Source organism: Papaver somniferum, chromosome 2 (assembly GCF_003573695.1).
Source record: "Papaver somniferum cultivar HN1 chromosome 2, ASM357369v1, whole genome shotgun sequence".
NCBI classification, from domain to species: Eukaryota; Viridiplantae; Streptophyta; class Magnoliopsida; order Ranunculales; family Papaveraceae; genus Papaver; species Papaver somniferum.
Window position 1 is genome coordinate 81,227,177 of NC_039359.1, and position 72,089 is coordinate 81,299,265.

General features: G+C 36.4%; 6 protein-coding genes across 10 annotated transcripts; 2 read left to right on the plus strand and 4 right to left on the minus strand.

Moving 5' to 3' along the window:
- Nucleotides 1-15,431: 15,431 nt before the first annotated feature.
- On the minus strand, nt 15,432-16,634 carry LOC113348179. The gene has a single exon (XM_026591883.1). The coding sequence runs from the start codon at nt 16,383-16,385 to the stop codon at nt 15,726-15,728; it is 660 nt and encodes a 219-aa protein (XP_026447668.1). The 5' UTR covers nt 16,386-16,634; the 3' UTR covers nt 15,432-15,725.
- A 24,044-nt stretch (nt 16,635-40,678) lies between these two features.
- On the plus strand, nt 40,679-42,358 carry LOC113348180 (uncharacterized protein DDB_G0290685-like). Its single transcript, XM_026591884.1, has 2 exons — nt 40,679-40,860; nt 41,140-42,358. The coding sequence occupies exon 2, from the start codon at nt 41,157-41,159 to the stop codon at nt 42,225-42,227; it is 1,071 nt and encodes a 356-aa protein (XP_026447669.1). The 5' UTR covers nt 40,679-40,860; nt 41,140-41,156; the 3' UTR covers nt 42,228-42,358.
- A 12,939-nt stretch (nt 42,359-55,297) lies between these two features.
- Nucleotides 55,298-56,509, plus strand: LOC113353627 (lachrymatory-factor synthase-like). Of its 4 annotated transcripts, none has more exons than XM_026597165.1 (4): nt 55,298-55,581; nt 55,692-55,789; nt 55,866-56,238; nt 56,401-56,509. In XM_026597165.1, the coding sequence occupies exons 1-4, from the start codon at nt 55,511-55,513 to the stop codon at nt 56,426-56,428; spliced, it is 570 nt and encodes a 189-aa protein (XP_026452950.1). In that variant the 5' UTR covers nt 55,298-55,510; the 3' UTR covers nt 56,429-56,509. The 4 variants fall into 4 exon arrangements, with proteins under 4 accessions (XP_026452950.1, XP_026452952.1, XP_026452949.1 ...); XM_026597167.1 differs by having other exon boundaries at nt 55,697-55,789; XM_026597164.1 differs by having other exon boundaries at nt 55,692-56,238.
- Nucleotides 56,510-59,029: 2,520 nt separating this feature from the next.
- LOC113351486 lies at nt 59,030-59,440 on the minus strand. The gene has a single exon (XM_026595462.1). It carries the CDS (start codon nt 59,438-59,440, stop codon nt 59,030-59,032), a length of 411 nt encoding a protein of 136 aa, XP_026451247.1.
- A 4,467-nt stretch (nt 59,441-63,907) lies between these two features.
- Nucleotides 63,908-65,010, minus strand: LOC113353629 (lachrymatory-factor synthase-like). The gene is made up of 2 exons (XM_026597168.1): nt 64,889-65,010; nt 63,908-64,572 (listed from the first exon to the last, which is right to left on the minus strand). The coding sequence occupies exons 1-2, from the start codon at nt 64,973-64,975 to the stop codon at nt 64,060-64,062; spliced, it is 600 nt and encodes a 199-aa protein (XP_026452953.1). The 5' UTR covers nt 64,976-65,010; the 3' UTR covers nt 63,908-64,059.
- Nucleotides 65,011-65,915: 905 nt separating this feature from the next.
- LOC113348181 (monoacylglycerol lipase-like) lies at nt 65,916-70,646 on the minus strand. Of its 2 annotated transcripts, none has more exons than XM_026591886.1 (8): nt 70,137-70,646; nt 69,129-69,167; nt 68,946-69,016; nt 68,189-68,253; nt 67,307-67,396; nt 67,133-67,225; nt 66,349-66,774; nt 65,916-66,253 (listed from the first exon to the last, which is right to left on the minus strand). In XM_026591886.1, exons 1-8 carry the CDS (start codon nt 70,508-70,510, stop codon nt 66,233-66,235), a joined length of 1,179 nt encoding a protein of 392 aa, XP_026447671.1. In that variant the 5' UTR covers nt 70,511-70,646; the 3' UTR covers nt 65,916-66,232. The 2 variants fall into 2 exon arrangements, with proteins under 2 accessions (XP_026447671.1, XP_026447670.1); XM_026591885.1 differs by having other exon boundaries at nt 65,916-66,262; nt 70,137-70,643.
- Nucleotides 70,647-72,089: the final 1,443 nt, after the last annotated feature.

Consider the following 72,089-nt stretch of genomic DNA (forward strand, 5'->3'; position numbering starts at 1 on the left):
ACAGGCCTATGCCAGAGAGGAATGTCTTCTAAAAAACATATTAGGCACTCGGCCCCCTCTCGTGCTTTATCTAACTCAATACTCTCAGATTCCATAATGAATTGAGGAATATATGTTTGTTTGTAAATCTTCCAAAAACAAACCCTGATGCTAGAGTGAAACATATCCACTCGTAGACTTAGACTCCTCTGAGTCAACTATCCAGTTTACATCACAAAGTCTCTCAAGGACAGCAAGATACCTTTGATAAATCAAATAAAAGGTAATAGAGTATTTTAGGTACCATAATACTCTACTCAGTGCATCTGAATGCTATTGCTCTGGACTATAATTATCTACTTAACTTACTCACAATATAGGCAATGTCTGGACTCTTACAGTTCATTAAATTCATCAGACATTCTATAACTCTTGAGTATTCAAGTTAAGATACTCCATTAACCTTTTTTCTTGAGTCTACAAGAATAATCGTACGGAGTACAAGAAGGCTTACAATCATACTGATTGTATCTCTTAAGCACAAATTCAAAATAATGAGAATGACTAAGACTACATATGTTAGATTATTTTCTAATCCTCATCCCTAAGATTACATCAACAGGGCCTACGTCTTTCAAGTCAACATTCTCATTCAGCGCATGTTTTTAGTGGAATTAATCACATCTATGTTTGTATCAAGTATAAGCATATCATCAACATACAAGCATACAATCACACAGGCATCCTTAACAAGTTACTTGTAAATATACTTGTCAGATTCATTAACTTAAATCCACTATACATTATCACATGATCAAATTTTCCATGTCACTGTTTACGTGCTTATTTTATAACCATACAAAATTTTGTTCAACTTACAAACTTTGTCATCATAACCTTTCACTACAAAGTCCTCAGGTTGGTCTATGTAAATTTCTTTATCTAATTCACGATTTTAGAAAAGCTGTCTTAACATCCATCTGATGTATCTCTAATTTGTTTATGACGGCAATAACAATTAGCATCTCAACGTAAGTAAATCTCATCACATGTGAATAAGAATCAAGGAAATATACACCTTCTTTTAGTTTATAGCCTTTAGCTACCAACTTAGCCTAATATTTTTCTACAGTTCCATATACCTAATGTTTCCTCTTAAAGACTCATTTACATCTCATGGTCTTACTCTCTGGAGGTAAACTATAAACCTCCCAAGTCAGGTTCCGACGGGATGAGTCCATTTCACTAAATGAAGCTTCTTACCAGAATGGGGTTTCAGTAGATATCAAGGCTTCTTTACAAGTCCAGGGCTTAGACTACGCTAGGCATGTTATGAAGTCGGCTTCATAAGAAGTCTCAAGTCTAATTGTTTTACTTCTCTTAGGCTCAACCTTAACTTCATCTTCCTTTAAGATAAGTTCTGACTATTTGAAAATAAATCTAGGGGATCAACAACACATCTCTAATGAGGTACAGGTTTAAGAATAAACATGTTCAAAGACTAATGTCTTAAGATTGTTGAGTGCAATAATCAAAAACAAGGAAAAATCAAATAAGCAAAAGTTATTGAAACTTAGCTCCTTTATAATGGAAGTGATCGATTTGATGAGACGAATGAGCTCCCCATATCTCCGCAACAGCAATAAGGAAAAACTTTGGAAAAAACAGAGTGAGTCACGTGTTCAACACGTTGCCCTTAAGACATTAGCTCCCGGCTACACTCAAGAGTGATGCTATAGCCCTCACAGGACGGATATCTCCAGGATAAAACACCCTAATACACCTACTACTAGCATATGTAGTAGATGCTCAACTTGAGCTTGGCAACTCCGAAAAAACCATAAAGGAAAATCTCGAACGCTTGAGAAAACAATATAAAATAATTTTTTCTCTTTGGGGGTCCCTCTAAATATAGAGCAACCCCTTTCCCATAGATTTTAAAAAAATAGTGAATTTATTTATATAATTGACAATTACAACTTAAGAAGAAAACTCCCCGATGTGGGACTAAAAGGTTTATATAGTTTATTAAAACTACTAAAAATTGGAAACTCCACGATGTGGGACTAAAAAGTTTCATTCACAAAATAAAACAATAAATTATAATTTTTTATTAAAACTTTAAAAAATATTTTTTTTATTAATCGTTTTCCAACATCTTCCTGCACCCATCCCGTTGAGTATGAGAGGATTATCCCCATTTAAACGTTTTTAGAACGCCTAGTTTCCTAAAATGTGTAATGTAGGCGATTATACTGCGTGCCGTGTTAGCCAAGTGCTGTGTAGGGTAAGTAATAACTAATAACGATACATTCAAACATTGAAGTACATAGAACTCAAATAAAGAAAATTGTATTCGAATTCGACGCATCCAGCGGCAATCCAACCGTTCACGTTATCCATATGGCCACACGACATTAGTCCAACGGTTCAAAATTCACTCGTAATGCTCCTCGATGAATTCATTATGTGCACGTCAAATTGCCTCGTTACATGACTTCCAAAATTAAATAAAAAATCGTGATTGATATACCAGGTGAACACTCTTTAGAAATGTGCACAAAGTCATACTCGTCCGCCAGACTGCGATGTACAATCTCCATGCCACAGCCACCCACATGTACACCATACGAAGAAAGGTCCACGGGCATTAAAAGAGAAAAGGATTAAAATCAAACAAGTTAATATGTAGGAGATAAATATCAGCGAGCAAAACTGGAAGTCTGGAAATGATTGAAAAGAGAGAGAGAGGCAGTCTTTACTACATGAGAAGGACGCGTCCATTATTGTTGAAGGCCACCATCATTCACAACCATCCTTCCAAGTTCCAACCACTGCTCTTTAATTTTTGAGGCACTTTTTTCTTCGTGACTTAGCTTTTTCTTTCCCTTCCTGTACAAGATCTGCCATCCTTCCAAGTTCCAACCACTGCTCTTTAATTAGAAGTCATCTAGTTTTAAGAAAAGGAAAGACATATAATAAGATAATAGGACTAGGAAAAGGAATTCATAGTTCTATATATATACTCACCAAAGTTGTGGTTGATCATATGAGCAAGATTAGAGCTTGTGTTTAGTTTTGAGAGATTTTCTAAACATCAATAAAGAGAGTTGTCTTTATATAAGCTAAGTTTCATCTTGCAGTTGCCATTAATTGGTATCAGAGCTTGTTTCTGAGCCATGGAAAACGAAACCACCATTGTGGGTGCAAAACAGTTCACGCCACCATCAATACAAGTTCCAATCCTCAACGCCACAAACTACACAGTATGGGCCATGAGAATGAAGGTACTGATGAAAATCTACAAAGTTTGGGAAACAATTGATCCTGGTTCATTGGACCCAGATAAAAATAATGTTTCCATTGGATTACTCTTTCAAGCAATACCAGAATGTCTTGTTCTACAAGTTGGTGACAGGAAACTTCAAAGAAAATTTGGGATGTAATAAAGGCACGTAATCTCGGAGCTGATCGAGTTAAAGAAGCCCGTCTGCAAACCTTAATGTCTGAATTTGAAAGAATGAAGATGAAATAAACTGATACTATTGATAGCTTTGCAGGAAAGCTATCAGAGATAGCCTCAAAAGCTGCGTCACTTGGACAATCCATTGATGAAGATAAACTGGTAAAGAAGTTTCTCAATAGTTTACTAAGATCCAAGTATATTCATATCATAGCTTCTCTCGAACAAGTCTTAGATTTAAAGAAGACTAGCTATGAAGATATAATTGGAAGATTGAAAGCATATGAAGAGAGAATCCTTGATGAAGAAAACAATGGAGAAACTCAAGGAAAACTCTTGTACACAAACTCTTACCAACAAAACTCTGCGATAAGAGGAAGAGGTCGTGGAAGAGGTGGAAGAGGAAACAGAGGCCGAGGAAGGGGAGGAAGGTTTAACTCACAAGATAGAACAACAAGTCAGAATGATCAAAACCAAGGGAAAGAAAAGAAGGATATATCAAACATTATTTGTTATAGATGTGATAAACCAGGACACTTCTCCTCTGTATGCCCTGAAAGAATACAAAAGATGGAAGAAACAAACAAGAATGAAACAAGGGAAGCAGATACAGCTCTTTTCATGCACGAAGTTGTATTCTTAAACGAAGGGAAACTAATACCAAAGAACTACGAATCAAAGGATGGAGAAGAAGGAATCTGGTATTTAGATAATAGAGCCAGAAATCACATGACTGGTAAGAGACATTACTTTTCTGAACTCAATGAGAAAATCAAAGGACAAGTGAAGTTTGGGGATGGATCTTCTGTAGAAATTGAAGGGAAAAGATCAATTCTATTTCAGAGCAAGACCGGAGAACATAAGCTTGTCACACATCTACTTCATCCCAAACTTACAAAGCAACATTCTAAGTTTAGGACAAGCTACAGAAGTTGGATGTGATGTTAGAATGCGACAAGATTATCTAACAGTTCATGACCCAAGTGGAATACTTTTAGTTAGAGTCTCACGCTCACAGAATAGACTCTACAAGATAAGTCTCATGATTGGAAGGCCATTGTGTCTGAATATGAGACTGGAAGATCAGACATGGAAGTGGCACACAAGGTTAGGACACATAAGTTTCAGAACCTTAAAAACTATGTCTCAGAACAAGATGGTTCGAGGGCTACCACAACAAAACGGAGTGGTGGAGAGGAAAAACATGACTCTAATGGAGATGACAAGAAGTTCTTTAAAGGATATGAAGGTACCTAATTATCTATGGGGAGAAGCTGTACGACACTCCACATACCTAATAATCAGGATACCTACGAAAGCTCTGAAAGACATGACTCCATATGAAAGTTCATGAAAGAGAAAACCAAACATAGATCTTTTAAGAGTGTTTGGTTGCAAAGCATACGCAAAAGTTGATTCTGCAACTCTTAAGAAACTGGATGATCGATCTCAGACTCTTGTGAATCTAAGAATTGAGCCTGGATCCAAAGCTTACAGATTATTCAATCCAACAACGAAAAGAGTAATAGTGAGTCGATATGTGGTATTCGATGAAAAAGCAAACTGGAACTGGAAAGAAACTAATGATGGACCAAGTAGAGATCCAGGAATGTTTCACATGAGATGGGGTCAAGTAACTGATGAAGGCGAAGGACCCATAATCATCAATACCAATGGAAACAATGATGTTAATCAAGAAGAAGAAGAGAATAGTGAAAACACTGAGAATAACGAAGAAGAAGAAGAAGAAGAAGAAGAAGAAGAAGAGGAGATCGATGAAATAACTCAACCCATTCCACTGCGAAAATCAACAAGACAGATACAAAAGCCACAGTATCTGGAGGATTATGTTCTTCAAGCTGCAGAAGAATGTGAGATTATGCTACTTTCTGTTAATGATGAACCAAGGAATTTTCAGGAAGCAAAGGTCTCGACTAAATGGACACAAGCATGTAGAGAAGAAATTATTTCAATCAACAGAAACAAGACTTGGTTTCTAGTTGATAAGCCAGAGGCAGCATCAAACTCATGGGAAATTCACCACTTAGACGTTAAGACATCATTCTTACATGGTGAATTGCGAGAAGATGTGTATGTTGAACAACCAGAAGGTTTTGAAGTAAAAGGACAAGAGCATAAGGTTTATAAGTTATCAAAATCTCTATATGGTCTAAGACAAGCTCCTCGAGCCTGGAATACAAAGTTAGATCAAATATTAAGAGAAATCAGATTTGTTAAGTGCTCTAAAGAAACATCAGTATACAGAAGAGAAGAAAAGGGAACGCTTCTTGTGATTGCAATCTATGTAGATGATCTATTTTTGACTGGCAACTCCCTTAAGGTGATCAATGAGTTCAAGAGAGAAATGTCATCAAAGTTTGAGATGTCAGACCTCGGAAAACTCACTTATTACCTTGGCATAGAAGTCCATCAAGGAGTAGATGAGATTCAGATTAAACAAGAAGCTTATGCAAGGAGAATTCTGAAAGAAGCAGGACTTGAAACTTGTAATCCAACTAAGATACCAATGGAGTTTGGACTTACAGTTTCAAAGGCACAAGAAGAAGCATAGATTGATTCAATGAGTTATAGAAGAAATATTGGATGCCTAAGATACTTATTACACACAAGACCAGATTTGAATTTCTCTGTGGGAGTAGCAAGCCGTTATATGCAGAGTCCACACAAGTCTCATGGTGATGTAATAAAGCAGATATTGAGATATCTAAGAGGAACAATCAGCTATGGATTGAAGTATGGTCGAGGAGGATCAAAAGGAATTGTTGGGTATAGTGACAACAATCATAATATTGACCAAGATGATGGAAAAGGTACAACTGGTCATATATTTTATCTAGGAGAAACACCTATTACATGGTGTTCACAGAAGCAAGACACTGTATCCCTCTCATCCTGTGAAGCTGATTTCATGGCCGCAACAGAAGCAGCTAAACAATCAATATGGCTTCAAGAACTATTGGGTGAAATCAAAGGAAGAGAACCTGGAAAACTTCTCATCAAGATTGATAATAAGTCTGCAATTGCACTCACTAAAAATCTAGTGTTTCATGGGAAGACGAAACACATTCACAAAAGGTATCATTTCATACGAGAATGCATCGAGAAGGAGGTCATTAACGTAGAATACATACCTGGAACTGAGCAGAAGGCAGATATATTGACAAAGGCATTAGCTCAGATCAAGTTTGAAGAAATGAGGAAATTAATAGGAGTACAAGATTTCTCACAAGCACAGTTGAAGCTTAAGGGGGAGAATGTTGGATTAACTTCAACATAAAAGTCACTAACAAGCTGGTTAGGACAAGATTAGGAAATTGATGTAATCCTAAGGGAATTAGAAGTCATCTAGTTCTAAGAAAAGGAAAGACATGTAATAAGGTAATAGGACTAGGAAAAGGAATTCATAGTTCTATATATATATGCTCACCAAAGTTGTGGTTGATCATATGAGCAAGATTAGAGCTTGTGTTTAGTTTTGAGAGATTTTTTAAACATCAATAAAGAGAGTTGTCTTTATATAAGCTAAGTTTCATCTTGCAGTTGCCATTATCTGCCTTTTCAACTTGTTGAAGGGAAATAGTTAAGATTAATGGAGTTTCGGATCAAGCCAGTATATTACCACAGTGCAAACTATGCATTTGAGCGGCCAGTACTGGGTTCAAATTAGTTAGTAGAGCAATCTGTTGGGTGCAATAATCAAAAACAAAGAAAAATCAAATAAGCAAAAGTTATTGATACTTAGCTCCTTTATAATGGAAGTGATTGCTTTGACGAAACGAACAAGCTCCCCGTATCTCCGCAACAGCAACAAGGCAAAACTTTGGAAAATAGAGTGAGTCACGTGTTCAACACGATGTCCTTAAGACATTAGCGCCCGGCTACACTCAAGAGTGATGCTATAGCCCTCACAGGACGAATATCTCCAGGATAAAACACCCTAATACACATACTACTAGCATATGTAGTAGATGCTCAACTTGAGCTTGGAAACTCCGAAAAAACCGTTAAGGAAAATCGCGAATGCTTAAAAAACGCTATAAAATATTTTCCCTTAGGGGTCCCTCTAAAATATAGAGCAACCCCTTTCCCATGATTTTACAAAAGTAGTGAATTTCTTTATATAATGGAATAAAACAATTTAAGAAGAGGAATTCCCCGATGTGGGACTAAAAAGCTTATATAGTCTCTTAAAACAACTAAAAAGTGGAAACTCCACAATGTGGGACTAATAAGTTTTTCATTCACAAACAAAACAATAAATTAATTTTATTTAGTTAAACACATTAAAATAATAATTAATAAATATTGTTCCAACAATCCCCCACATGAATGAAAACCTCAATAAAACATGAAAAACACAGATAAATCTTGGTAAGTGAACACCCAATCTCCATGATCCGGCTTGATCGAACAGACATATGGAACGTCTGTGTGTTGAAATCATACTAGTCATTTCAATGTCCTCTCCTTCACACAAAAATGTGTTGACCCCAGGGTCATACTATGGATTGCAAAAATCATATAGCATAGAGAGCTTTCATCTTTAGCTCCTCACAAGTGAGACTAAAGGTTCCTTTCACGAAAGTGAAAAAGCATGAACCAGTGAACACTTAGTGACCCTTAGGTACTAAGTTCCAGTAATACCAAAACCATCAAAAGCGAAAATCATATAAAAAACGCAGGAAATACCATTTTAGGCAGAGGTGTCCATGAGGTCTTGAACCTTTGCTTAGTGAGATATTACCGGAATTACTTGTTAGAGACAGTGAACTATGTCTTGAACTCCTAGCGTTTGATGTAATTCGCGATAACAATCACAGATGATATCTCCAAGGTTGCTTCCAAGCTCGTGCCGTTTTGTCCGTTTTGGCCCTGGACGTATCCTGTTTCTCAGAATGCTCTAGAGAATTAGCTCATATTCTCACAGGAAGCGACCCACTTACTCATTCAGATAGGTGAGTTTCCATAAAGAGTGTTACTGCTACACCCCACTTCAATCTTAAATTGAAACTATAGAACTCATTAAGACTTATTAAAAAGTCATCCTCCACATGCAGTCACACTATCACGTCTACACCATAGGGAAGGGACAGAGAATGAAAATCTCTGATAGTGTTTACCTTTACCCACCACAAATTAGTTGTCTCATTCGAAACCTTGATCATGGGATCTTCAGTCAGCAAGGTTGAGTATCCTTCATGGCAAGTTTAATATATGAGCTTAAGCCCCAACCCCCTCGATGCATTTTTAACTATCTCTTTGTACAAACCTTTCGTCAAAGGTTGCGCGATATTCTCCTTGGACTTTATCCAATCAATGGAAATAACTCCGATTGAGATTAGTTATTTTTTAGCTTTAAATATTATAGCTTGGCTAGCACAATGTATAGATATAGCTGGCACAGGCCTATGCCAAAGAGGAATGTCTTCTAAAAAGCATCTTAGGCACTCGGCCCCCTCTCATGCTTTATCTAACATAATACTCTCAGATTCCATAATGAATTGAGCGATATGTTTGTTTGGAAATCTTCCAACAACAAACCCACATGTTAGAGTGAAACCATATCCACTCATAGACTTAGACTCCTCTGAGTCAACTATCCAGTTTGCATCATAAAGTCTCAAGGACAACAAGATACCTTTCATAAATCAAAAGAGTATTTTAGGTACCATAATACTCTACTCAGTGCATCTGAATTCTCTTGCTCTGGACTACAATTATATCCACTTAACTTACTCACAATATAGGTAATGTCTGGACTCTTACAGTTCATTAAATTCATCAGACATCCTATAACTTTTGAGTATTCAAGTTAAGATACTCCACTACCCTTATTTTTCTTGAGACTACAAGAATAATCGTGCGAAGTACAAGCAGGTTTACAATCAGACTGATTGTATCTCTTAAGCACAACTCAACATAATGAGAACGACTAAGACTTATAAATGTTTGATTATCTTCTAATCCTCATCCCTAAGATTACATCAAAAGGGCCCAAGTCTTTCAAGTCAATGTTCTCATTCAGTGGATGTTTTTAGTGGAATTGATCACATCTATGTTTGTATCAAGCATATCATCAACATACAAGCATACAATTACACAAACATCCTTAACAAGTTACTTGTAAACATACTTGTCAGATTCATTAATTTAAATCCACTATCCATTATCACATGATTAAATTTTCCATGTCACTGTTTACGTGCTTATTTGAAAACCATACAAAGATTTTTCAAATTACAAACTTTGTATTCACAACCTTTCACTACAGAGTCTTCAGGTTGATCTATGTAAATTTCTTTACCTAATTCACGGTTTTAAAAAAAGTTGTCTTAACATCCATCTGATGTATCTCTACGTTCTTTATGGCAGCAATAACAATTAGTATCTCAATGGAAGTAATTTCTGTCACAATTGAATTAGAATCAAGGAAATCTACACCTTCTTTTAGTTTATAGCCTTTAGCTACCAACTTAGCTTAATATTTTTCCACAGTTTCATCTACCTATCGTTTCCTCTTAAAGACTCATTTACATCCCATGGTCTTACAACCTGGAGGTAAACTAGCAAGCTCCCAAGTCTGGTTCCAACGGACTGAGTCCATTTCACTAAATGAATTCTTACCAGAATGGGTTTCAGTAGATATCAAGGCTTCTTTACAAGTCTGTGGCTCAGACTAAGCTAGGCATGTTATGAAGTCGGTTTCATAAGAAGTCTCAAGTCTAATTATTTTACTTCTCTTAGGCTCAACATCAACTTCATCTTCCTTTAAAATAAGTTCTGACTATTTGAAAATAAATCTAGGGGATCAACAACACATCTCTAATGAGGTACAGGTTTAGAATAACATGTTCAAAGAACTCAGCATCCCTAGATTCCGAATAATATTCACACCAATGTCAGAAAAAATCAGAACACACAACCAAAATCTATTTGTAGAAGTATACTCAATATACCTATACGAAAAACACAATCAATTTTTGGTTTCAATCTAGTTCTTTTAGGAAGAGGAATTACAATCTTAGTCAAACGCCCCCACACTTTGACACATTCATAAGAAGGTCATCTACCGTTCCATAAACCATATGGAGTTTCATCTGATTCTTAAAAGGGTACTTTTTCAGGATTACTAGTTAAGAGGACTGCCCCCCCTCCCCCCTCCCCCCGCAGGTAATCCTGAACTAATCAACATGGAAATTATCATCTCCTTAAGGATACAGTTGTTATGTTCAAGGCTTATAATTGGTTTCCAACTTCAAGTTTATACATCTTAAGGCTTCTAAGGCGTCATCTTTATCCTAAGCAAGTATACAAGATAGTACCTCGTACAATTATCTACGGAAGTTATAACCATCTTTTACCACAGTGGTTTTGGGTTGAACTCATGTCAACTAGGACTAACTGAATTAATTCTAAAGGCTTAGAATTACTCTGAACATTTGTGCTAAAAGATTTTATAGCATATTTTGATTCTTCACAGATTTCACTTTTGTGTTCAAAATCCAAACTAAATTTGGGTACGAAGCCTATGCTAGCCAGTTAAGCATTGACTTATAATTTTACGGTTCCAAGTCTACCACGTAAAACAATCAATCACACAAAAATATCACAAGAATCAACTACGTTCACATCATCAGTTTTTCCGTTAAGCTTATATAGACCCAAAGTCCTATAACTCTTGCTTAAAAAATCACTGCCTAGTTACAACAAGTTTTCCAGATTCAATTAAGATCTTAAATATTTTTCCATCTACAACAGAACAAGATACAAGATTTTCGCATATGCTCGGAACATGAAAACTTCATTCAATGTGAGAATATTACAGATATGAGCTTCTGCTCGACCTTTTCCTTTTATGCAACCTCTATTGTATATGAGTTACTCAATAAGAGTTTCTCGACATCCCCTATCCTATGATAGGAGGTGAACAGGTCTCTGTTTCAACAAACATTCTTGGTGGCTCCAGAGTCCACCTACTGGTCTCTCACATTGGTTATTAAAATAACTTCCGACATCATGTCAATGAACTCGTTCTAATTTGTTTCAACTAAATTAGCATTAACTTTTTACTTATTAAGGTTTTATGTTGTCTACACTTTACTGCCGTATGGGCAGGAATTTTACAAACATAACAATCACCTTTAATTAAAGTAATGCCGGATTCAGTTTTACGAAACATACCTTTCTTATGAAGACTACGCTTAGAGTTGTGTTTGATGTTCTCTCCTTTGTCATCTTTGGAAGACTTTTGTTCATCCACATGCGCCTGGTAGCCATGTTCCTTTTCAATTTCATGTCACAATCTTCGTTTATACTCTGACCACGGACACGGTAATTTCCCAATCACCTAATACACCACATCTCACAAACCTTAGTTCCGAAACGGAAGATAAAATATGAGTTTTGAAGATAATATCTAGATTTACAAACTTCGTTTGAACCACCATATCAAAAAACTCATGATTACCCCATAAAAAAATACTTTAGTTAACAACAAAAGTTTGCCCGTCAGAATTTTTCAGGAACATTTGTCTGTTTTGTAAAATATCAAAAAAATACTTTTACAACTCCAAAAAATCTGAAATTTTACGTGTGTAACTATCAGGATGTCTACTACGTTGTGTCAAAAGGGTTCATCGAAATTCCGTCTAGGTCAAGAGATAATCTCGAAACTCTACAGCCGACCAAAAAAATTGTTTTTGTTTTTCACTCCACAATTAACATCCATGATTCACAAACCAACCAACAATTTTCGATTATTACAAATTATAATGTCTTAAGATTGTTGGGTGCAATAACCAAAAACAAAGAAAAATCAAATAAGCAAAAGTTATTGATACTTAGCTCCTTTATAATGGAAGTGATAGCTTTGACGAAACGAACAAGCTCCCCGTATCTCCGCAACAGCAACAAGGCAAAACTTTGGAAAATAGAGTGAGTCACGTGTTCAACACGCTGTCCTTAAGACATTAGCGGCCGGCTACACTCAAGAGTGATGCTATAGCCCTCACAGGACGGATATCTCCAGGATAAAACACCCTAATACACCTACTACTAGCATATGTAGTAGATGCTCAACTTGAGCTTGGCAACTCCGAAAAAACCGTTAAGGAAAATCGCGAATGCTTAAAAAACGCTATAAAATATTTTCCCTTAGGGGTCCCTCTAAAATATAGAGCAACCCCTTTCCCATGATTTTACAAAAGTAGTGAATTTCTTTATATAATGGAATAAAACAATTTAAGAAGAGGAATTCCCCGATGTGGGACTAAAAAGCTTATATAGTCTCTTAAAACAACTAAAAAGTGGAAACTCCACAATGTGGGACTAATAAATTTTTCATTCACAGACAAAACAATAAATTAATTTTACTTAGTTAAACACATTAAAATATAATTAATAAATATTGTTCCAACACAATCTTGACAATTTGTAGGTAGGCTTTGTTTTATGTTCTGGCGGCATTTAAGTTACCACGAAGTTATTTAAAATAAAAATAAAATAACAATTATTTAATTTATTTTGATGAAAAAGATGGTATAATTATTAAGGGAGTAATGTATAGGCAATGTCAAGTGTGATAGCCACATCGCAGGACCTAAACGTAGAGGGTGGACTGGCTTCTCACTTAGCACATGAGGCAAACAAACAGTATCTAGAACACTGTATCTGCATGCCACTTGTTTCGCTGAAAGCGAATGCACTTCCTTCTTATCTGGATGGTTTATGGTTTGTCTAATGAAAAAGTTCTTACGGATTGCTCAGTATGAAATACTGCATTTGATAGCCAGGAACAAGAGTAGGGTGAGGGTACAGTATAGGTGCATTAATAATATAGGAACAAATTTCAAAAGAAGGATACAAATAGCTGACAATTAAGGTACACTATTTCATTTGAGGTCATGCACTTGCAGCGTAGGACTCACGTACTTGGCAGCAAGACAACTCAAAGTTCGAAGTAAATAAAATGTGTGGTGTTCATGCCGTAATTAATCATGATCAGTCAATCAATCATCTCTTAAATACAAGCTGCTAGAAATGTGGCTCTCATTAGTTAACACATCTTTTTATTTTTCTGGTAGAAAATCAAACTTTATATATGAGATCTAATGAACAAAACGTTCCCAAGTAATAAAGCGTTTAAAAATTTGGCAACAGCATCAGTCTCTCGACGATTTTGTGAAAGGCTTTGGCCCTTAATCTTACGAATGCTTGGAGTATTAAGCAATGGTAGTACGTAGTACATATCTGTCAAACTTAAATGCTGTGGCATTTAATAGTAATTATGTTTGGTACCAACGTTCGGCTTGGTGTCAGAGCCAATTATTTTGTAGTACTACCTAGACAATGATTCTTCGATGATTCCTAGAGTGGCCGGTTCTGACATATCTGCCGGATTCCTCTCCATAATAAATCCTAAAAGCTGAAGTTCTCTGTTTGGGCATTTCCTCTACCAGCTCTGAGTAACTTCTTAGCTCTCTTTTTGCTTTCTTTCTTTCCTCTTTCAAAAGATATATTTAGTTATTTACATAGACAATTACTACCGTTGCTAAACCATTCTTACTGTTATACTATAACAAGTCGAAATTTTATATTGGCTTTAAGTTTAAGAGATGAAGCACTGTCAAAGTTGACTTGACTAGTCTTTTAAATAATTTTTTGAATCATCACTTAAATTGCCTTAAATTGACCTACAAATCCCAACAAATTTGGAGACCCACCCAACCACTTTTCTCACATATGAACCTAATAGTAGCAAGAGGAAAAGTAGAAAAAGATGCAAAAGAAGAAGCTTTAAACTTTAAAGTTCCTTCAATGAACTAACCTCCATCTCCTTATGTTACCTACCTCTAAAGCTAAAGTTCTAAGATCTTCACCCCTAAGGACACCAAGAGGGTAATCTCGTAAACCAAACCTAATAATTGTAAAGGAGAATAGAAAAAGGAGAAGAAGCAGAATTAGTAGCGAGCTGAGAGATACATGCAACTGTTAGCTAGGAATGGAAATGCGGAAAACTGGTACACGGCTGTACTGCGCAAATCTTAGTGACAAACAAGAAATAGCCGTCACCAAAAGAATAAAGAGAGTACTACAAGTACCAGTGATCACCAGTTAGGAAATGGAGTTAACTGGCACCAAAGCAATAGAAAAAAACTACTACTACCAAATAGGAAAGGATATCTAGCAGGCCAGCAGGGTATAGTGACATGGTGGGATATCAAAGTTCATTTACATTATAATATGTCATAATTCCCAGTTTTTCAGATATGACTTGTTCAATGACTTGGACCAAACACATCCAAAAAATTTGGAGTCAAATCATCTTGATTGATACTAATTTAATTAAAATGACTTGAATAAATATCAAAAACGCAAAAAATGAGAAACAGTGGACATACCAACAGAGGAATGGAAATGGTCTACCATGTTATATTAGCTTAAGTCTAATTTTCTCGACATAATATGCCGGAAATTTTCTTACGTTATAATAAGTCGTTATAGCGCAGGAGCTTTCTCAGGTTGATAATGAGTTTCTGTACTTATAATATTCACCTCGAGAAGATTTGTATAACTTGTATATTTTCTAATCGATGAATCATTAAAGTTATTAGATGATCTGAGTTTGATCTCGACTACACCAGCTAATCAAATAAAAAAGTTCAATCATTTTTATAAAATCATAAATTTCGGTTTCAATACATATCAGGAAATTGTAAACCAGTCAAAGATGACCTTTTCTTGCTAGAAAAAAAAAGAAAGAATGTAAATGATAAATACCCCGTAATGGTCTTTTTCGAATCTATTAATTGTTTTTGACTCTTTTTCGAATCTATAATGGTCTTTTTCGAATTCGAAGTAACTCTCTTCAATAATTTGTACAAATTTTACCTTGTAGTTTCTATACACCAATTTACCAACAGATATGCACATAAGCAACTAGAATTTTACCAGTGAAAAACTATAAGAAAATGAACGCTGGTGTGCAAGGGCACGGTTATTATTCCTTATATAGAGCAGTAAAAGGAGAAAATAAACAAGAACTAATATACATTAAAACTGTAGGCTAAACTGCTTATATTAACTAAAAATTACAAAAACCACAAGTCCAAATCATTGCCCGAAACCAAAAGAAACAGTAAACAAACAAAAATCAGACAAACTTTCAAATCTGAATCTTAAACCGGGGCCATTTTCTTCACTCCTTCTACTATACCATTAGCCCACATGTAAATGATTCAATGTCACAAAGCCATACACCAAATTAGTTTTGCAACCTCAACTGATTGTAAAAGTTCTTAATAAATTCTTCAGCTTCTTTATCAACGTGGCAGTCTTCCTCATCACTATTCTTTAACGGAAATGGTGAATCCGTTATCCTCAACTGTCTAACAAACGGACTATTCCTTCCATATCCTCCAAATCCTGGTACAACAGGTGAAGCACCTGACTGATCCGTGGTTAAACCTTCATTGTTCAACATTTCAAGAACCTTCTTAACCGCACTGACAGTCGTCATATCGTTAACAGTGGTGCCGCCGTTGTGATAACTGTTTTTACTATTATGATGACGATAATAACTGTTGTAATGATTATGGTGTTTCCGATTCTTGCTGACATGGAATGATGGGAAAGCAGGACTATTACTACAACTGAACTCATAATCTCTGATACGACTAGGGTTTATGAAAGCAAGATTTGGATCTTGTGGTTTACAACTGAGATTTGATATATGATTATGATAATGATGATGCAACATCATATTTCCTATAGCTTTGCTTGCTATCTTTCCACGTTTCATCATCAAATGAAAATCAACCATTAATTTATTTTTTGATGATATCCCTTTTCTCATCATCAAGATTACTATTCTAACCATACTCCATAATTTCTTTGCTAGTACTGGTGATGGTGTGGGTTCCATTTTTCTATATATGTACAGAGTACTCTGACAGAAGTAGAGAGGGTTTATGAGTTTGTAGAGACAGAGAGTTAGGGTTTTTGTTTGTTGGTTGGTTTTGTTGTCAGAGAGATAGAAGAGGGTTTAGGTTTAGGTTTGGGTTTGGTAGAGAAGGATCAGAGTGAGAGAGAGAGAGAGAGAGAGAGAGATGTTAATGCTCAGATGAGCTGAGATTTCTTGGCAGAAAGAGTGAGAAGTGAGAGAGGTATTTAAAGGGAGATGCAGCAAAAGTAAGAAGAAAGAAAAAAAAGAAGAAGATGCTAGAGATTAGTGGCCGGTATGAACAAAGTATGATACTATAGATTCAGATGCTAGATTATTGTAGTACTACTTGTTTAATTATTGATGGTAGGTCTCATAATAGACCGTAAAGCTCCTTTGTGTCGTTGTATTAGAATAAGAGTAGATTTGTAGGTATGATTTGAATTGTACTATATCCAAGCCTCTGACGGTAGAGATCTAAGAATTTTGGTTTTGTGATATTTTCCTTTGCCGAGACGGCGGGACTCTTGCTCTTTTAATGTTTGGAGATTGCTAGAAGGTTTTCTTGAGGTCTTTGTACGTTTGAGTTTGCTTCATTATTTCATTTTGGGACAGATGGAGCTTGTGTAAATACAGTAAATTTATAAGCCTTGCTAAAGAAAAGATTAATAACATTTAAATACTCAATAAAGGTGCAAACCTCTATTTGAGATAGATGCTTCATTAGTTAATCCAAGAAAAGATAGTTTAGGATCTTGTCATATGGCTTCGATGTACAAATACATCTAAGATGCCACTTTTGCTAAGCATTGCAAAAGCTAGTTGTAAACACGTTTACGCTTTGCAAAAGCTAGTATTAAAGCTAGAGTTAAAGGGAAAGATTGGATTAGGATGTGAACAACATGCATGTGATTACATGAGAGGATGGATAGAGATTCCTATTTTTTTTTTTTAATTTTTCGATAATTTTGTATAAAAATTGTTGCTTAAATGTAGTAGATTTTGTCCACATGACAAGCCAGGCTTTTTTATTTTTATGTAAAGAATCATCGTATGACATTGATCTTGTATTTTCTTAATTAGCTTTCTTTGCCTTTTTTTTGTTTTTGTTTCGTATTCCACCTTTGGTAGATCTTCTACATTCTACTTAATATATCGTTCTCTTTCGATAAAAAAAATTATAGCATCCTCGCAGTGTGTCTGACCAAAACACAAGAACTAAATTACAAAAATATAATTATAATATATTCAAAATTAATTAAGAAACTGAATTGAACACACCATATGTTTCTCAACTTTCTGCACCATGTGGTGGTGAAGAAAACTTAGCAAGGTAGAGATCGCGATAACGTGGTAACTTGAGGAGCATAAGGTAACAATCACGAATCCGGTTATGAATCCTCAGGTTTGCACGATGACTCTAGTAGACGAATCTCTTCTTCAGCCATCATATCAACATTGGTATATCTGTTAATCTGTCTCGAAAACATATGCTGACGTTCGCCAACCCTGTCAAGACCTGCAAGAATTTTTTGAAAGTTATCCCTTGTGTTGCGATCAGCATCTACTTCTTCATGACTGCCCATAATTCAGATTGAATTCTTCTGATTCCCTAAACTTTCTTTCTCAAAATTTTGGTGTCTATCTATATAGATTCAATAGTAAATCCTTATTTCACTGTGAATAGGAAAACGTTACTTTCTACAACATGGAAGTAATATCCTTGATTCTGTATTGTTTCCTAATCTAAGACTTTTCGACCCATAATTTTTATGTGGTTGACCGGATTTTACTCTATAGTCAACACAGTGCAACCGACAACCTAATTACATGAGAAAATTACCAAGGAGTCAAGGAGATGAACATGTAACAGATGTAAGATAAAAGTTTTAATTATCCATCACAATCACAATTACCAAGGGATTAATTGCAAAAGCTGCACGAATAATTAGCTTAAGTTGAGATGTGCACAAAGTAGCAGGTCGCTCTCCTATACTCCCACTATTCAGGGTTTGTGGCAGAGACAGTAGGCTCGCCAGCCATGCCCATTGGTCGGCAGGTCCACAAGGAGTGAATAGAATCGAAAGTCACCTACTCAACCTACCTGGCATTCTCGATCTTTATAAACTTTGACACGTCCCTGGAATACGTATAGAACAGATTCATTCAAGCCTTCTTGGGAATTCAACTTTGATCTATTCACATACTGCATAGTGACAGTGACCAATCATAATGTTAAGCCACGTAACAGCGTTGCAAATTTATTACAAGTTGATATTTGGATGAGTTGAAGCGTTAAATTTATGACATGTCGATCTATGGATGAGTAACACTAACAGCGTTGCAATATTTTTGTTTTGAGTTTGTTTTTGTGGTTATTACATTATGAGCAGGGCCCCAAGCATAAAAGACTCATGTACTGAATGATTTCAGCTCAAAAATAGGTCCCATCTTTGCGTATTTGCCTATCTGGTGACTATATGGTTGAGTTGAGGCGATTTGAAGAGCTAGGCAGCTAGACATAGTTTTGCCTTCTCTCTTTCTATTCAGAGGGTGTTTGGCAATCAAAAATAGAAGTGCTTCCAAAAATAGAAGTGCTTCACAGATGGAAGAAGCAACAATATTTTGCTTTTGTTAACAGAATTTTTAGATTTATAAGCAACTTCTAGAAATTGTTTTGTTTTACAAATCCGTCAAACTTATCGTTAGCGAAGCCTTTTCATTATAGAACGTTTGGATACAAATCTTCTGACTTCTGCTTTTTCAGAAGTCGAAGTCAGAAGCACAACTATTTTGCTTCACAAGAAATTAACTTTTCGACTTCCATAAATTATTCGAAATTTGATAGCCAAATTGACTTCTAACTTTTCGACTTGTGGAGGTCGAAAAGCTATTTCTGACGTGCAATCCAAACAGGTTATAATCTATTTCATCAGTTTAGCTACTGGTTTCAAAACCTACTTGTTTAACTTTTTAGTTGGCACCTATACATCAACTCTTTTAGAATCCTTTTGATATGTGAGTCATGATTATGAATTCATGCCGCATTCTTGATAGAAGTTCCCATGGCTTAGCTAGCTAGGGAGGTACCGTCCCAGTTGTTTTTTTGGTTGACCCAACTAGTCCCTTGCCAGCATAGTAGTTCTTGAAGAAAAACCCCACAACAGTTGAAGACGCCTTTATTTAAACAGGTTGTCGTCAATGAAAAATTGCAAACATGACCCTGAACAAATGAGGAAAGACGTGGTAGATTGTGAACTGGAATTGTTTTGGGAGAGAAAATAAAAATTAACCTAACAAAAGAATGGAAGTCCAATGCAATGTTAAGGCAGCGAAAGTCTCCAAACTAGTTTTATCATCACAAAATTAGTTAAAAAGACAAAAATCAATAATTACTGGGTGAAAAAGATATTTAGGTTTTGATACTGTTTAAATGGACAAAAATGTTAAAATAACCAGGATGTAAATGGTAGGCCGGGGACAGTGTATAAAAAATGGAGAAAGTTAAGGCCTACAGTGATACCGCAAGTGCACGGTTTCGATGTAGTGAGTGCACAAGTACGGGTCGATCCACAGGGACTTGGGTCTGTTCATGAAGATTCCTAAGCTAAATGGCAGTGACAGTGCAGTGAGAACAATGAGAAGGCAGTAAAGAGAAAAGCAAAGCCAAGAGGCAGTGAACAGGGCAGTGAAGATGATGAGTGAGCAAAGCAGAAAGAAACAAGGCAATGTAACAAAAACAGTGACAGTGACCAAAGGTCATAGGCAGTGGGTGAGCAGTGGTGAAAGCAAACAAAGCAGATGAAGGGAGCTAGGATCATTAATTCCACCACTAACCTACACCATGTATTCAACGACTACATTCTTGTTCTTGTGATGACATGGGTTAAGATGTGGTCTGCCCTATGTCTAAGAAGTTTCTCCACTAGAGAAATCATCCCCAATAAGACATTGCTCCATAGCACTAGTTATCTGGCTAAGTATAACTAGTCTAAGGCTCAACATGGTCTGGTTTAGCATGATTGGTGGCTGTGTCCACATAGAGATATTCTAACTACAGTGGATACATGGCATCCACTGTGAGAGCAATTTGCAGACATGCCAAAGTGATTATCTCCTAAACATTTTTAACATTCAAGAATGCATATTCACATCACACAGGATAGCAAGTTAAGGCTTCCTTAAGACCCTAGCAATTGAAACTAACACATGATAAAACTGAAATTAAAATTGGAATTAAACTGAAATTAACCCAATTAGGGGGTATCTCGGCTAACCAAGAACACCCTTCTCTCTACACATCAATTGCCTTTTATAGTTTTACAAAATATCCCCAAATTTCGAAACCCTAACTTGCAAACCCTAATTTTTGAATTGAAAATTCCACTCACCTAATCCCTGAATTGATGTCGACCCATGCCTATTCTCTCTTCTCTGCTCCTCTCCATGTCTTCAATTGCATCTTATAGCCTCACCTAATTTATTGATTTATCACCTAGGGTTTCAGTGGTGAAAAATCAATAAGTTAGATGGCTATAGAGGTAGGGGAGGTAGCTAAGGCGTGTAGGTGGTGTTTGGTGACAGTGGAGGAAGTGGCGATGGCAGGGTGGTGTGGTTCAGCGAGGTGTAGCTGGTGGAGGTGATGGAGTTGCAGAGCAGCTCTCTGCAACAGGGTATGGAGGAGAAGAGGTCGAGTGATTTTGGGTTAGGGGGCGTTTGGCTAGGGGTATAGGGTGTTCGATACTTGGGTGTTAGGCGGGTGCAGCGAGGTTTGATGATCTGCGACAAGGAGCGATGGATGGGAAGATGGTAGGTGGATCTGACGGCGATGCGGAGGAAGGCGATGAGCGACCGTCGGATGAAGAGATACAACGAAACGAACGGTACTTGATGGAGTTAGGTACTGTAGTGTAAGGCGGAGATATCAAACTTCGATGCACAGCAAGGGAGCGACCGTCGGATGCTTCTGAGAACTGATCTGACGGCTGAAGACGCAAGCGGGTATGGATTTGGGTTTTAGGCTTTTGGGTATAGAATATGGGTTTGGGAAATGAGTTTGGGCTTGGAAAACCTTGAGCCCACTTCTTCTTTAAGAACAACTTTCTTCTTCAAGCCCATTTCTATCCTTTTTTTGGTCTTCCGCACATCACTCTTCGCGGCTTCCTTGCGTAATTCCTCCTGGCTTTTCACTATTTTTCTGCTCTTTTTGCTCCGCAACTCATCCAATCTTTATTTATTACCTAAAAATGCAAAATTAAGTAAGAAAAATATTTATTCTTGAAAACAATGAAAATACAGAATATGGGATAAAATGTAGAATTAATGCACAAAAGATGAGTTAAATGCCAAGAAAAATATATAGAATATGCACTTTTTAGCACTCATCAGTAAACAGTTTCATCCTACTCATTTTCAAATACTTTTTCTTATTTTTAATTTACATCAGGATGCATCCAGTTTCATCCTCGCTATTTTTTAAGTTTAAGCCAGGATGAATCCAGTTTCATCCTTGCTATCTTTTTTTTGTCCATTCACCTGTAATAATTTTTACTCGTCCGTTAGAACCATGTTTTGAAAATATTTGGACAAATGACCCATTTTCCGTTTTATCATGAGCCTCAATATCATTGTTCGGAAATTAAGTGTGATTTCCTGTGTTGGGCCTCTTCGATATTGAGATGGGTTTTCTATTCTAGATTTCATAGAGTTTAGGAAAGAGTTAGTTTCCTAGTCGGAGACCAACAATTCTTCGAAGTTATGCACGAGATGTTTTAGATTTATGTTCTTAAATCTATGTTAAAGTATTCTTGATGACTTGCACGTAATATCAAGAATGTGCCTGATCTTGGAAGCATGTACCACGGTAATATGGGTATTCACACGGTATATATTCTAAGCGAGCATGTTGGGTGTGATGGTAGTAAAAGTATGTAAGATTGGTGATGGCTTTGAGAATCACTTAAAAGATTAAGCCTGTTAATCACAATGGAGATATCTGATGGTTTATTTCAGATACACGGTAATCACGACATGTGCTGGAGTATGATATTGAAACTAATTCTTCCTTTCTGGATTAGGGTTCAATATGTTATTAGCTTACTGATTAGGTGGAGCTAATGGTGATTCTTCTGGATGGTTCTCTTGGTGATCAATGGTGGAGTCTGTGCAAGGATTCATTGATGGTGATTAAAGATTTTCATGGTGTTTGTGAAACGTGGCCAGTTTCATAAGTGTTCTTCACGAAGGAGATGGTTTGAAGACTTTTATCAACGTTATAGTGTTTTTGGTCGAAGAGATGGTTCTATGAAGATGGAAGTTCGGGTTTGAGCTTCAAAACTAATTCTACGGGTATATAGAGATGGTGTACAACTCTGGTGGAAGATGGAGGTAATTTCCTGTGATCGTCTCATGCTTGATAGCATAATCCGAGGTGGAGATTGTTAGGAAATTAAGTGTGATTTCCTGTTTTGGGCCTCTTCCATATTGAGATGGGTTTCCTGTTCTAGATTTCATAGAGTTTAGAAAAGAGTTAGTTTACTAGTCGGAGACTTGTGTTCTCTATATATAGGACTAGAATTGTAGGTTTGTAGACATCCAACCTAGAAGAGTGGTAGAACCTTGTGCTTAGGTTTTTGGTATCTTTGTTGGGAGGATCGCGTGCTACTGTGAAGGTCAATATTGGTGCGAGAGAAAAACTTGTAGAGAGAGGATTTTGGTGTTCTAGGGTTTAGGGTTTGGGGCTTTTCCCTAAACCTAGTGTCTAGTGTTTCCATGTTTCTCCTCTGTTACTAGCGACTACGAAGACGGTGTAGAAGAGAAGATATGAGGCTGGTTTCGAGAATGGTTTAGAGAGTTGGTTTCTATGGTTTCTTCAATGGTGTTCTTAGGTATGTCTTGTTAACTCTTTGATATTGTCTTGGGTTGCGTAAAGAGCATGTAATGGTCTTTGATTTAATGGAAGTTTTCTGGTGGTGTTGGCCGTGAATGTAACCTGTAAAGATGAACCACGTATATCTTGTGTTGTGGATTGTGTGCTTCTTTATCTTCTGTCTCTTTCTAATTATTTCTCCCATATTTGGTTCAAATCACCAATTACCCTTTGTGATCCTGATTTCCGCTGCGCTCGGAATGCCAATTTTCCCAACAATTGGTATCAGAGCCAAGGATGGGCTGGTGTGATTGAACCAGGAATTGAACGATGATTTATTGTTCGGGTGGAGAAATATGTTTTGAAGATAATGTTTCAACCGGTGATTACACAAAGATGGATTTGTGATGTGATTTACAAATCGGAGGTTCAACTTGGTAGAAGTGTATGTTCTTTGTTTATTTTTATGATGTAGTATGGGATGCAGAATAAGACTGAATGAGGTGGAATACATATTTACTTCTTGAAGAGTGTTAGTAATCTTACACTATAAAGAATGAGTTACAAAGTTTGAAGAAAGGATGAGGGTTGTGAGGTCTCATGTAGAAGAATGACCAGCAATTCTTCGAAGTTATGCACGAGATGTTTTAGATTTATGTTCTTAAATCTATGTTAAAGTATTCTTGATGACTTGCACGTAATATCAATAATGTGCCTGATCTTGGAAGCATGTACCACGATAATATGGGCATTCACACGGTATATATTCTAAGCGAGCATGTTGGGTGTGATGGTAGTAAAAGTATGTAAGATTGGTGATGGCTTTGAGAATCACTTAAAAGATTAAGCCTGTTAATCACAATGGAGATATCTGATGGTTTATTTCAGATACACGGTAATCATGACATGTGCTGGAGTATGATATTGAAACTAATTCTTCCTTTCTGGATTAGAGTTCAATATGTTATTAGCTTACTGATTAGGTGGAGCTAATGGTGATTCTTCTGGATGGTTCTCTTGGTGATCAATGGTGGAGTCTGTGCAAGGATTCATTGATGGTGATTAAAGATTTTCATGGTGTTTGTGAAACGTGGCCAGTTTCATAAGTGTTCTTCACAAAGGAGATGGTTTGAAGACTTTTATCAACGTTATAGTGTTTTTGGTCGAAGAGATGGTTCTATGAAGATGGAAGTTCGGGTTTGAGCTTCAAAACTAATTCTACGGGTATATAGAGATGGTGTACAACTCTGGTGGAAGATGGAGGTAATTTCCTGTGATCGTCTCATGCTTGATAGCATAATCCGAGGTGGAGATTGTTAGGAAATTAAGTGTGATTTCCTGTTTTGGGCCTCTTCCATATTGAGATGGGTTTCATGTTCTAGATTTCATAGAGTTTAGAAAAGAGTTAGTTTCCTAGTCGGAGACTTGTGTTCTCTATATATAGGACTAGAATTGTAGGTTTGTAGACATCCAACCTAGAAGAGTGGTAGAACCTTGTGCTTAGGTTTTTGGTATCTTTGTTGGGAGGATCGCGTGCTACTGTGAAGGTCAATATTGGTGCGAGAGAAAAACTTGTAGAGAGAGGATTTTGGTGTTCTAGGGTTTAGGGTTTGGGGCTTTGCCCGAAACCTAGTTTCTAGTGTTTCCATGTTTCTCCTTTGTTACTAGCGACTACGAAGACGGTGTAGAAGAGAAGATATGAGGCTGGTTTCGAGAATGGTTTAGAGAGTTGGTTTCTATGGTTTCTTCAATGGTGTTCTCAGGTATGTCTTGTTAACTCTTTGATATTGTCTTGGGTTGCGTAAAGAGCATGTAATGGTATTTGATTTAATGGAAGTTTTCTGGTGGTGTTGGCCGTGAATGTAACCTGTAAAGATGAACCACGTATATCTTGTGTTGTGGATTGTGTGCTTCTTTATCTTCTGTCTCTTTCTAATTATTTCTCCCATATTTGGTTCAAATCACCAATTACCCTTTGTGATCCTGATTTCCGCTGCGCTCGGAATGCCAATTTTCCCAACAATTGGTATCAGAGCCAAGGATGGGCTGGTGTGATTGAACCAGGAATTGAACGATGATTTATTGTTCGGGTGGAGAAATATGTTTTGAAGATAATGTTCCAACCGGTGATTACACAAAGATGGATTTGTGATGTGATTTACAAATCAGAGGTTCAACTTGGTAGAAGTGTATGTTCTTTGTTTATTTTTATGATGTAGTATGGGATGCAGAATAAGACTGAATGAGGTGGAATACATATTTACTTCTTGAAGAGTGTTAGTAATCTTACACTATAAAGAATGAGTTACAAAGTTTGAAGAAAGGATGAGGGTTGTGAGGTCTCATGTAGAAGAATGACCAGCAATTCTTCGAAGTTATGCACGAGATGTTTTAGATTTATGTTCTTAAATCTATGTTAAAGTATTCTTGATGACTTGCACGTAATATCAAGAATGTGCCTGATCTTGGAAGCATGTACCACGGTATTATGGGCATTCACACGGTATATATTCTAAGCGAGCATGTTGGGTGTGATGGTAGTAAAAGTATGTAAGATTGGTGATGGATTTGAGAATCACTTAAAAGATTAAGCCTGTTAATCACAATGGAGATATCTGATGGTTTATTTCAGATACACGGTAATCACGACACGTGCTGGAGTATGATATTGAAACTAATTCTTCCTTTCTGGATTAGAGTTCAATATGTTATTAGCTTACTGATTAGGTGGAGCTAATGGTGATTCTTCTGGATGGTTCTCTTGGTGATCAATGGTGGAGTCTGTGCAAGGATTCATTGATGGTGATTAAAGATTTTCATGGTGTTTGTGAAACGTGGCCAGTTTCATAAGTGTTCTTCACGAAGGAGATGGTTTGAAGACTTTTATCAACGTTATAGTGTTTTTGGTCGAAGAGATGGTTCTATGAAGATGGAAGTTCGGGTTTGAGCTTCAAAACTAATTCTACGGGTAATTTCCTGTGATCGTAATTGTACAACTCTGGTGGAAGATGGAGGTAATTTCCTGTGATCGTCTCATGCTTGATAGCATAATCCGAGGTGGAGATTGTTAGGAAATTAAGTGTGATTTCATGTTTTGGGCCTCTTCCATATTGAGATGGGTTTCATGTTCTAGATTTCATAGAGTTTAGAAAAGAGTTAGTTTCCTAGTCGGAGACTTGTGTTCTCTATATATAGGACTAGAATTGTAGGTTTGTAGACATCCAACCTAGAAGAGTGGTAGAACCTTGTGCTTAGGTTTTTGGTATCTTTGTTGGGAGGATCGCGTGCTACCGTGAAGGTCAATATTGGTGCGAGAGAAAAACTTGTAGAGAGAGGATTTTGGTGTTCTAGGGTTTAGGGTTTGGGGCTTTGCCCTAAACCTAGTTTCTAGTGTTTCCATGTTTCTCCTCTGTTACTAGCGACTACGAAGACGGTGTAGAAGAGAAGATATGAGGATGGTTTCGAGAATGGTTTAGAGAGTTGGTTTCTATGGTTTCTTCAATGGTGTTCTCGGGTATGTCTTGTTAACTCTTTGATCTTGTCTTGGGTTGCGTAAAGAGCATGTAATGGTCTTTGATTTAATGGAAGTTTTCTGGTGGTGTTGGCCGTGAATGTAACCTGTAAAGATGAACCACGTATATCTTGTGTTGTGGATTGTGTGCTTCTTTATCTTCTGTCTCTTTCTAATTATTTCTCCCATATTTGGTTCAAATCACCAATTACCCTTTATGATCCTGATTTCCGCTGCGCTCGGAATGCCAATTTTCCCAACAATCATTGCATACCTTTCTTGAGTGTACATATCGATATTCTTATCACATAAGTAAAAAAATCTGTCTAGCTAAGTGCACCTAATTAACTAGGAAGTGAACAGTCCAAAATGCCATTTGTCGTGTACAGTTCCTAGATAGGGTGCATAAGCCCAACTCAGGTAAAACATCGAGCAAAAGAATAAGCTCGGACAAGTAGATTATGAAACCACTATAACAAACTTAACCTATTGTGGCAACCAATGATTATGAAATAAACCCCTACTAGTACCATGATATTCATATCTTATATTCAAGAAGTCTATTGCTGCATCCATTCTCTATTATTGCAGCAAGAAATTATATTTTTTTACCACATTGTTTTTATATTGTTGCTACATTTTTATGGTAACAGGTTCATTTTGTAACGGTAAATTATAGCTTTTAGTTGCACCTGATAACTATTTCGACTAATTTTTTCTTTTACAACATATAAATTAAAGATGTGACAAAATATATAGTGTAGCAATAGGTAGATTTTCTTGTAGTGAACGCTAAAAAAGAAACTATTTTTTTTTTATCCATAAAAAGAGAAACTAATTACCAAATGCTTTAATGATGAAAAGAAAGCTTATGAACTATCAAGTATCAACATCAAAAATGCATTGTATGGTTATTCCCATTACAATAATGCTCTCATGGTGAACACGCTCTTTGTGCGTTCCTTTTTACCAAGAAAGAAGATTAGTTCAATATTGCCATCCTTATTGCGCCAAAGTACGCCAACTGACTGAGGTGAAGTGGAGATTACCTTTGGTTCCCTTTACGCTCATCGGGTTAGGTGGTTTTGGGGAGCTAATCCATACCGTTTAGACCGCGAGTGCTGCAGACATTTGATGTCCCGCCGGCATGGCCAGACCCCCTCAGCGTCCTTGTTGTCAAGGAAAACATTCTTCGCTCAACCAACTATACCGACATTTCGGCTTTCCATCTCGCTTTTAATCTCCGCACTAATCCGCTTCTCAAAACACGCCTACCTTGTATATCCCACCCGGCCGATGCTGTCCAGTCCGGAACAGCCAACTGACGGAGGTGTCAGCACTTATTCGGTTGCTGCTTTTGAGCAGTTGGTACACTTTTTTTAGCTGGAGATTGGAGATTCCTTAGCTTGAAACGGGGCTTAGAGCGTGCCTGATAGGCCCAAAGCATGAGGTAAGGTAGGTAAAGTTTAGGGCACTAACAAATTAAAAATAGAAGAACAAATTAACAATAGAAGAACAAGAAATAGTTACTAGAAACTTGAGAAAAAGATTTAAAGGCATGATATAAAATTACTTAAAAGGAACCATTATTTTGATCTCCACTTGGTCTGCTTTCAATTCTCTAGTCTAGGGCAACTTGATTGTTAGATATTTGGAGTTGTTGGAATGTTGTTTTCTAGTCGTCTTCGGCCTTGCAAACATTTTTTCCTTTTCATGTAAATTTGAGATTCACACTTGGTGCGATGGGCTAATTTTAATGAAAGGCAACTACTTGTGAGTCTAAAGTGTCAAACTGATAAAACTATATTTATTGTGTGAACTGCCACTTGGCACCATTCATAGCTTGTAGTAATGACTGGCCGAGCCAAGAGCAACACACACTAAGGACCTTCTCACTATAATGTCCTTTGAATGATTTTTTTCTTTTCGTTTGACAGATCCTCAAGGCTCAAGTAACCTAGCTAGTTACTTGTGCAAACACAATGGGGGCTAGCTCAGTTTGCCTATTAGTTGTAACTTTCGTTTTTGAAGTTAGCAGATTGAGTTCCCATTTTAGATTTTGTTTGTATTTGGGGTTCTATGAATAATATTTACTAAAAAGAATTGAAAAATAAGGATTACTGTTTGCTCGTACTTACCATTTATAAATATTAGGTGTTTCCACGCACAACATTTTGCAAATTGTTGTCTACACAAAGAAATATTTAAAATATGTGTTTGCCTACTTTTCAGGATAATATTATTTAATACTAAAATACAGGGTATTTAAGGTATTTCATTATTTAATCTTTCAATTTTGTCCTTTCTCACGTTTTCATTAATAATTATGATTAATTTAAATGATTTCTGTTTTGTAGGCAACCCAGTCAGGATTCTTCCTACTATTAAGGGTTTAACAACAAATAGATACAACTCTTATCATTTATATTTATCATTTATATATATTGCGATTCTTATCATTTTGATATGAAGATCAAATACAAAAACGAATGTACTGCTTCGTTCTTAGTTTTGCATCCGTTTCTGCGCAAACGTGGTATTTTACCGTGATACTACTTAAACTCTTTCCATACATCCACTTTTTTCGTCGATAACAAAAACTCCTTCTGCATCGTCTGTTCTTTCCTCCTCACCTCCACCTTCACGAGATTATAATTTCACCGATCCATATTATTACAGACCTCAACAACAACAACACCGTAGCCATTAACTTCACGACCTCAACCACCATCAACACTTTGAACCTTCTCCAGCACCACCGTAGCCATTAACTTCACGACCTCAACCACCATCAACACTTTGAACCTTCTCCAATCAATTCATTAGCGTAAAGTTAAGAGTCAATACAAAAACATGAAAGATCTAGCCATCCTACTGATCTAAAATTACTGGTTTAATTTAAATTTTAAAACGAGACGGATTATGCAGTTCAATTACAAAAACAACCAAGTTTGACTGAAAAGTCCTCGATTTTTACCTCATTAGATGACCTTCTTGGAACAATTCATACTCCAACGTAATCTTAAGTCATTAACTATCAAAACATGAATTTCAGAATAATTCTTAATTCTAACATATGTTTACGCAAAAAAGTAAAATAAAATGACTCACAAATATGTTTATGCTTTAATGTAAAGATAACCTGATATTTTTCCATTGCTGAAACAAATCCATGTATGCAGGAGCAAAATAAATTGCAAATACAATTTCGTTTTTGCATAAAGAAAACAAACCGCAAAAGCAAATCTGTGTTTGCATACAGACCACAAGCCACAAAAGCGAATTCGTTTTTGCCTTAATACAAAGAGAAAGCCGCAACTATTCACCTAGATTTCAACCACCTTTATTCAAACCTCCCCGAAAAATTAGGTCAAATTGAATACCTAAAACAAATAAACTAGAAAGACCCGGTGGCATATTTTCATTAAAATAACCATTTTATTTTCATTTTGAATTTTGAAAAATGGCAAATCAGTAAATAGATAAACAACTATGGTGTTTTGAATATTTAAATCTGTTGACCGGATTAGGAATTTTAAATTATGTGTAAACTCTTATTTTAAAAAGATTCATGTGTAAAGACTGATATAAAAATTCTTATTTGTGCAACACTTATAACCCCTATTATTTATTTATTGATAACCAACAAACTAAACAAAACCTAGGACCTAACAAAACGGAGGCAGGCCCTTCTCTGTGTATCAGCAAAAAGTTCAGCTATTACAAAATCCAGAGGAGTAGCCCAGAATTGATCAAGATTATATAGTTAATTGCGTTTTTAGCCAAAATATCAGCCACATAGTTAATACCAAAATATGGATTTTAGCTACCAAATGCATGAAATACCAAGGGCTTGGACTGATCTTGTTACGTAGTTGAATTGCATAAGTAGGGCCATTTTCACCGTGCACAAAAGTGTAACCCAATTGAAGGGAAAGAAGTAAGCCTTGCAGAATTGCCCATATTTCTGTAAATCTGTTACCATTTTTATAAATATGGTTTGTGTAGCAGGCCAAAAACCGTCCCGTAGAATCTCGTAAAACACCTTCAATTCCAGCACCAATAAGAAGTGAAGCAACACCATCAGTATTTTGTTTAATATAAAGAGCACAAGGTGTTGTCCAAGAGACAAAAATCTCTTAATGTTTATCTGTATGAGCAACAGACGACATAACGGAACTACATTCCTCAGCAGCCCGATAAGCCCTGCCCAAAACGAAGAGACCCTTAAAAGGGACAAAGTGAAAGACTAGCTCATTCCAAGCGAGCCAGACTTGCCAAAGTATAAAAGGAAGCAAAGTCACTCCCTGTAGACCATTGAAAGAAACATCAGTAGCACAAATATTGACAAGCCAAGAGGCAGTAATAAGTTCTAATTGAAACTTAAAGTCGAACTTTAAAGCAAGAGTATCCCAGATTGGTTGAACCAACGGGTACTGGAAAAGAGGTGAAGTTCAGTTTCAAAATAGCTATGACATATAGGGCATCCTAGTGAAGGTCCAACACCAAGGCGATAAAGAGTCTCATTGAATTGAACCTTATTATGGGCTAAAATCTACAAAACAACAAATATCTTTTGGCTTTCAGTAAGGAATCTAAGGATGTATTTTTCGAGACAAGTCAATATGATATAATATTTTCTCTTTTTTTGCTTGTTTATCATTTGCAATAAAAAGAATTCACCAACTAGAATAAATGATACAAAAATATTGCATAATTCAGGATAGGAAGAAGAACGAAAAAAAAAAAGTAGCATACATAGTCGCTAAAAAAACACTACATCCAAGCTGAAGGGTAACAAAAAAAAAAACAACTAGTCGTCCATAACCTGAAAATACACGATCTCTAAAAATTCCTTGAAACGAAAGAAAAAGTTAAGAATTAATAAGCATACAATTGAAAAAATATTTTGAGTCTTGTTATTGACCTTGTAATCTTGGCGTTACGTCTTCCCGAAGGATTGTTGTTGGTAAAAAGTCCCGTAGTTGATCAACCTGTTTAATTGTTGTTTGAGAGAAGTTACCAAGATCGAAAACAGAAGAGATGCTGCATGGCAAGGTGAAATCCTTGTTCATAAATTATTGCATAAAACAAGTCCAAAGTTCAGTAGTAAAACTACAGTGTAAAAGAGGTACTTTGTTGTTCTTGGTTCATTGCAGAAGACACAATTCTAATACTTTTGAAAAGACATGTTATGCTTGGAAAAAAGCTTGTTATAAAGAAGACACCTAAGGGGGAAAAAAAGAAACTTTTCAGAGGAAATTTTTGTTTCCAAAGAAATCTGGAGATATGTAAATGTGAATTTATGTGAGTAAATGTTAAAAAAAATTATATAATTGTTTAAGTTTATTGTGTTACATGGAACAAAGATTTAATGGAGAAGAAACCAAAATAGAAGAGAAGGAGAATCAATAGTATATTTCTCATTGTGTTTTCTTCTTTAAGTACATGAGAAAGACATAAAGCAAAGATTCCTTAGATAATACATGTGTCAATGAAAGAAGAGGAAATGCTATATGTGTCTAGCATGGAGAGAGGTGCACATGCACCTTGATACATGGGTGGTCAACCATACCACTAAGTGGTTCACCACAATACACTACAACAATAACATCTTTTTATTATAAATTTTGTAGGACTATTAGGATCTACGAGTTCGTTACCAAATTTAAAATTCCCGAGTTCTTTAGTTAGATATTCCATAGTAGAAATTGATGTTTAGTCCCATTTTTAGTGGGTTTTGGAAAGTCTAGTCCTGTCATTTAAAGCCTCATACTCCGAAATCCAAATTTACCGAATCCAGAACGGATTAGTCTTTTCTTTTACGATTTAGTCCAAATTGATTTTTTCTAGTGACAAGTATAACCTTCCTATGAAAACCTCGAGTACTCATTCATTTAGCTGCTCTCTTCCTCTTCTCAAACGGCGAATCTTCGATGAAAGAAAAACCAAAGATATCTTCATTTTTTCTTTTCGTTTTTGACGAAAATTTCATCGATTATCTTCTTCATCTTCATCTCCATCTCTCAAATCGGAAGGTAAGGGTTTCAATTTATTCTTACTTTTATTTCTTCTCTTTTTCATCCCCATCTAGATCTGAGCTCAAAATTAATTTCAAAACGTCAATCTAGGGTTTCATTTTTGAGTTTTTTAGTTGTTACTTGTTTGAAATACTACAGTGGCCGTATTTCTAAAGAATCTATCTCTGTTATTAGAGATTATTTATGGTTTTGGTCTGAACTGTGGTCCATATTCACAATTTTATTGAGACAATAATAAATTTTTGTTCCTTTGGTACATAGTATTGGCTTTGAAGAAAGTAGATCAGGATTTTGGTATCAATTTGGGAAAGATACTGACATTTATTTGTGAATTTATTGATTGATGTGTTTGATTAGGGAAAAAAACAGAGTTTCCAAATTGGGTACTATTGAATCACCCTTGGTTGAGGATGATGAATAATCGGCTAAGGAGAAGCAAAAATAACAGGTAATTTTTTGGTGCCAAACATTTTCCAACTGCTACAAAAGATGATAAGATTTTCACATAGAAATGGTAGACCAAATCTTCTAGCGTGTGAACTGGACCATCAAAACTTTCTAGATCTTACACTGGATGTTAGATTCTCATTAGAGGGTCCATTAAGTGGAATACACGATATTTTCTACGGAACACATGACCTGCCACTAAGTAATGGTCATATACGTTCATTAATTTTTGTGCATGTAGGGTCATGGTGTGGCCTTATGGAGATATATCAACGGTTAGCAGGCATATGCATTGGGTGAAACACGTAATGATTTTTCTTTCCACCAACTATATGTAAACATGTATTTTGTTAATACCAGGCATGTGCATAATGAAAAATTGCCACAAAAGTATATAATGAATGTTATCATTACTGTTTGAATTGTCTTACCTAGCTTTCTTTAGTATAGTTTTTATTGTTATTAAATTATGAGCAAATAGAACAAAGATAAATTATGTAGTATTCATGGCTATGTGACTCATCTTAGTGGGGTTGATGTCATGTTAGTATGATGTTTCCTTGAGTTTGCAGTACCTTTCTTTCTTTTGTTTCTCATAATAATGCCTTACAATCTTTCATGTCAACTCAAAAAAGTCGTTTGCTGGTATTTGTGATCATGAAACATTTATTTAGTATGTATGATGAATGATATCCCAACCATCTTTCAAGTTGTGACTGGAAATGCAAAGAAACATATGAATGAAAAGTCTTTAGTATAGAATCTCCGCAGCAACAAACTCAAGTCAAACTCCAAATTGGTAAGTAACTATTTGAATACCTAGTTAACATTTCGATAGGTAATAAGTAGACAGCTCTCTTCGGTGAAGAAAGATGAATTTTACTCGCCCTTTTGTACTTAAAATGTCAATGAAATTTTCAACGCATTATGTACTAAAACTGAATTTTGTAGGCAGTGACATGCAGCGTGTATAAAAACCCATCGTAATCATATGGAATTTGCTGTCAGTGCAGATTGTAGTTCATTTTTGGTTGACTGTTCTCGGTTATTCACCTGATGTTTTTTATTTTATAACCCTTTGATCGTGGTACAAAACGTTTAGTTGCTTCTCTTATAATTTCTTGTGTTGTAAACTAGGGTGTACAAACTGGTGCACATGTTAAAAAAATGTGATCACATAAGCTTACATTTAGAGAAATACTAGGGTATACAAACAGGTGCATATGTTGAAAAAATTACTCCACAAGCTTATATGCTTGATTCCAAAAGTGGTGATCCTTGAAAACTATGCGATACTTTGAACACTCTCCTTACAAGTTTTTTCACATTCTGTTATCAATTGTTAATGTGCACAATGCACATAGTTGTACGCATGTTGATTCTTAATGTATACATAATTGTACACATGTTGGTTTTTAATGTGCACGTAATTGTACACCCTTTGATCGTTAATGTGCATATAATTATACACATATTGGTTGTTAATGAGTCCACATGTTGATCTTGGATTGGATATTTTATTTTGATTCTTAATGCAAAATGCAATCAATGGTCAAGTTTTATTTCCTCAAGATTTCAACTTCATTGATAACTTGCACGTATGTTCCATACTTTCACGTCACTGGGATTGTGTATGTAGCTTGAGACTTAGGTTTTATTTGGTTGTAGTTCATTGTATCAGTCTCGTAATCTGAATATTCTTAATTTGCAGCTCATTCATCTCGCTCTCGAGTCGAGAAGACTGATTCACTTGGATATTATTACTCTATGTACTAGTAACAATGCTCATATCTGGTGGTGACTTGTGTACATCATCGTAGAGTTTTTGTTTTTTGGTGTCTAGTATTTTAAGGATTGTCCTCATCCATATGAGAAACAAAGTAGAGATTTAGGTCTCGAACCTCGCCAGACTAATTCTGGTTTCAGAACAGAAGGACCCAGATGAAGGTAAACGATGCTCACTCTGTCTGATATAAATTTTCTTCTTTCACTTTTTAGTTAAGAATGGCTGAATCTTAACTTCCTATTATTAGGCACAACATGAACGAGCAGATGATAGTGCACATAACTGTACACACATGTTATGTTATTTTAGGTGTACGTAGTTGTCCACATATTGATAATTTAGGTGTATATAGTTGTACGCTTGTGCACTTGCGGATCTATATTTTATTTATACAAACCCAAAATTAGGAAAAGCACTAATGTGTACAGGTGTTGGATTTTTTACCGGTAAAAGTAAGCTTTGAAATTCGATCTCCAAACTGAATTTTGACCATTGTATTGTTCGCAGAGTTTAAGCAGATTAAAGGTGCTTCCTTTGAGATGTTCAAGGAAATTCCCAATAAAGTTTCCGGTTTCACATTACTCGGTTAGTGTTCTTCACCTATATTTCTTCTTGGTTTTAACTTTACGTGTCGATAAACTGGTTCAAGTTGTAACATACGAAGATGTGTTCACTTATTATAGAAATTTCACATGTGATATATTTTAATTAAACGTGTGACATTAGAAGCTGTGTACCTTACAACCCAATCACCAATGCACCTAATAAAGTATGTTGATTTCTGGAATTAAAACGTAGTGGCACTATAGGTTAGTGAGATGATTACATATACTTTATTGATCATGATACCTTATTAAAATGATTCCAAATTTACATGTGTACATATTTGTACACCTATAATATAAGTGTATATTGTCATACACATGTGACAGAAATTACATGTGTACGTAGTAGCCCATTTTAGGACTCTTAATCAAGTTTTAATTAATGAATAATCTTTTTTCGTTTTTTGGATGTCGAATCAGTGATGCCATGATTAACTGAATGTTGGTTACGACAGAAATGTTAAGGATGTATGATTGCTCCAATACTGTCAATTGTATCAATACTTCTCCAGCAAGCAGCAATTCAAGCATCTTTCCATTATAACAACGTAGAGATTGTAGAATCAAGGCCAACTGCAGGAGTAAGTTAAACTAAAATCCAAAGTCGTTGAGGAACTAGATCTGATTCACATAATAAACACATGCTTGCTAATGTATCAATCCATCCAAATAATCATATCTACAGTAGCTTTGTAAATGTTGCTTCTATTTGAACATAGGAACTTCCACCAGCGGATGCAACTCAAATCGCCAACAACCGCTCGATTCTTGGTCAGATATACAACAAAAAAGATCATTCAACGAAAGTATTGGTAAGCATGTATTCTTAAAAGTACGTAAGAATTAACCGGTGTATTTTCTTGTACACCAGTTGTATGGGTGCATATAAAAGTGCACTTCTTTTTTTGTGTGCTTGTTATATCAGGTGTATATATGCTTGTACACCTTGCTCTTGCTTTACAGAGCTTCAATGGAAAAAGAGATGGCAAGACAAGACGCTGCTACAAGGGCGGCAGATGAAAAAGGAGGTGGACAGGCGTCAAATTCACATGATACAACTATGACTGAAAACGCTAGCATTATGTCTGATGGAGCTAATACAGGCGATTTGATGGCAGGTCTCATGCTTTTTGATATTTTTATCATCTGATTTTCTTACCGTGAATGTGAATTACATGATATTCAAAAATGAGGATATTATATCCTTGTGGTCCACATCTTCGTGATTATAGTTCTTGTTGGAGTAGCTTAGAGTTTAGCTTCTTCAAAAATTTAGGAAACACCACGTAACGTCGTTCTTGCGGTGCTTCTTGTTATATCCGGCACTGATTTAACTTCATTTTCTCCATGCACTATCTAGCATCCACTGTTGTATATTCATATCGTTTTAGACAATCTTTTTTGTCTTGTCACAAAAATCTTGATGTAGAACACACAGGTTCCTCTAGGTTATTCTTGATCCTTGGAAATTTACACAACTGTTGCCTGCAGATTTTCTGCTTAATTTACTATGAAAGTATGTATCTAACATTTTTATTCTTTTTCTTCTGAATATGGTAACAGGATGATGACACTGCATTGCTTGAGCAAGCACTCGCAATATCACTGAATGACCATCAGTCTATTCCATCTGGTGGAATATCATTGGAAGATACCGATATGTTTGAGGCTATCACAAGGTTATTTGCACTTGGTAACTTACTTGCATATAAATGACTTATGTCACTCATAAGCTCAAAATGGTAGAGCGCCAAAGTTTGCAGAAGTTGATGGTTTAAATCCATTTGAGTTTCCATGTTATGTTTATTTAATATGGATAGCGTTATCTTTCTGGATTTTTGTATGTGTACATATTTGTACACCAATGTAAACTAAGTTTTTTAAAAAAGTGAGAATTATATAATCATATTGGTACTCTTTTTGTTTCTCTCGGAAAGAGCTTTCCGAATATATAAAGTTTGCGAATTTTGGACAAACGGTTCGAAAGATAAATTGTTTTTAATTTTTTTTTATATTATTTAAAATTGCTGACATCATCATGAGTCACCCTGGACTAAACTGTAAATATTTGGACTAAATTGTAAATCGAGAGGTCATATGTGTATTTTCTATAATTTAAATAATTTTTGGACAAAATTGTACCTAGTTAACTCGGAATGGACTAATCCGTATTTTTTGACGCGTTTTTGGACTAAACCGTTTTGTTCCTCGTTCCATATACAAGAAACAAAGAACTTCATGCAGTATATTTATCTCGGCAAATGGAAATTTGGTTCACTTTTGGCTAATTATTCATGATTTGAGAGTAATTCAGAACAACATCAATATCTGCTTAATTACTGTTAGATATATGAATCCCGCACAAAAAATTTGCCACATTTAACAACAAAGAGAAAATCATTTAAATATAATGTTATCTGATGGTATGATTCATAATTTTGATGAAACATTATGTGGTTTCGTGCATAGTGTAGCATGTAAATATTTAATGATACAAATATCTTGGTAAGCTTTTTAATCGTGGATCATATGTGAATCACTCGGCAAATAACTAATTAGAGATGAGAATAACCAGATATGTACTCATAGATTACCTGTTTGTTTTTATTTACAAGTTTCAATACTCTTCTAAGTTCGTCAAAAAATAACTAGATATTTTTAAAATTAGTTAGTTAGTCACTGACTCACAAATCTAGTCTATCAAAACATCTAGTTAATTATCTCATTCCTACTGCAATCTAATCTTTCGTTTTTTTATTTATATAACCATGTATATACTTATAGACTACATGTTTGGTCGGATACATTTTATCCCGTTTTCTTTCAATTTTGGTCATGATTTATTTTGAATGAGCATTAAGTTTTATTTTGTACAAAATCAAAACCTTAAAGGGAACGCAAATAAAATGATTCAGGGTTTTTGTTGATGGTGTGAATTTTTTTTTCATTGATGTGATTGGGTTATCATTTTAGTAATATGAGAATTTTTTCTTTCCCATGGATAGAAAAATTTGGTCCCCTTAATACATCCATTGTTGATATGCAGTATAACTTCTTTAAAGTAATACTCGATAATATAATATTCTTTTTAAGATAATAAAATTTCTTGGTCCCTTTAATACACCATTTTAAAATAATAAAATAATAACATCCATTGTTGGACCATTAGTGCTAAAATAATAAATTCGATAAAATCATAAAATAATACATTCCAAAAATTCCCTTTGAGTATGGATAGGTCCCAAATAAAATATAAAATAATAATTCTACTAGACAACTTGAAAAAAAATCATACACGTTAAATTTTCTCCAAATATGTGATTCAATATTGGCTTATTTTTCTTTAAAATTCAAATCAAGATGTATTTCATTCCTAGTAGTTCTTAATGCACTCAAAAGATCTGGAATCACGTTGTTGTATCGTAGAAAGAAGTGTTGAAGTGTGATTGATACTTGGAGTTCTTTTATTTTTTTATTGCAATTAGTCAATAACATAATATCTTTACAAAATTAGTCGATATTGTATTACAATCTACAATTATTATTTAACTTCCAACCTAGGAATTATTCTTTATAATAATAATACATTATTTAATCATAAAATAATGTACTATTATATTATCCATAATATAATATTTCTTTAAAATAATAAATTTTATTTGTCTCAAGTCTATTATTTTATAGAAGTTATACTGTTGATGTTTTCCATATTCGAAAATACAATTTTTTTTTCTAAACAAGCACAATGGAGTGTAGTCAAAATCGCTCTCGAAGGATGGAAACTCACCGAGTAATTGCTACTTGTTATGTGACTAATTCGATTGCCGATTCCAAGCCACTTTCGGTTTTTAGCGATCTAGGCGGCCGATTTTGCCAATTTTAGACTGATTTTTGAGCAAAACGTGTTGTTGATTTTTCCGAGTCGGCTTTGTATGCACCAAAATCAAAAAATAAATTTTGTTATACCCTTCAGATGCGAGTTATCAGATGTAAAAACCTTTATAAACATGATAAATAGGTTCACTATAACAATGTTACACACTTAATTACATGATAGTGTTAAAATTTTAATTGTAATTAAGTACTGGTCATGACGCATGAATAGCAATATATAAGTCTCTAATAAATAGGTTCCGAGTATCTGGCCAAGATTTAGCCCTCGCTCCAAGCTCCCAACCGAGTAGGACGAATGAGCAATTTCAACTATTTTGACTAGAGTCTAGACGATTACCAAAAAAAATTATATATACTCCGAGATAGGATTTGAAAGTTCTTACGAAATATTGGGTATTAGATATGCAATAGTATCCAGTTTAAGAATGAGTTCAAATTATACACAAGCTCTATTTCAGAATTGAATTTTTTTTTTTTTTTTGCTCGTGAAAGAAAAAAAAAATACAGATAAATTATTAACCGACCCATTATGAGAAAATGACTTTGCCCATCCATATAAACCTGGAATAATCAACTTTGCAAACCATTGGACTTGCCCTAAGAGTGAATATCTATAAACTGAAATCCATGCCGGATCGCAAGTTCATTCGGCAAACTTGCCAAGAGAAAAAAAGAAATAAAATTTTAGAAACTGCCTTGTGATCGGAGAAGGCAATAATTACCAAATTTGATGGCTGCATTACCTAACATCCAGAAACTAAGATTCTCGTCCTGATCTGACCGTCAGAAAGACTTGCGCACATATTGGTAATCCTCCGCATCTTCATGGGGATAGCACGTTGTGTACCACGACGCAACAATCGAACCCACTTGTCTTCCATTTCCTACGTGTCAGATAATCATTGTTTCAATTGTTCAACGGTTCAATCACATTGGGAATTCAGTTCCCCATCACATTGGTAGCTCAGTTCCCACCACACGTTCTACTTCCCTTAAACACCCTCAATAATCAACGTAAGATTTGCACAACACCTAATAAACCCAAGGGGTAATATCGGAATAATAGACATAAAATAACTGATGGCTTTGAGATCCCAACTGTCTTGTTTAAAATTTTCAACTCTCTCTATTCTTCGTCAGCAAAGCCATCATCTCTCAAGAAATAAAAAATACACTGAAAATAAGGGAACTATCAATAGAGTCGTTGACCCTATTGGCTGTTGGCCTCTCTTCTTCACTTGTGCGAAGTTCTTACAGATCATATCATCTTGTTCTACCAAGATCACTGGAATTAAAAACCAAAAGGTAAGTTAAAGATTTCAGATTTTGTTTGATTTTCAGTTGAATTTTGTTTGAGTAATCATTGAATTTTTCTGGATTGCTTTTGATTGTTGGAAGTTTGATTAAGGAACGCAATAGATATTATGCGATGAGTGTACGTGCACTCCACTGGTCGAATTATTCGATGGCCCAATAACACCGTCTACTAGAATCAAAAGTTTTGAAAATTTCGAGATTCTTTTTCCTTTGATTTAGATTGAAGTTTTAAAACTTGTCCATGTTTCTGTGTTTTTTTGTTATTAGGGAGCGAATCGTGATTGATGTTTCAGCAGTCCGGCGGCCGGGGTCAAAGACCCAAAGGGTCTAGAGTTAAACAGGCATTGCAATTTGGTTTACTCTTGGCAATTTGTATATGGGTATTCTATAAACTTCAGCACTCTAATGAGAAAGGGCGAAGTAATGTTGACGGTGCAGAAAGGAGGATTAGTGAAATGTCCCAGACAGCAGACTTGGGACGTAAGGGGAAAGCCGGTGGCATTGTGAATTTGTTCAGAGACCGTAATGGGGTTGAGGATATTGGTGAAAGGGAAGAAGTTGGAGGGGATGGAGATGATGACTTAGATAAGAATGTAGTTGTTCACGAGGTAAATGAAGAATTGATGGGAAGTGTCGTAAACGGTGAAGGAGAGAATGAAGAGGAAATGGAAACGCAAAGAAGGGGAGACCCTATTGATATTAAAGATGGGAATGTAGAGTTTCCGGATACGAATGAGAAAGATATGAATGAAGATAATGCGGAGGAAAATGTCATGAATCATGACGAAGAAGTGGATGACAAGGAATTCAACAAAGATGAAAATGAAGCTATAGGTGCTGAGAAGGAGCTGAATAGACGAGAAGAAGGTTCTGAAGGAAATGCAAATGGAGATGAAAGAATAGATTTAAACAGCCTGGAAGGCTCGACAAATACGCTCGATAAGATGCAAATACAGCCTTATCAAAGGGAGACAACAAATGCTTCTGATACGAGTGAAACGGAAGACGGGGTTGATAGTTTTCAAGATGTCAATGGAATTCCACCAGATGGTCTTCAACTTGTAAAATCTTCTCCCAATGCGGATGAAGCAGACGAGCCTAATGCAAGTTCTGATCAGGAAACCATTTCAAGTTCAGATAATGAGACTGGTCATCGTGAAAATACAACAATATATGAGGACATTGATAAATCATCTGAATTAGATGGTGGAGTTGATGACGAGGTGCAATTTAGCAAGAAAGTGACTGATTCAGAAAACAATGAAGGCAGTGATCCGTTGCAGGAACTTATAGCGCTCGGTAGGATTACCGAACACGCAAATGAACCCTCAAACACAAACATGGCCGATGCATGAGCTGGGTTTGTAGTGTCTTTTTTCTTCATTTGTTCTACCTTGTAACTTTTGCTGGCAAGTTTAATTGTAATTATAATCGGCAAAAATTTAAATCTACAAAATTACCATATGGGGAAAATTTTTCTTACTAGTCAAGGTACTGTGAATAGACCTGTCTGACGGCTGGACATGGTGCCCCAGTTTTACATAGGTCTGCACGTAGAGGATTAAGCGCGCATTCAACTAATCCTGAAATGCACAAACTGATCTTATCAAGGGATGAATTATCAGCGAAATTGCAGCATAACTTGCAACGAGCCACTCTGATGCAGGGCATACTACAATTCCAGAAGATTCCGCTTAGAGGTTTGGCTTCCATGGTTTCCTAGTTTCAGTCTTTCTTATTTTTAGGATTCTTTTAGATTTCCTTTTAGTTTTCTGTTTCCTAGTTTAGTTATTCTTCAAGCCTATATAAAGGCTAGATTAAGTCTTGTAAGAGCTATCTATTACTCAATCAAATTATTAAACACAAAACTTATCATTCTCTTCTTGCTTGAATTCTCTTCTCTTCTTGCTTATAGCAATCTAGTATTGCTTTCTTTTACCTTGTTCCACATTAGTTGGTATCAACCGCTTAGTTTTAGGTTTTCATCCTATAACTTGATCCTTTACATCGCTTCCGCAACACCTTTCAGTCCTTTTTTTTCCTTTTCGTATACAAAAAAAAAAAAAAAAAAAAAAAAAAAAAAAAAAAAATGACTGCTCAACCAGTTACTCTAGCAGCAATCGAAGCTCTCATCAAATCTCATACCGAGATTTTGGCAAAAAACATTACTGAAGCTCTTGAGAAGTCCATGGAGGACAAATTAGGGTTAAGAGATACCAAGCTTGACACCATGCAGAATCAACTTTTGAAGGTTGCAAAACATATAAATCTAGATTTGGATATGCTTGAGCTTGTAGACTTAGAAGGAAAAACTAAAGAAGATATACTTCAGTTTTTACAGAATGATGAAGTACCTGAAGATGTATTGCGTACTTTAAACATTAAGAAACCGTATGAAGGTTTCATAGGTCATTCATAGAAGAAGATAGTTTCTCTTGCACTTGACAGTGATGATGAAGATGAACGTGAGAACGATCTAGAGAAGAATTGGATTGAAGAACGACGTTTAAAAACTGGTCACAACCCTTACAGTTCTTTACTAGAATATAAACTAAAAGCTGATATTCCCAACTTCTCTGGAAATTTTCGTATTGAAGAACTAACTGATTGGTTCTTTGAGGTAGAAGATTTTTTCGAATTCATGGAAGTCCCTGAAGATTCTAAGGTTAAACTTGTGACATACAAACTCAAAGGAGAAGCTGTGCAGCAAGCTATTAAGATAGAAAATCGTCTTATTCGTTCTTCTAGGATTTATCCATCCAGACAAGGGCGTTATCAAAATACTTACAGGGGTACCAATTCATCTCAAAACTTTTCTCCAGATATTGTTTTGAATATTCCCAGGCCTCCTTATGATGATGTTAGCCATTCACATCGACAACCTAGCCATATTGTGCCTTATACTCCACCTCTGGCTACACCTATCTTAGCCAATCCAGTTGATCTTCAGCCAGGTCAGCAGTCTCACTCTCTGCAACCAACTCCTCCTACTACAGGGAATCGGTTTCCTTACAGGCAACAACAATTTCCACCGCAACAGCGAGCTAATAATGCTTATACAAAATTTCGTGGAGATAAGTACAATAAATGTCAGCAATCGGGGCACACTTCTAGTGATTGTCGGAAATTCAATGCATTGATTGGTGAACCTCAGTTCATTAATGAAGTCACTGGTGCGCTTAATGAGTTCGAATATGAAGACTCACCTGGTGATGACGACGACTTTGTTGGGATGATTCGTCCATTATTTCTTACTCAACAATGCAAGTCTCAGAGACACAATATTTTTAAATCAAGATGTTATATTGGGGATAAAATCTGCAAGATGATAATTGATAGTGTCAGTGTGGATAATTATATTGCTGATCACGTAGTTAAGAAGCTTGAACTACCAGTAACTTCTCATCCAGAACCTTACACTGTAGGATGGGTTAATGCCTCTAGCACACAGAAGATTACTCTTCAGTGTTATGTGTCATTCTCTTTTGAGGGTTATGAAGACACAGTTCTATGTGATGTCATTAATATGACGACAACCCATCTTCTTCTTGGCAGACCTTGGCAATACGATCTTCACGCGGTTCACAATGGATTCGAGAATACTTACACTTTTGTTCATAATGGGAAAACCAAGGTTCTTAGTCCATCCAATTCCACTTCAAACTCTTGTGCGCAGACTGATGCTGTCGTAGCCACTGTTATTCGTTCTTTGCACCCACAACATTCTTTACATTCCCATGAAGATTCTAAGCCTATGATTGAGTTGCCTGCAAAGGTGAAGCCCTTATTATTTCAATATAATGTTTTATTTCCAGATGAACTACCAACTGCATTACCTCCTTTACGGAATATTCAACACTGCATCGATTTTATTCCTGGAGCCTCTTTACCAAACCAAGCACACTATCGCTTGAGTCCTGCTGAGCATGAGATATTACAGGGACAGGTAAATGATTTGCTTACAAAGGGTTTGATACGACCTAGCAACAGTCCTTGTGCCAGTCCTGCCTTCTTGGTTAGTAAAAAAGACAATGGATGGAGGATGTGTATCGATTGCAGAGCATTAAATCGCATCACCATTCCTTATAGATTTCCGATCCCGCGTATTGATGATATGATTGATTTACTGTCGGGCTCTATTATTTTTACTAAGTTGGATTTACGCAGTGGTTACCACCAAATACGCATTCGAGGTGGAGATGAGTGGAAAACAGCATTCAAGACACGTGAAGGTTTATATGAATGGCTGGTCATGCCATTTGGGTTATCTAATGCACCTAGTACTTTTATGCGACTTATGAATCAGGTTCTCCAACCCTTTCTCAGTAAATTTGTTATTGTCTATTTTGATGACATACTAATTTTTAGTCGCAGTGAGCCAGAACACCTCCAACATCTTTCACAAGTGTTTCAAGTTCTTGCTGACAACTCTTTATATGTTAATTTGAAGAAGTGTACCTTCATGGCTTCTTCAGTAACATTTTTGGGATATGTGATTTCTACTGATGGTATTCATGTCGATCCTTCTAAAGTTCAAGCAATTGAAGATTGGCCAGTTCCTACTTCTATTCGTGATGTTCGTAGTTTTCATGGTTTGGCTTCTTTCTATCGAAGATTTGTGAAGAACTTTAGCTTATTTCTGCACCTTTGACTGACTGTCTCAAGAAGGAGAAGTTTGAGTGGACGGAAGCAATGGATAAAAGCTTTATTCTTCTTAAAGAAAGCTTTGTACGGCACCAATTCTTGCACTTCCGAATTTCAACAAGCCTTTTGAAATAGATTGTGATGCATCTGTTGTTGGTATTGGTGCAGTATTATCACAGGAGGGTCATCCAATTGCATATTACAGTGAGAAGAATTCAGATGCACAAAAGAAATGGTCTACATATGAATTAGAGTTATTGGCTCTTGTTCAATCTCTTAAGCAGTGGCATACTTATCTTATACATAGGGAATTTGTTGTCAACACTGACAACCATGCTTTGAAGTTTTTGAATACTTCTGCTAAAGTTAACAGAATGCATGATCGATGGCTTTCCACACTCAACAAATACACTTTCTCCGTGAGACATAAAAGTGGCAAATTGAATCAAGTTGCTGATGCCTTAAGTAGAAGAAGTCATCTATTAACTACAATTCGTAATGAGAGTTATGCATTTGACTATATCAAAGACATTTATCCAGAAGATGAAGATTTTGGCAAACTATGGGATCAATGCAGTTCTCAAACTCATGGGGTTGATGATTTTCTTATACAAGAAGGTTTTCTTTTTAAAGGGAATCGATTATGTATTCCTCAAGGGTCTTTACGTTTACATCTTATGCGAGAATTACATGGCAGTGGTCTTGGTGGTCATTTTGGGAGAGATAAAACCATTGCCCTGATTGAAGAAAGATATTTCTGGCCATCTTTGAAACGTGATGTACAAAAGTTCGTACAAAAATGCATGGTCTGTCAGAGAGCAAAGGGTACAATTCAAAATACCGGGTTGTATACTCCTTTACCAGTTCCTGATGCACCTTGGGTTGATATAAGTATGGATTTTATACTTGGTTTACCTCGTACTGCTAGAGGTAATGATTCTGTTATGGTCGTAGTTGATCGTTACTCTAAAATGGCTCACTTCGTGGCTTGTAAGAAATCAACTGACGCTTCTAATGTTGCTTCTTTGTTCTTTAAAGAAGTAGTAAGATTGCATGGGGTTCCAAAGTCTATCACTTCTGACAGAGATACCAAATTTTTGAGTTATTTCTGGAAAAGTTTATGGATGCGCTTAGGCACAGTTCTACAATTCAGCACAACTTCACATCCGCAAACTGATGGACAGACTGAGGTTGTTAATAGATCACTTGGGAATTTGATTAGAGCTAAGTGCCTGGATAATAGTAAGCAGTGGGATGTGTTATTGCCACATATGGAATTCGCTTTCAACACTTCTGTGAATCGTTCTACTGGGAAAACTCCATTTGAGATTGTGTACTCTAAAGTACCTAATCATACTCTTGATTTGGTAGCCTTACCCACCACACAGAGTACAAACACTGCAGCCGACTCTTTTGTAGACAAAGCAACTGAATTACATAATGAAGTAAAATCTAAACTGGAGAAGTCCAATTCTAAATATAAAGAGGATGCTGATAAACACAAGAGGTTTAAAACCTTCAAGGAAGGGGAGCTCGTGATGATACATCTAAGAAAAGAGAGATTTCCAGTGGGTACTTATAACAAAACCAAGATGAAGAAATATGGTCCTTTCAAGGTTTTAAAGAAGATCAATGATAATGCTTATGTTATTGATCTACCAAATGATTGGAATATCTCCAACACATTTAATGTTCAAGAGATTTTTACGTTTCATGGTGACAATGAACTTCTGGTTTGTTTGGACAACTCGAGGACGAGCTTTACTCTAGAAGGGGGGACTGATGCAGGGCATAGTACAATTCCAGAAGATTCTGCTTAGAGGTTTGGCTTCCATGGTTTCCTAGTTTCAGTCTTTCTTATTTTTAGGATTCTTTTAGATTTCCTTTTAGTTTTCTGTTTCCTAGTTTAGTTATTCTTCAAGCCTATATAAAGGCTAGATTAAGTCTTGTAAGAGCTATCAATTACTCAATCAAATTATTAAACACAAAACTTATCATTCTCTTCTTGCTTGAATTCTCTTCTCTTCTTGCTTATAGCAATCTAGTATTGCTTTCTTTTACCTTGTTCCACATTACACTCTTGCACTGAGACATGGTTAGAAATAAATCATTCTGAGCAAGGCCAGTTGTGATTTTCTGGTCCCTGCCTTAGGCTGGTCATGGTGCATCTCAAACAAAATTCTTTCTCATGCGCAACACTGAAAGGATGTTTTTACCGCTCTTGGGCTCTAATACCAGCAGTGGGCAGTTGTCTGGTGAAATTCGAGCGAGCACAACAAAAGGGCTTTTTATCAAACGTTCAAAGCGTCAAGATTCCTGTTTGTTTGTTTATATTCAATTGAGAGAGACTATTTTTCTCCTTGTATGAGCTATGGACACAACTATGTAGCGAATGAACTTTTGGGGTGCAAACTCGATCAGCCAATCATTTTTCATTTGCTTTTGCTCAAGTTGTATAGTTGCAATCAGACGGAGACAAAATTAGGCAGTAAATCTAAAGCTTTCTCTGTCTGGGATGTCATCTTGCAAAAATTTCAGCAAAGATTAAGTAACTGGCAAAGAAGATATCTAACTAAAGGAGGTAGGCTTATGCTAATTGCATCTATATTTGCTAGTCTACCAACTTACTACTTATCTCTCTTTCAGTTACCTGCTTCAGTTGAATTACAGATGGTTTCAATTACGAGGAAATTCTTATTGGGCTCTTCTCAACCTCGCAAGTAGAAAGGCTGGGTTGGCTAGAGTAACACCATGTTTGTTTACTCCTGACTCATCTGAGTCGTCTGGATCTGAATCATCTGGATCTGAGTGAAATCACCTGACTCATCTGGATTTGAGTCGATATGTTTGTTTTGAGTCAGATCTGACTCATCTGACTCGGAAATAAGTGAGTCAGTGGTTTGGTCCCATGAGTCAGGGGTATTTTGTTACCTGACTCAAATGAGTCCGAGTCAGGGGTTATGTCTGAGTCAGAGGTCGAATCAGATCTGACTCAAAATGGAAAACAAACGGTCTGACTGCTGACTCGGTCCGAGTCAGGGGTTGACTCAGATTCAGACGCCGAGTCATCTGCAAACAAACAAGTTCTAAGTTGAGTTTTCCTAAAGAAAGAGGGGTTGCTGGAATATAAAAGTTGAGATTATTTAACAAGGCATTACATGCCAAATGGTGTCGGAGTTATGGCACTGAAAGAAACGGTTTATGGAGTCCGACATTAATAGTCACTTGAATGCTTTTTCTCCAAATGATACTTGGCTCTAAGCATATCTTGCATAAAAACGTACCTATACACATTCAAAGTGGTAAATGGACTAGTGTGCAATAGGGCTGCACACTAACCGCACCGAAACCGCACTAACCGCACCGAAACCGCACCGAACCGATGATCCAACGGTCGGTCACGGTTTTCATTTTAATAACCGTTAGATTTACGGTTCGGTGAACGGTTCCACCCATAACCGCACACTAACCGCACCGAACAACCGATTAGTATGGACCGTCGATTAGTTTTGATCCTGATTAATACTAGCCGTCTAGATTAAAGCCTCCACCATATATATTCTGGCAACCCTAATCTCTTCGTCATTTTCTCTTCTTCGTTTCTCTTGCTCTTCCTCTTCCTCTCCCTCTTCATTTTCTCTTCAGCAGCAGCCTTCACCTGAATCACCTCAGTCTCCTCCACCACTAGTAGGCAGCAGACCACCACCACCTCCATCAAGAGCACCACCACCTCTATGGCTCTATCTAGTAAGTAAATAGGTCACGGGTTTCGATTATTTTGTTTGTTTTTCAATTTCTAGGGCTTTTTTTTTTTAATTATTCTTCTGTTAGGACTTAGGGTTTCTTTTATCGAAATCATTTGCTTGTTGTTTTGTGTTTATCAATCAATTTCTTTTGTCAAATCTTATTTTTCTGATTACAGTCATGGGTTTTTTATTTTAGGTTTTGGTTGAGTTAAGGGAGTCTGATTACAGGTAACCTATCTCTCTTGTTCTGATTTGTTTGGTTTCATTTCGATTTTGTTGAATCAATTGTATATGTATACATGGATCCGTTATTTCTTTGACTAAATTTAGATCTTATTTGAATTGGATTGTGTTGAATCTTTGTTTTATCCTTGGGTAGATGTTTTGTTAATTTTGTTTCATTAATACGTATTGAAAAACATGAACTGTGCTGATTATGTAATTGTTGATGATAATTTAATAGATTTATGAATAACATAATGAACTTGATTATGTGTTTTGTTAATTCTTTCATCATCTAGCATTTCTGTTTCTATTTGTAGTCTGCTGATTGATAATGAAATCAGAATTTATTGATACAATCTAGGTAGACCTGATAATCATTTTGATTTATGATCTGTAACTGTGTGAAAAAGGGTTTAATTTTTGCTTAAGATTTTTGCTTAAGTTTCTAAACATACTCTATAAGGTCTGTTCATACTTGACACTTCAAATCAAACTGATGAGCTTATTAGGTAGGCTTCTGATTTGTGTTTCTTTTTGAATTTGGGTATAACTCCATTAAACCCTTACTAGGGGAGTTTCTAGATCTAAGTGGAGTGTATCTTAGGAGTTTGGATAACTGTTTAGGTTTATTTAAAGCCTACCCTGTGCCACAACTTTATTTTTGTTTTCAAGTTTTACATAGAAAATTCCTTAGAGCATATGAACTGCTTTATTTAGTTCATATGCTCTAAGGGTTTAATTTTTGCTTAAGATTTTTCTTGTGTAATAAGTAAGAACTAACTTGTTTACCTTTGGCAGGGCAATGATTGGATCAAGTTCAGCTTCATTATCAAGCTGCAAGATGGCAAATGCATCTCCCTTTCCATCCACTGCAGCTGGTTCTACTGATGTGACACTATCTATAACACCTCAAGTTGATGCTACTCAAGAAACACAAGCTACACAGCAGGCTACACCTACACAGGACCTTGCACCTGAAGTTGTACCTAAGAAGAGGGGGAAAACTAGATCAAAAGTTTGGAATGACTTTACAAGGATCAGCGAAGAAAAAGCACAGTGTAAGCATTGTCACAAGAAATTGCAAGCACATAGTAGAGGAAATGGAACTTCCAGCATGAAGACACATTTAGCCACATGTCCAGAGAATCCCAACAAGAAGCTCAAGGGACAAAACAGTTTGGTGTTTCCACCACCAAGGCCTGGACAGTCATCACAGCTGGTTGCTGTAAGTTATGACAAGGATATGTGTAGAAGAAGATTGACTGAGTTTGTCGTCATAGATGAACTGCCATTTAGAATTGTAGAAGGAGAAGGGTTTAGAAGATATAGTGAACAACTTGAACCTAGATTCAAGGTGCCAAGCAGGATGACCATTTACAGAGATCTTTTAATTATGTACAAAGATGAGAAAGAGAAGTTGAAGAAATACTTCAAAGAAAGTAAACAAAGAGTCTCTCTTACAACTGATACATGGACCTCTCCAAACAACTTCAATTATATGTGTGTGACAGTGCACTTTATTGATATCCATTGGAAACTTCAAAAGAGGATCATCCTGTTTTGCTTGATCAAGGGTCATACTGGAGAGGAGATTGGGAAAATGCTTGAGAAATGTTTGCTGGATTGGGGTCTAGAAGATCTTTTTGGTGTGACTTTGGACAATGTCAGTGCAAATACTGTCGCAATTGAGTATCTTCAAACCAGTTTCATCAATTGGACAGGAGCAGTAGTGAGAGCTCAATACATGCAGGTATGATTACTTTTCTTAGCTCTATTGCTATGTTTATTATATACTTCTTTGTGCTTGTTACTGATTTTTTGATGATATTTCCTTGTTCCATTCTTATCAGGTAAGGTGTGCTGCGCATGTTCTTGCGCTTGTTGTCAAAGATGCTGTGTTGTTGTATCACAAGTCAGTTGGAAGGATCAGATCAGTTATCAAGTTTGTTACCGGTTCTCCCTCTAGGTTGGCCAAATTCAAAGAATGTGCTGCTCTCGAGAAGATTGATTGTAAAAAGATGGTTTTCCTTGATGTGAAGACCAGGTGGAATGCTACGTATCTGATGCTTGAAGCTGCCATTCCATATGAAAAGGTATTTAAGAGGTTAGAAAGGGAGGACAAGAGCTTTCGTTCTAAGTATATTTTCAAAGAATCTGAAAGTGAAGCTTTACCTAATACCGATGATGATACTGTTGTAATTGATAATGAAGATTATGATCTTAGTTCATCTAGTGAATCTGAATGTGAGGTAGATGTATCTAGAAAGAATAATATTAAGAAAAAGAACAAGCCCCGTCATCATGCTCCCTATGCTGTAGACTGGTCATATGCTAGGTGTCTTGTTAAGTGTTTAAAAATCTTCTTTGATGTTACTGTTAAGTTCTCGGCTTCAGTTCAGGTTACTTCACATGAATTTCTATGGCAGTTGGCATTGATCCATGAACAGTTGGTTCGTCTTAGAGCTATAGGAAACCGAGATCCTCATATTTCTAGGATGGCAGAAATAATGTTTCGGAAGTATAACGCATATTGGGGGGATTATGAAGATATGAACTCTGTTATGTATTTTGCTAAGTTGCTTGATCCTCGGGAGAAAGAATCTGGTTTAAAATTTGATCTGGAATGTTTGTATGAGCAAGATGATTTCAGGGTTACAACTGTTTTGAAGGCTGTGAAACAAGATATGGGAAGACTTTATGATGAGTACACCAGCATGTATTCAAATTCCAATACAGAGGAAGGTGAAATCATTACTTACGATTGATCATCATTAGTTCATTACTTAATATTGCTTATCTGCTTTTTATCATTACTTACTAGTGATTTTTCTGATGTCTTAGGTATTGGGTCAACAACTGCTACTGGTGTTGATGACATGGTTGTTTCTGTGCAAGAAGAGAACATTGAGGATATGCTTGAATCAAGGAAGAAAAGGCGAAGAATGGATGTTCATAGTACTAATCCAAACTCAGAACTTGAAAGGTATTTGCTTGATGACTGTGAAGCGTCTACCAGGGAGTTTGATATTCTGGCATGGTGGCAGGCTAATAGTACCAAGTACAAGGTGCTATCACTTATGGCGAAGGATATTTTGGCAATACCAGTGTCTTCTTTTGCATCAGAATCTGCATTCAGTACCGGAAAGCGCATTCTTACCCCATGGCGAAGCTCGCTATCTACCAGGACAGTTGAAGCACTTCTCTGTACGCAAAGCTGGTTGCATAAACCTATCTCTCTTGATTTTCTGTGTGACTATGTACCAGATGACAATTCCAACATTGAAGATGGTAATAGAATCACTTCTCTTTTGACTTGAAATTTGAATGAATGTTATCTTCTTTTATCTGTTAGTTTTTATACCTTTTATCATTGGACTTCATTGAATATATTTGAATATTTCTTCTTTGCATTCTTGTTGCAGACATTTTGGGAAAGGATGAAGATTAAGGGGATGATTGGCTTGAGAGATGGATGGACTGCAATCTTTTGCTGGTCTGCTACTTGAGAAATGAAGATCAAATGGATGACTCTTTTTCTTTTACTGGCAACTCTTTATGCTACTTGCTTTTTAACTTTGGTTTCATCAGACTTTTTGGTTAATCTTTAGACTTAAGACTTTGGTCAATTTGTTTGTGAACTTCAACTCTGTTTTTATTCTCTAGACTATGGTTATCTTGTCAAGACTTAAGTATGGAATGTAGACATGTAGGATCAGTTTATTAGAAATTCAGAATGTATTTATGTACAGGTGTAGGGTATAGGTGAAAACCGAACCGAACCGTAACCGAATAGTATCGGTGCGGTTAAAAACCGAACCGAATACTAAACAGTTCGGCTACAGTTTTAATTGTGATAACCGCACCGAACACAGTTAGGTGAACGGTTTTAGCTATAACCGCACCGAACCGAACCGTGTGCAGGCCTAGTGTGCAATCTTTAGCTGAAATATCTTCCTCTCTATAAAGATTTTAGACATATGCTTTCTGTTTTAAAGGATATGGTGATTTATACCAATGATGTGCCATCTTGGGATTTTAATTTTACAAGAACGCTTAGGGATAATGAAGTGGTAATAGCTGCAGATATGCCGCAACTTACTGACAATCCTATTCTGATGGATTCTGGTGATGACTACTTCAAGTGTAAGCCTGGTAACTCTTTCTCTATCAAATCCTGCTACTAACAATGTTGCTGTTGTCACTTGGTGTTTTATGTTATAATGTTGCTCAAACTTTGGATTCTCTCAGAAATTCAATTGTTGCCAACGGGTCTATTGGGACAAAGGTTTCTGCAAACTTTTTCCAAATGTAGGTTTTCACAACTAGGATATACAAACACTAGCGGAATAATCACATGAGAAATTTGCAAAGTGCTTGGTGTTATCTCGAGAAATGGATGTGATTTGGTAAGGTAATCAGCTGTTCTGTTGGTCGATAGTGAAGTATTCCATCAGTTGAACTGTTCACAGATTTTAGTGGTGGTAGTATTCAAATTTGTTTTCCATTTTTCAAGTTGTTTATTATTCCATTTTTCGAGTTGTCTATTTATGGAACAATGTATATTGGCCATAGCTTCACAATATCCCAAGCTATTCAATATCATTCTTTGGATCCTTCACGGCACTTACCTAACAACCTATTGTTGTGCATTTTTTTTGGTTATAAATTTCAACTTTGCGTATCAACTTAGATTATAGAGATACAGTTCTACACTTCTATTTGTGAGAAAAAACACACACACACTACAGGATGACTCCTCGGTTACTGCAAGGGTTTTTCTTGGAGGCTGCTTCAGTGAAACACCAGCAAATTCTAGTACTAAGGCGAAATATCCTACAAACTTTGGATTGGTATAGTGTTGCTGTATTCCCCATGGGCTTAGAGCATCCACAGTCACGACCAAATTTGGGGACTATACCCAAATTTGGTCTCAAAACCAGCCGTAATGGAACGGACTAAAACTATATTTAGTCGAGATAATTAGGGTTTGGGACCAAATCTGGTCGCCGACCCAGACTAAAATCAGTTATAGTGGGACGGGGTTATTATGAGCGTATGAATCCAGACGGGAGTATAGTGAGTGCTTCACACCGGGCGTATGTATAAAGAACGCATGATATTGGGACGGATGTATAAAGAGCGTATGAATGAGGCGTATTTATAAACACCGCCGGACCAAACGGATGTAATACATACGCCCTAAACCGAGCGTAATTGTATTATGTGCGCCTGGTTGGGGCGCTGTTTTAATGTGCGCCTGGTTGGGGCGCTGTTTTAATGTGCGCCTAGTTGGGACGCTGTTTTAATGTGCGTCTGTTCTAAACACTTTAACATATTGTTCTAAACACTTTAGTCAATGAACCGTGGGGCATTACATGATTATACCTAATAACATTTTAGCAATTACTAATCAAACCCACTAATTAAACACATCTCACCAGGTGCATTTTGTATCTCCGTCCCACCCAGACGCACTTTATATCTCCGTCCCATCCAGACGCAATTTCTATCTCCGTCCCACCAAACGCACTTTCCATCTCCGTTCCTTGTCCGGCGTAAATTATACCTACGTCTCAATCAAGCGCGCATTATACCTCCGTTTCATTCAGACGCATATTATAAACACGCTTCATCAAGAAACGTGGATATAAGTTCCGTCCCGTATCAAGCGTGGGTATAAATTACGCTTCACCAAATTTTGGTCTACTCCCGTTGTGCTTGAACACACAGAATACCAAATTTTTTTGGCTTTTAGTCTGGCTTTTGGTATTTGGCCCGTTTCATGACTGTGGTTGCTCTTACAAGTTACAACCAGTCGTGCGCTTGTCCATTTTCTTTTTCTGTGCCTTGATGCCATCATCGATGCTCTTTTCAACTACTAGGACTATGCAGTCTTGAAATGAGGTTAGGTGTTAGGTATTGCATTTCTTGTCCCATCCTGTGTCCTGCTACTCTGCCAGGATCAACTCGTCTTTTTCGAAAACCAAACAAGGAAACCATATTAAAATCGACACAACTGGTGCATGCCTGGATCTGGATGGTTTAATCATATTTATTATGTCCTTTACGCCACGTTTTCTTATGAGCAAGAAAGGTAAATCATTTATATCTCCGATATGGCCGATCAGGAAACATATATATCTGCGGTCATTCTTCCCTCTTTCGCACACTAAACCCTCAATTTGTCTTTCTTCTTGATATCAGTCCAGTACTACACGGCCAAGATGGTAATGGAGATTACACCAGAATCAAAGTGGGAAGGCAAAGTACAGGCAAAACTAGAAGGACCGAAAGCAGATCAAGTATGGATAATTTTACAAGATTTTTTCAATTTACATAAATGGTTTCCCTCTCTCACTACTTGTTATGGAATCGAAGGTATTTCAGGCCAACCCGGTTGTATCCGTTATTGTGCTGGGTCGAGTATTCCAGCATCATCATCCATTAATGGCCGTGATGGTGATGTTACGATAACCAATTGGTCAACGGAGAGACTAGTTGATATCGACTCAGTTCAACGGAGTATAACTTATGAGATTGTAGACTGTAATATTGGGTTCAAGTCTTATGTTTCCACCATGAAAGTTGTACCTTATAATAATGGTGAAAATGATGAAGATAATGGTTGTTTGATTGAATGGTCATTCGTTGTTGACCCAATTCAAGGGTGGGAACTAGAAACTTTGGTTTCTAAGTTTGATTCTGGTTTGCAACGTACGGCATCAAAGATTGAAGCAACTCTTAACAACAAGTAAAGTCTATCTTTATAGTATTATTTAATTTGCTGTGATAAAAATGACATCAAATAAAATTATCACTGAACAAATCCCTTTTCATTTGATGAAATTTTATTTTCTTCCATATTGCTCAAACATATTTGATCTAACAGAATTTCAGTGGTTGGTTTTGGTAGAGCCACAAATGTTTCTGGATGGGGTTAATGAGTCGCAAGTATATGGCCATTTATAAAAACGAGATTCTCAATGTCATTTAAGCACCCTCTTTACCACCGCATTAATGGAGAATTTTTTTTAATGACGTTATCTAAATTTTACATGTGTGGCCGTATGGGTGCATGGGTTTAGTCTACGGGGAGTCGTATTCCTAGCTATGTCCTGGATCCCTGGCTATGTCATTATGGATGAGGATGATCATTTTTTTTTCTTTTTTTATTGGGAGAATTGGAAAAATGCTCCAAAACTGGGTGCAATGTTGGAAATCTGCCCTAACATTTAAAAGGTTGGAAAAATGTCCCATTCCGTTAGAAATCCAGTTAAGTCACATGTGTGAGCTTATACATGCGAAAAAAAAACCAAATATATCCTTCAGAATTCAGGGTTTGGGGTTCAAAATTCAGGATTCAAGGTTTAGGGTTCAAGGTTTAAGGTTCGGGTGGTGGTGGCGTTGGTTTAGTGGTGGTTCTGGTGGTGATGGTTGTCATACACATATGACTTAACTGGGTTGGATGGCAATTTTAACGGAATGTGACATTTTTCCAACTATTTTTGACGTTGGGGCAGATTTCCAACATTGCACCCCATATTGGGTCATTTTCCCAATTTTCACTTTTTTTTTATTTTGTGGAATGGTTTGGGGGACATCGCGCAACTCAAGCTGGAATCATATCCGTCGTTATCTTATTTCGCTTCGTGACTGTGTTCAGCTGTGTAAAGATGAGTAGATTATTGTGTTGAAACATTTGATTCTCTGATAAGAAATGATGACACCAAATGATGGTTGTCGACTTGTCTCCCTTACTTGGTTTCTGGGCACATCAAAATATTCCTAGGTTTTTCTTTCTCTCTCCCTCTCCCTCTCTTTTGAGTTTTGATACAGGTTTTCCACAAGGGACTGACTTGAATAGTGAGAGAGCACGGTGAGACTCACGATCCTGCCACCAGCAAAATAAAGTAAAAAATAGCAGCAGTGATACACACCGATACGGTGTGCACCGAGAGGGATCTGACGGTCCCTCTTACAACGTGCTTAGCATCAGGAGGGTGGTGGGTAGGTGTGGATCCCATCCCCTCTCACACGGTGTCCATCACGGTGCTGAGACTTCGGTGTGTCTAATATTTTTCAAAAAATAGGGGGTGCTGTTTCGGTGGGTACTGGGTACATGGGTTCTTTCACCTTCTCATTTTCGTTCATCTTTTCTTAACAAGTTGTTTTTCCTTCCGAGTGATGCTATTACATCCAATTTTATAATTTATTTTTATTTTTGAGACAGAAAAGGGCAAAATTTATTAAAAGGTACAGTAACCGCTCATAAAAAAGATGAATGTCGTTGAAAAGAGTTACAAGTAGAAAAACAGACTAACGAAACCTGCAACATAAGGAAATAAAAAATACAAGGTTACATGAGTAAAAAATACAAGTTACATGATTGTCGCATGTCAATTGTGAAGCACCATCTCAAGAGAAATATGTTTAAATATTTCGTCCTTCATCAACCAGTTGAAAAGCAAAAGTCTTAATATCATCTATTAGCCTCTCAATAGGGTTATACAGCCCCATAATACCTTTTATTTCTTTCAAGCCACGCAGTCCACCAAATAGCAAATGGGATTAGCTCCCATAATTTCCATTTATTTGACTTCTTCTTCCTCTTTTGCCTTCATTCCCATAGAGTATTTATGACACAATCATTAGAAACCCATTGCAGATTGAAACAATCTAGATAAAATTGCCAAATTTGTCTAGTTGTTTCACAGTGAACGAAGATATGATTATTTGATTCAGCAACTTTTTTTGCTGAGCAAACAACCATTAACAATGATGGAATTCCTCAGCTTATCCATTGTAGGAGAAGCATTATAGCAAAGAGACCATATAAAAAAAAAAAAAAAACTGATCCTCTCTGTATTATCTAGAGAAGTATAGCAACCTGACACAGAAAAGGTGACACCCAATATTCAAACTCTGACATCATCACTAATAGTTAGTGAATTGGCTATGGAATAAAGTTCAACAGCTGCACCAGTTCAGTTAATTCAACATCATTCAAAACTCACGACAGGTTCAAATTCCAAGTCTTGATATCATTGCAGATAGAAACCACTTCAGAGATAGTATAATCCTTGCTTCTAGATATCCTAAAAATGTTGGGAAACCTATTTTTCAATACCACTCCATTGCATCGCAAGTCTTTCCTTAAAAGACATTTGTTACCACTGTTAACATGAATAACAAAGTTAGAAATTACAATATCCTTGTATTTCACTATCCCTGTGCATAAACTCTTGTTAACTGGCCTATTAGGAGAAATAGGGTAGAAGTGTTTTGTTCATGGTACTAAGTTTCTTGATACCAACACCTCCATTCACCTTTGATGCATTGACTTTATCCCATCCCACCCAGCCTCTTTTCTTGACTGTTTTAGATCCCCCCCCCCCCCCCCCCCCCCCCCCCCCCCCCCCCAAAATGAAATGTCTCACAATTCTTTCCATTTTTTCTCAACAGATTTTGGTAGCTGAAAAAAAGAAAGGTAGTAGATTGGGAGACTAGAGAGAACGGTGTTGACTAAGATGATTCTACCTCCATTAGAAATGTATTTTCTTTGCCATCCACTTAATTTTTTTTTTCTGGAATCTCTGCAGAATAACTTCCCAAATAGAAGTAGCATTTGATTTACTGCCCAGAGGAATACCCAAGTTATTAATAGGAAATTTAACACATGAACAATTAACACAAGCTCTAGCATTTTGAGTCTCTCCCACAGGCACCACTCCACTTTTCTTGAAATTAACTCTAAGGCCAGAAATGAGCTCAAAAGCAAATAAGATGTTCTTCAAATTTGGGATCTGTTCAGTATTATCATCAGTAAAGATAATAAGATCATCTGCAAACTGAAGGTAATTAATGATAGTGCCTTGAGGGGATGGACTGAATCCAGAGATAAGCTCCGTAGAGGCATCTCTCTTAATAATGAGGGAAAGAACTTCAGCAACCATAATGAACAAAAACGGTGAAATATGGTCACCCTGTCTAACTCCCTTACCACTTCTAAATAAACTTGAAGCTTGACCATTGATTTCCAAAGATTATCCAAGAGAAGATACGCACCAATGAATCCAATTTCTCCAAACATTTCCAAATCCAAACCTTTGCATTGTAACATCTAAACAATTCCAATTGAGGTTATCAAATGCCTTTTTTAGATCCACTTTGACTACTAGTCCAGGGTTTTGAGATCTTTCTCTAGCATCAATGAGTTCAACTGCAATTAGAATTACATTAGTAATTTGCCTGCCATCAACAAATGCACCTTGAAATTCAGAGATCAAAGAAGGAAGAATTGATTTTAGCCTATTTTCCAGAAGCTTAGAGACAATCTTGTAGACACCTCCAATGAGACTTATAGGTCCGTACTGGTTCATACAGACAACTCCATCACATTTAGGAACGAGAATAATGTTAGTGAAATTTAACCTCCTGTCTAGAAAACCAAACCTCTTAAATCTTTCATTACATTCATTAAATCAAATTTGATAATATCCCAGAACCATCCGGTCCAGGTGACTTGTTAGACCCAAAATTCCATATAACAGATTTAACTTCTTCTTCATTAAAAGGCTTCTCAAGTATTATTTTATGTTGAACTGATAAAGAAGGCATCTCCAGATCATCAAAGTTGGGTCTGTAATTTATATGGTCTTCAAAAAACTTAGCATAATGACTCTTTGCTTCTTCATTTATTTGTTCCATGTCATAAGACAAAGAACCATCTATAAAAAGAGAATTGATGCTATTTAATTTATGTCTGAAAGAAGCATTCTTATGAAAACAAATTGGAGTTTCTTTCACCATCAGCAATCTATTGCCCTTTAGATATAGCATGCCATTTTCTAGATAAGTTTAGAAGTTGCAGATTTATTCTTAATTTTAGTGACTTCTCTGTCAATATAATCTTCAGCTGACAAGATGTTCATTTCTTCTAAACTGTCATAAACATCTATAAGATTTTCTATCCTGTCAACTTCATCTTGGATAGACCCATAAGTCTCCCTCCCCCATTTCTTAAAAAGAAATTTCAAACCTTAAAGTCTTTTTGCAAAAATAAAACTTGGTTTCCCATAAAAATTAAAACATTCCACCATATTCTCATATTGTCAAGAAATTGAGGGTGAGAAAGATAGAAATTATCAAACTTGAAGGAGGGTTTATAAGAATTATCGGTGTTGCAGTTTAGCATAATAGAAGCATGGTCTAAAATAGGCCTCTTCATTATGTATTGAACCAAGTGTGGACAATGTTCCTCCCACTGATCAGCAGAACACACAAATCTGCCAAGTCTACACAGAATATGAGGGTTTTATGAATTGTTCGAGGTAAACTTGCCTCCAGCCATTTGTAAATCTATCAGATCACAAGAGTTAAGAAAAATTTTAAAGTGTCTTCTATTAATCATGACACCACCATCTCTATTTCTTTAAGACTGGAACAAAATAGCATTTCCAATCACCTCCCATGAGCCATGGAACATCATCCCACAAAAATCTTAAGTCTCTTAGCTCTTTCCAAAATTGATCATAGTCTTTATGGTCAGTAGCTCCACAGACAGAAGTGAATATCCACTTGAAATTGTCATTTGAATTCCGAAATTTTAAAGTGATAGAAAAAGCTCTGAATAATGATTTTTCCATAACCACAATACTTGGATGCCACATAACAATAATTCCTCATGATCTTCCAATAGAAGGGAAATGAACAAATGAAATTTTAAGCAGTTGTTATCTTTGATAGACATCTTATTGCTAGTCGTAGTAGATCGGAAATCTATCACTCTTTGGTATTCTTCGGTATCCAAATATGATAGTTTGTAAACTTAATTATGCTTATCTTGATAATTTAGTTCTTGGTTGTTCTGACCGAACAAGGGAGTTTAATTATTTAATTAAACTAGAGATCCTTTGTTGAGCTCGACAGTAATCTCTAATTTGTTTCTTGAGATTTATAGAGAGGTTATCGAATACAAATTAGTTCTTTACTGTTTTGGAAGACGATCCATAGGAGTTGAGTTCTTGAAGTCTTCACGAACATGTGAAGCAACTTAAGATAGTGAACTCTATCTAAGGATTCACGTGTGTCAACCATATTAGTTGTAGGCACAGGGATACTGGGTAAACTAGGTAATTAGGGGTATTTTACTTGGTCTCAACTATACGAAGTTGCTAGTGGTCTTTGTATAGCGGCTTAATTATGAGAGTATTCAAAACTGGACTAGGTCCCGGGGTTTTTCTGCATTTACAGTTTTCTCGTTAACAAAATCTTGTTATGTGCTTTTACTTTACTTTCCACGTTATAATTATTGTTTAGTTATAATAAAGTAATTGTACTTGTGCATTAATCAAAACACTTGGGTTGATCCCTATAGTTAAGTTCGGTTTTAGACTTGTATTATATACCAAGTGTCTACCTTGTGGTTGCCATCTTCTTGACAGTCTCTGTTCATATTAGATCACGCAACGTATCAGTCATTTAATATCAAAAAAATTGTGGTGTACTTGTTACCCTCGTCATTTCATCTTCAAAGCAAAAGTATTTTTTTTTTCTTTTTGGATTTCAAAGTTAATTGGTTTCTAATCAACTTTGAAATTCCCCTTATCAACCACGGTTTTTGCTCTTGTAAAGGCTATTATAGGTATGCTATAAGAGTTTTATGGGCATTTTTTTAGAATGGTCACCTTCTTCTAGTTGGTTTCACAAAATCATCACACCTTTAATTAGTGTTTAAAATAGAGTCTTTTTCCCATCCAAGTTAACTGTTTTGAAAAAGAAAAAAAAATTGAATTTTGTCCCAAATACCCCTCCTCACTTGTTGAGGTGATGGTGATGAATTGGTGGGGGTGATGGCGGCGGTGGCGGCTATAGCCAAGAGAGCAATCAGTGAACCCTTTGATCTGAATGTGATGTTATGATCCTTAAGCAATTTCAGTCCCGGTGTTATGTAACGATCCTAAGGAAATTTCAAGAGCAGCGGCAACACCAACACCACCACCAGCAGCGGCCACAATCACCAGAAGCACCACCGCTAGCAGCACCAACACCCTTCAGTCACACGATTACTTCCAATTTAAAACCTTCAGCATCCATTAATGGAGTTACATTAACAGCAGCACCACCTTCAACATCCATTAATGGGGTTCCATCAACAGCAACATTGTATTGAACATCCATTAATGGAGTTACGGTGAAAACTCCATGTATTAATAGACTTGGGATTTCACAAAATTATTAATATATAGAGTTTATTGATATAGGGAGGTATACCAAAAAAAATTGCTCGACAAGAAGCTTTAAACATGCTTGACAAGTTGGAAATATTTTAGCTTCAACAAGAAGGTGCACACAGTAACGAGGTCTTAAGTATATGTAAATCAATAGATGAGATAACAATCTAAAAAATTACATCATTTTCTCAAACAGTTATAGATACATATTTTTCTTTATCTTAAATTTTGGTGTAACAAGATCTATAATTTTCCAATTACGTCTATTATATTATATGGAGGTAAATTCCATATGGTGGGACTAGAAAAATCTATTAATATTAAAATATGGAGTTTATCACTATTTATAACTGGTCCAAGTTGGGACCATATTTTTTATTAATAGATAGAGTTCATTAATATATGGAGTATCAATACATGGAGTTTTACCGTACAAAGCAAATGGAGTTTCAGCGATGACCAGGTAATTTCCACTAATTTAACTCTGATATGTGGGAACGGTGGTCTATAACTCTGAAACAAACGGCAATGACCATTTTGAAAGAAAATTGTAAAAGTACGATGGTTTTGTGAACCGGATTATTATGAAATTTTGTGACTGTTTTTGATAATAGTCGAGTTTTATAGACGACCCTCATTCCATGCATTACAAAGTTGTACCACATCATATTTTGCAAAAAAACTAGGAAGAATGCAAACCATTATTCGTTCGCAACACGTAATTTTTGTGTGTTTCATGAGAATTTAAGTGAAATGCGGAATGATTTGGCGTTAGATAGAACTGAAAATAAAAAAATAAAAAACAAAGAAAAGAAAAGTAAGGAAAAAACAGAAAGACAAGAAAAGGGGAACTAAATTTCTCCAGTGACCACTGACAAGTACGAAACCAACCGGCACGAAACCATTGCTCGTTTCTGTTTGGATTTCGTTCCCGTTTGATGGAGAACCAAGTTTGGATTTAACTATGTGTTTTCCTTGGATTCTCAAATTGAAGTCTACCTAGCATATTACTCTACTCTCTGATTTTCTTAAAGTGTGTAGTATCTCTTTTTGAAAACGTACAAGTGTTTGTTTTTGTACACGATAAGAACAAAACCTACAGTCCTATACTTACGTCTGTGGCAAACTCAAACTCTTTTCACACTGATGACGCAATTTTCCGGTGCCATTTTAGCTAGATGTTTTATGTAAGAATTAAGAAATGATTTGACACCAACCATTATACTCATGTTCAAAAGAAGATAATAGGAATGTCTATGTTATTACATTCAAATTCCTATGCTATTTCAGGACCAGGTAATGCACAAGTGAAAACTTAAGTTAAAACAACAAAAGTCGTACTACGACTTAGCCTGAAGCAGTGCTTCTTCCATTCTCTTAACCATGGTATGCAAAATAGAATCAATATAAGAAGCCAAATCCTCAGATTTCCACCCTGGGATCGGATTAACAATATATCCCCACTCAATCATCGACCCACTTTGACCATTCTCTTGGGTATCCTCAGAGCCGGAGGAAATCTTGATGGTTGCTATGTATGATTCAAACCCAACGTTCCCTTCGATCACTTCGTAACTTATGCACCGTTCAACCGGATCAATAGATAACAACTTCTCCTTCACCCAACTAATCACTGATTCTTCACCACCGTCTGTTGGAACGGCAGTGCCAGTACAGTACCGGACACAGCCTGGTTCTCCAGATACTCCTTCAACTAAGCTACATGCGTCAACTCCTGGTAACCACTTGTGTATGCTGAGGAAATCCTCAAAGAAAGGCCATACTTCTTCTGCTGTTAAGTCTTTTAGATTGGTAGTTGCCTTCCCCTTCCATTTCTGTTCTTCAGCTGTTTCCTGTGCCATGAGTGAGTGAGAGAGAGATACAGACAGATGCTTGGTAGTTTGAGTAACAGAGACTCCAGAGAAAATTAATTTATAGAGATTATATGCTTTAAGATGAGAACGAACGATAATAATGACCTTAAATGGAAGACTTCATTTCTTTTTATTAAAATACTGAACCCACTAATTTAATTAGTAGGAATAAAGGAAGACTTTAGACAGCATCTTATTGAAACATGGTCTAGCTAGCACTCCTGGACTGGACTCCCAAGTACAATGAATTCTGCCACTCGTAACGGCACTCTTTGGTTTCGTGATGCCATCATACCTGGGATGCTTTTGAGATTGTTGACCGCAAGAGACACCTCATATTACCATGATATCCAAGGCTCCATTGCATGTGCAAGGGGTACATTTAATGCGTAGCACACCGAATAAATAGAAATTTGTTTCAAGTTTCAGCCGAGGGATAGATATAAATTAGTAGAATCGAATATGTTTTTAATTATGGCTTAATTACAAAGCCACATGGTTGGTTTCACCTCGAACATATTCTAATCAATGGTTCTCCGCAAGGATGGGGTTATTATCAAGAATTAGTAACTTTTAGTACTTAGTGGGAGGACAATGCTGCGTGATTTGGACGCTTCCTAAAACGCGTCATGCAACAAAGAACAAACCCGTACATTAGAGTCAGACGACGTGATAGAGTTCTCCGCAAGGATGGGGGAGCCATAAAGTTACTAATTATCGATAGTTGACTTATGAAGTGTCATCAACTTGTCCTGTCAAGTCATAAGAGTATAAGACAGACGGATCCTCTTGTAAATTTTGAATCACGAGATATAATTTGGGTCATAATGGTATGACATGTTTTTGGTTTATGAGGCAGATTTAAGGCCATATTGAGAGGTTATGGATCATGATACAGAAATCTGAGTCGTTGAGCGAATTTCAGTTCATTGTGGAATAGCTCGAACTAACATGTAGAGTATGGCTCACATTGTACCATTCGGGATCAGGCCGAAGTTTTTGGACACGGAGTCAATTTGGATCACTATGCAATTTTATAAGATACGACTAACCAAGACAATTTCAGGTCACTTGGTAGACTTGGTAGAGTTGGAAAGGTCAAAATCCTAGTTGAATCACGATTCTTAAAACTGCCTTCTAAAATAACTTTTCTAGTTGGACCAAAATCTGGGTCATACTGCAAATACCTTCACGACTCCCTAAAACTATTAAGTAGTCAACTGAATTAGGCAGAACACCAGACAGTCTGGTATTGCTCGGACATGCTGGAATGCCTAATGTTCCCTGTCATGTGGTAATAAAAAAGAGCACCATCTACTCTATTTACCATCTATCACTTTGTCATGAATTTATAATAAAAACTTCTTGGCTGACAGCCACATAACATTTGGGTAAAATGCAGTATGAAAAATAAAAAAATTAACTGTCAATATCATGTTCTGGACGAATAGGCAGAATTTTTATATAAACAAGTTGGTAACCACCATCTGCCAAGTATAATTCCGACACTAATTTCGCGAAACCTCTTGCCATTCCTTGTAAATTATAACCAGGATTATATATATACTTCTTTATCATATGAGAGATTATATATTTGTTCGAGTGTACGCCAACAAGCTATAAATGATTTGCCCAGCATTTACCACAAATCATCTTGAACCTGCTCGCGCTGTAATAAATTAAACCCCTAAAATCACTAGTGAACTAACAATGTTTGTTTAACTGGATGATATATATTTACCAGAGACTACTTGCCTGTTCCAGATTCATGTAGTTAGCTTCGATTTTCTTCTCCATCCAGGAGATGATATCTTGACCGATTTCTTCACGTTCGGGTTCAAAGAGAAGATCATGTAAGAATCCATCATAGAGTTTTATGTCCTTGAAAGGTGACGCAGCTTCATTGTAAAGATCCTGCGAGGCAAGAGGATCTGTGACCTTATCAGCAGTTCCGTGGAGAACCAAGAATGGCACAGTCACAGACTTAATGTTCCTCATCAAGTAAGAAGAGATGCGAAGAATTTCATGACCTGTACGAACCCTAATTGGTCCAGTGTAGACCAGCGGGTCGGAATACTTCGCCACCAAAGCAGCAGGATCCCTTGATACTGGAATTCCCCTCTTATTAGCGCCTTTGAACTGATACCTCGGTGCAACAAGAGAAAATAGAGGTGCTACTGCCTGAAGAAAAAATGATGGACGACTTTCAGAACAGGCGTCAGGTATTTATGGGAAATCACTTCACCCTGAGCTCTTTCATGTACAAACTCTAAGTTCTTTGTACTTTCTTGAAAAATGAAGTCTAAGAGCAGATTGTAAAGAAAGATACTAAATGCTAATCATTTAACATAAAAAGGTGTGCTCTTGAATCATGCTCATCACCCCACCGCGAATATTGTCGCGCATTTGAAGTTTAGGAAATTGAACCAACACAAGTATTAAAACGTGTCACAGGTCATAACCTTCCACGAAAAATTACTTTTTGTTCGTATACTATGCATAATAGTATAACAAGAGAGAAAGACAGAGATATAATTACCCCAACTATTGGATGAGCTGGCTTGACTCGCAATGCTGGTGAGGTCAGTATGATTCCTTCCACCATTCCTTTGATGTGTGGATACGAAGTCGCCTGTTGAAATTTCATGGATCATGTATACCATAAACTACATTTGGTCCCGGGAACTTGAAGAAATATGCAAAGGTCCTTTACCTTTAAAACAACAGCCCCTCCAGTAGAGTGACCAAAGAGGAAGATTGGTACCGCAGGATTTTCAGATTTAATTTTCGCTAAAAACGCACCCTATAGATAGTAAGACAATGTTATAAAAACAATTAAAAGAAACTGATACCCTACTTGGTTCTGACTTCGCTAGAAGATGTCCAATGGGATCAAAATAAATACAAAAATTCTTTGTGAACCGCCTAGTTAGACTAGGCAAAAACCGCACCCTCACAAATTTTTCGATGGGCCCCACCAAAAGTGCCCCCCTGCTAACTCCACGTAGGCAGAGCCCACCCCCATGTGAGGGGGCGGTTTTTGCCTAGTCCAACTAGGCGGTTCACAAAGAATTACAGAAACAAATAATACTACAGTCTTTTCCGTTTTCTACATCAGTTGGATGCAAACTTCAGAGTCAATAATTGTCACACCTTACACTACGCTTATTATCAATTAGGCCAGGAACAAAATTTGAAGTCATGCAGTTTTTAGGAGACACATTTTTCTTTAGCAAAATGGACCACACAATGAATTTCAGTTCGCACATTTCAGAGTACAGACTTCTGGTTTGGCATGCCTAGAAAATTGTGCAGTGTCCTTCACAAGTGTGGGTAGGCACACTGAAATGTGGATGGTAATTTAGATAGTTTGGCCCTTTTTGCTACAAGAAACAGAAGTGTCCCCTAAAAACTATGGGTTATGTTATTATGGTCCTTTGGCCCAATATTCCAAGGGGTTTAATCAACATTTCTATTTCTGCTTCCAGTTAGTTTACATGTAGATCCTATATCTATATGGACTCCAACCAAAGAGACACTGTTGATTATATGGTTTAAGCAGAAGGAAGAGAATGAATGTTGATGTCAGACTTACTGTGTCAGCAACAACATGATCAAGTGAAGGAACATATCCATGTAATCCGTCACTTCCACCATGGCCTGTTGAAAATTAGGAAAACAAAGTATTAGACCAGGTCTCACAATACAGTACATCATCTAAATACGATTGGTAATGATTAATTTTTCATTTTCCTGAAGCATTAGAATTTATTAAGGTAAAAGTTGAACTATATTAAGGTAATATAGTTTCACCAAAACCTAACAAAGCATTAAGGTAAAAGTTGAACTATATTAAATTTCACCAAAACTTGAGCACTCAGCCAGGCTTCTTGAATTTCCTTTCCTTCTTTCCATCGGTTTTAAAAAAAAATATCATGACCAAGATTCACGTCGGACGGGAAAAACGAACAATAGAGATTGATGAATAAATATTCAAGATATTAGGAGAAATCCTGATCTAGGTCACTTGATATCATGCTTTGAACAGAACACAGTAAAAAGGTTATACAAATTAGACAGTCATACCTGATTACCAAACTATGAATAACAGTTTGAAAGCAAAATTTTTAAGAATTATGCAATCGAGTAAGTCATTTACTTGTTTTGCTTTCATAATCCCGTCAAGGGATGAGTTCTAAACTAGTTTGCAAGGGGTGGAAGTATGCAATTAACAAAGCTTCCCCAGATAACAAGTGTCTTTCTAGGTAGTAGTACCTTAAGATCATTGTCATGTAACTACCAAGGAAAAGAAGAAGATAAAAATTGATACAAGGAATCAAAGCAGTACTTACCAATCCAATCAATTGCATGGACCCCAAAGTTGGATGCAGTCAGTTGTGTAGCGAACTGAGCATATCTTCCACTGAAAAGAGGGAACATGTATAATCAGATAGATATCCTTCACGGAGATATGTTCCTAATGCACCAACCAAGGTAGAAAAGCTGTAAAATAAGCAAGGACACAATAGCATTACCTGTGTTCGTTAAGCCCGTGTATAATGATGACAATACCCCTGCAAGAAACATCAACGACTTTGAGACCAGCGTACAAGACACTTGACAGAAACAATCAGTTAAAGGCTCCCTCTAGGTGGGATTAGGCGGAGCCTAGACCCCAGGCGGAGTCTGTGATGAGTTAGAAAGATAAATAGACTATAGATCCTGTTGAAATAAACATTTCCAGGAAACCAAATCACCATGAAACTCATTAATTTTCATCCAAATGCAATTTGACTCCTACTATATCGCACTGAACAGGCAAAGTGAAGAAACTAATTTCACCAAGATATTGATAGGCAAGATGGGTTTCTCTCACTTGCTATGGTGATTGTGAATAAATTAAGTCCAGTTTAACTAATTCGAAACTGTGGGAAGTACCGAAATACCACTTTGAGGGCACGGCATTAACAAGGTTTGTAATAAGACAAAAGAGCAATTTTTAGGTGCATGCTTCGCAAGTAACTTTACATACCACTTAATCCAAGTACCTCATATTATAAGTGTGAGTCTGAGAGATGTTCAGAAAACGTTATCAATGAAGTGCCTAATGATTTGATCAAATGGTGCAGCACAAAAAGATATCACAATTACATCATTAACCATATCCGAAAGAATAACAAAACTTTACATCATTTTTCGCACTTACAAGTGCAGACATTCACAGAATAAGAATCCGATTCACGCAAAACCTATGCCATGCCACTTGCAGACAAAAGGAGGCGAATTTTCTAAGTAATGGTTGATAAGTAACTACAATTTAAGAACAATGGTACTTCAAAATTAGTCAATATTCCGATGCAACAACAAAACCAGACTGAAAAATGAATAGCTAAAATTAAATCTAGCATAATAAAATTCAAACAAGTGAAATCCCTAATTGGATTACTATAACTCGATCAAACCACATAATTTGCAGGAAATACTCAAATTATGCATAAATTTTAAGAGAAAAACCCTAAAAAGGAGAGTAAACCAAAACTTACTTGACATCTCCGGAAACAGGAAACCAAGAGCGAGAGAACAAAGCATTCAATCTAGAACCAAAGAACAAAGAAGTAGTAGAAACAACACCGCCATCACCAGTCTGTAATTGATCAGCTAATTCTCTTCTTCTCAAAGCATCCTGTTCATCTTCAAATTTCCTCCTCCTAATAAAAACCCATTTCTTCTTTTTCAACGGAGGATGATTTCTTCTTCGAGGCAAAAGGAGGAGAAACCATAGAAAAAATGATTGAATAAAAATGAAGAAACGGATTAAAGATGTTAACGAAAGGACAGATCGTTTAATGTTTCTGAATAGATGAATAATTCTTCCACTTGCACCTGAAGTGAACTCTTCCATCTTCACAGTTTCCATGAAGACGAAGAGGAGATGGAGGTAGCAGAGATGGAAGAAGAAGAAGAAGAAGATGAATGAGAATTTTATGGTCCTGACAGAATTTTTGCTTCGACCGCGTCGTCGTGTGTGTGTGTTTGAGACAGGGAGGACGTGAGGAGTTAGATGGATAGGTGTAACTGTGACCTTGGCTTCGTTTGTAACGTGTCGTTGCGGTTCGTTGAAGATTGCTTTTGACTTTCAATATTTGCCCTTAGTTTACGTCCATATAAAACTCTGTATTATGTAACTCTGGAATTTTTATTAGTTTTTTATTTAGTAACGGATAAGTACAATGGACCTGGCAGATTCATCCTATCCGACTTGTCCCATGAGCAGGTGCTGCGGCAGCCTGTAGGTCCTTACTTGTTTGGATCCGACTCGGAATCAGGTATCACTCGGCCGGCCCGAATCGATGATTGTTTTCTTTTCTCAATATCTGACTGGAGATTTGTTTCGGGTTGTTTTCTTTTTTCAATATCTGACTGGAGATTTGACTCAGGCCCATACGTATGCCTTGCAGATATTTGCGTATGGTATGGATTACATGACTCGTTGTATTATATCAGCATGTGCTCAAAAGTTTTTTGTGCCACTATAATCTTACTATTTGATAATTTTGAGTCAGATATGGTAAATGAAATGTAAACATAATTATGAGTCATATTCAAATGAATCACACTCGGACGGACGAGGCAGATGAGTTAGAAGAAAACAAGAATGATAATTAAAATATAAGATCTTAATTTATTATGCATTTAATGTAAGATCTTAAGAAAAAGAATGATAATTAAAATGCGTCTAAGCCTAAAATCCTCTCACTTGTCAGTAACGACGATAAATATGAGGCATTAGGGGAATCCTTGATATTCTATGAATAACATATTATATGGAGTTTCTTGATGAAATCTTTCATATTGATAAGAATTTCATTACTAGAGGTGTTTATTAATATTTTGTAACCAATATATTGATATGGAAGTTGGATTTCCTTCAATATCTTGGGTGGAGGTGACAAGTTTGGATGATCATGATTTATTTCTAAGCCAAACTACTAAATTGTGTTGCTCGGCCAAGGAATTGGATTGTACAAGTGGTTTCGCGTGTTTTACACAACCTCATGAGATGAGCTCGTACAAGTATAACTTGGAAGATAAAATTGTTATGCTTTCATTGCCATGTCCAGATTTATCAAAGTCACGGTTCTCGCCTAACTGGCTAATGATTCCCACAATACTTATGTACACTAAGAAAACATTATCTAGTTGTTTGAAACGTTTTCTAGTAATTTACACTTTCATGTATGTAGAACACATGCTAATTCTAAATACGTATTCTTTTCCTTCATAATTGGAGATGTGTAATTTTTATTTTATCTTTGTTGGCACGGTAGTGCGGCTGGAATGGTTGGCATGTTGTTGGCACGGTGGTGCGGCTGGAATGGTTGGCATGCCTTTGGCGCGGAGGTGTGGCTGGCATGGTTGGCATGCTATTGGCACGGTGGTGCGGCTGGCATGGTTGGCATGCTGTTGGCACGGTGGTGCGGCTGGCATGGTTGGCA

Excerpts from the sequence above, each read along its gene's own strand:
- LOC113353629 (XM_026597168.1), bottom strand. The coding sequence starts at position 64,975 with ATGTACCCCTTGCACATGCAATGGAGCCTTGGATATCATGGTAATATG. Across the intron at positions 64,573-64,888 it reads CAATCTCAAAAGCATCCCAG|GAAACAGCTGAAGAACAGAA; the intron begins GTATGATGGCAT and ends CTCATGGCACAG.
- LOC113348180 (XM_026591884.1), top strand. The coding sequence starts at position 41,157 with ATGTTTCAGCAGTCCGGCGGCCGGGGTCAAAGACCCAAAGGGTCTAGA.
- LOC113348179 (XM_026591883.1), bottom strand. The coding sequence starts at position 16,385 with ATGGAACCCACACCATCACCAGTACTAGCAAAGAAATTATGGAGTATG.
- LOC113353627 (XM_026597164.1), top strand. The coding sequence starts at position 55,545 with ATGTCCTTTACGCCACGTTTTCTTATGAGCAAGAAAG. Across the intron at positions 55,582-55,691 it reads TTTTCTTATGAGCAAGAAAG|TCCAGTACTACACGGCCAAG; the intron begins GTAAATCATTTA and ends TCTTGATATCAG. Across the intron at positions 56,239-56,400 it reads GAAGCAACTCTTAACAACAA|AGCCACAAATGTTTCTGGAT; the intron begins GTAAAGTCTATC and ends TGGTTTTGGTAG.
- LOC113348181 (XM_026591885.1), bottom strand. The coding sequence starts at position 70,510 with ATGGAAACTGTGAAGATGGAAGAGTTCACTTCAGGTGCAAGTGGAAGA. Across the intron at positions 69,168-70,136 it reads CCTGTTTCCGGAGATGTCAA|GGGTATTGTCATCATTATAC; the intron begins GTAAGTTTTGGT and ends TGTTTCTTGCAG. Across the intron at positions 66,263-66,348 it reads ACTACATGAATCTGGAACAG|CGCGAGCAGGTTCAAGATGA; the intron begins GCAAGTAGTCTC and ends AATTTATTACAG.
- LOC113351486 (XM_026595462.1), bottom strand. The coding sequence starts at position 59,440 with ATGGTTGCTGAAGTTCTTTCCCTCATTATTAAGAGAGATGCCTCTACG.